The sequence below is a fragment of the Melitaea cinxia genome, chromosome 7 (assembly GCF_905220565.1).
Source record: "Melitaea cinxia chromosome 7, ilMelCinx1.1, whole genome shotgun sequence".
NCBI classification, from domain to species: domain Eukaryota; kingdom Metazoa; phylum Arthropoda; class Insecta; order Lepidoptera; family Nymphalidae; genus Melitaea; species Melitaea cinxia.
In genome coordinates, this window is record NC_059400.1 from 2,756,022 (window position 1) to 2,828,110 (window position 72,089).

General features: G+C 32.7%; 1 protein-coding gene across 1 annotated transcript; it reads left to right on the forward strand.

The window, feature by feature from the left end:
- The first annotated feature begins 26,528 nt into the window (after nucleotides 1-26,528).
- On the forward strand, nucleotides 26,529-41,881 carry LOC123655090. Its single transcript, XM_045590928.1, has 9 exons — nucleotides 26,529-26,600; nucleotides 27,104-27,248; nucleotides 29,901-30,053; nucleotides 35,837-35,977; nucleotides 38,170-38,284; nucleotides 39,357-39,453; nucleotides 39,827-39,911; nucleotides 40,305-40,346; nucleotides 40,912-41,881. Exons 1-9 carry the CDS (start codon nucleotides 26,529-26,531, stop codon nucleotides 41,037-41,039), a joined length of 978 nt encoding a protein of 325 aa, XP_045446884.1. The 3' UTR covers nucleotides 41,040-41,881.
- The last annotated feature ends 30,208 nt before the right edge of the window (nucleotides 41,882-72,089 follow it).

The following is a 72,089-nucleotide window of genomic DNA, read 5'->3' on the forward strand; positions in this document are numbered from 1 at the left end:
GTACCTCGACCTTACATAAGACCGTAGCTAAATAATACTGTTTTCAAGCAGTATTGTGTTCCTGTTGGTAAGTAAGGTGACTAGAGCTCCTGGGGGATCGGGGGTAAGGTCGATAACGTACTAGCGATGCTCCTGGTGTTACAGGCGTCTATAAGCTACGGTAATCGCTTACCATCAGGTGTGCCATACGCTTGTTTGCTGACCTAATTGTATGAAAAAAATATAGTAAACAGAAGACATAAATGAAAACATATGGTAAATATTTTTTAAAAAGAAACGCTTAGCTATATAATAAAATCTACTAAACCGTTATGTAAAGTTTTATTAGTTAGTACGGGACCCTTTTTCCAACAAAAGCCTTAGATTCAAGACGTGGAAAGACTGCCGAGATAGGTTACGAAAGCTCCTTAAATAACTTCAAAAATGAAGCCTTTCTTAATTAAGTAACAGAGATTATTTCTTTGTGATAAAACTCGTTAGACGGCTCTTTTTAGTTGAGATTTTTTTTAAGAGCATCCTGTAATAAATAATTATAAAATTTGAAAATGATAGTCGTTGGACAAAGTTTAATTAATAATAATTTTCATTTGGATTAATGATTAATAAGCTTTCAAGGTTGAGAATATGCTTAAAATTCTTAAAATTTCGTGGTCGACATTCGAATTTCGTGGTTGATTTATATGTAAAATAAAAAATTGAATGCCTACTTGATATTTAACATTCGAACATCTTGCATCTAAATGTTACACCCACACTACGGGATTTACCAATTAAATACTCCATTATAGATGAATGACTGACAACAAACTTTTTACTGGGTCAACCGATTTTAAAAATTTAATTGAAAGGTAGTTTGCGTCATGTGGTCCCATTGAAATTTAATTGAGATCTATACTCTATTTCACGTAGGAAGGGTACGGTGACACATGTCAAATTAACTCTAAAGTGAGGTGACCATGCATAATTAATTGATGTAATTCGATTATCGAGTACAAATGCGGTTAACCTTTAATCGCTTATATAAAAAAAAAAAATTTAACTGCTTATTAAAAATTAATCATCGCTATGGTGAATAAATAATATTTTAAGGGTGGTGTTAAACGCGAGAAATGAGTTATCGACAAACCTATTAACACAGCTCACGTGGCAAATTATTAGTCGTTCGCCTTTACCCTCCGGTACTTTAGTCGAAGAATGAGCAGTGTCGTCTGTCCATACTTTGCCAACAGTATGATTGGCGTTCAACCATGTCTATCTGTCTGTCAAGGAATACTACGTTGTTCCAATCCGTAATGTTTTTCGCCTTTTCTAAGAATGTCACAAAGTTTTCACGCACTTTTCCGTTCGTTAACTTTTTTTTATTTTAAGGAAATCCAATTTTATTTAAAAGTCGCCATAACGATGTCACACTTCCATTAAATAATTTAGCACCTTTCAAAGACATTAATTATTGTAAAACTGTGGGCAACTCATTTCTCCGCTAATAATCATATTCAACCTCAACGACCAAACATTTATTTCCTTTGCCTCTTTTTGGGAGTCGATAACTTATTATCTTCCACATTGGTGTCACCATACTTTTCTTTACTTATTTTTGACACTAAGCTGTGTGGCTACGGCAATAAAGAATATAGCCACCAGCATCTCTTCCCGTGGGTGTCGTAGGAGGCGACTAAGGGATAACACTGTTCCACTACAACCTTGAAACTTATAAAGCCGACCGACAGCGGGATAACCATTCAACTGCTGGCTTTGAAATACACAGGCCGAAGACGGGCAACAGCGTCTTCAGTGCGACAAAGCCGGCCCTGCGGTCACTAACCCGCCCAGCGTGGTGACTATAGGCAACACACATGAGTTCACGCCATTTTTTGGCACGAAGCTTGTGGAGGCCTATGTCCAACAGTGGACTGCGATAGGTTGAAGTAATTTTTGACACTGTATTACGCCTAATTTCAAGTGCCTGTGCAACTCGATCCACTATGTGGTTGACAGATAATAATGGACCGCTATTTTCTCACTCCCGTTCAAAGTATTCCCGAAAGCGGACAACCAATGGACTGTTTGAAACGGTCTTCTTTTGTTCTTTTCGGCATTTTACAGAACAGAACACACATAAAAAATGAATAACTAAAAAAATAATAACAGAACTTAACAACAATAAAACAGCAACAAATACAACTATAGCAACTGGCAAAACCAAAACACGGGAAGCATATAAGAGACAGAAAGTACTGATTGAGATATCTCGAGTCAGTGAGATGACGCGATTCACAAGATGGCCGTTACGATTATTTATTTTAGCCGATTACTACGTGTCAATCCCTATCATTAAACGTTTCGTTTCATGCCTGTAATTTTAAGTAATCATTTTTTCTGTACCTTTTTTATTTTGGTCAAAATGTAAAAACGCATATATAAATACAATTTCAATCTAATCAAGCATTATTATTTGCTTTGGAAACTAATTGGTGATTTTAAAAAATGTATATTTATCCGATTTGTTGAAAATAGTGAGCGTGTATTGGAACATATCAAATGTCACCGTACCCATCCTATGTGAAATAGAATATAATAAGTACTTTTCGAGTTATATCTAATAATGCATATGTACTTGATTATTTTTACGTCGACCTACGTTGTACTATACCGTGATCCGATTTTGATCATTCTTATTTCAATTGAAAGATAATACTTGTCTTGCAGACCCATTTAAATTTTATTGAGATTTGACGAGTATTTTTTTAAGTAATATTTGGTAACTCATATTTAATTGACTATTTTTTTGACTACTTATTGTCGATGTAATTGAAGTCATTTGTTTACGTTAGCAAGCAAACACAATTATTAAATAAATAAATGTATAGCTTATATTTCATGCAATGGGAATATTCACGATAACAGGTTATATATTCAAATATTAACAAAGATTCCCAATTAGCAAATTAATTAACTACTGATATCTACGTAAATAATAATAATTAGGTTATGTTGTGGTTTAATCAGAGTTTCATGGATTAGAGATTAAATTTATAAATGTAATACAATTAAAATTATAAACAATATTACATTAAGATATTATTAAATTGAATTTGATTTAAAGTCTCAACGTAAGTGAAAATATATTTCAAAACATTAGCACGGTAAGATGATGATTATGTTGATCTTTATTATTTTGAAAGACATTTTATTTTGTCTCTTTAATATTATTAAAAATTAAAAAACATTAGCAACAAAGACCATTGATCAGAAATTAACTTCTAAAGAGTTATAAATATTATAAGCCTATCGAAATCTTCTTAAATAATCAAACCACAACCAAGTATAAATCTAAGATATAAATATAGATGTTAAGTTATTTAAAATGTCGGCAGCAATTGTGATAGTACGATTCATACAGAACGCAAAAAATATACATTGAGTTGGACGTATAAGAAGACGATTGACTGGCTTCGGTTTCACCTTCGTCACTCTAGATAAATCACTAACTAAATACAATAAGCTGTTAATACATTATATAAGGAATACACACATTACAAGGAATACAGCATACAGTGGTCACAGTAGTCACAGTATTGTCTGTCTAAGTCTGCCTATTATTTTATGATTTTTATTTAAAATTTAGTAAATACGAGTATTGAATGATAGTTAATAACTTGAATGTATAATGGTTAGTGCTAAATAATTATTTTCGTTATTATCGCTTTAATTAATGGTTAAATATAATTATGTATAATTAATTACTTGAATTATGTTTTATCATCATCATCATCATCATTTCAGCCTATCGCAGTCCTCTGCTGGACATAGGCCTCCACAAGTTCGAGCCAAAAATGGCGTGAACTCATGTGTTTTATTATGTTTACTAGGAATATATAATGTTGATATTATGTCAAGGGATTGTCGAAATACTACGATTACAGTAACATTTGTGCAGTGCGTTTTGGCCAATATTTAAATTAATATATTTAGAAGTTTCTAACTACACTCATGGGTTGTTCACGTGATTTTTCATTTTTTTTTAATAATTGATCGATTTCAGAATACGTTACAGTTGTATATGCGATAAAATATACATTGGTCCCCTTCACTTTAATAAAACGCATACTAATACATAGGTGATAACTCGTCGTTTATCGCTCATTGCTTAGTGCAAAAGTAATCACATTTCAACTTATCGAACGGTAAATGATGTGTAAAAGGACACAATACATATATTCTTTTATTTAAATTATGATTTTTTTTTTAAATAGCTCGATACTTTTTACTTATATGTATATACTTTCACTTATTTATTTACGCTGTAAAAAACTACAATGGACCAAATGAAAAAATGTAAATTTTCCATCAATGCTATAGCAGTGCAGGTGCATAATTGTTCAAAACGAAACTGGAACAAATATTGGTAAGAAATTGGATCAAATGTTTGTAATTGTCACAAGTTTTTTAGTTTAATGGGGGAACCTCACGCTCACACTCGTCTCGAAGGCGCCGCGCACTGCGGTAATGGAACCACGCATGCGTAGTTTTTACAAGCGAATATCAACTTAAACTCTATGATGTTAAGATTTAAAATAAAATATATTTAGTTGAATAACCTGTCACCGAGGGAAATTCCGGGAAGAAGAAAAGGTGGTTTCAATTGAATGCAGTCCCACATGAGGCGTATATTTCAAATGTGTGATCTCTCCAATTACCTTGCGGTGTTTATGTAGTATATCTTTCGGATAAACTAGTTTTTATTTTATTTTTTTATAGCTATTTTCCCGTAACTTAATTCACGTTGAAATCTATTCCTTGGGAATTGTACACTTATCCGGGTTAAACTACCCTTCCTGTGCTATGAAGGAGCATATTATATTTCTGTGTGAAATTTCATCAAGACTCAGTGATTGGATTAAAAGTTTTGGATCTATGATTAAGATTCAACTAACATACACAACTATAAAATCTAAAATAAAAAATGTCAACTACTGCGCTTACAGTGCTGACTTTAAATTATAGCTTTAAAGAAGAACAGCGCCTCACGTGTTTTAAGGGTCACATGCTACAATTTTCAGGTCAATGAAACCTAAAAGACATTTTGTAAAAAAAAACTTCAGAAACGAAATATATTTGTGAGACATTTTAAATATTAAATATTAATATTAATTTTATTTAATTATATTTTTTTATAGTTTTAGAACTTTGTCAAATGCGTAAATTTTGATACTGACTTTTAATATTTGCACAAATCAATTTCTAGCTAAAATATTTTTTATAGTGTGTGTTAGTAGGTTCAGTAAACGATTTAATGCAAATTTATGCACTTTCAAATATGAAGGCTTTGATAAGAACCAATTTTTGTTGCTTTTATCTTGTAAGCTATTTTTTTATACAACTAGGTCGGCAAACAAACCTACGTACGGTTCACTCAATGGTGCAATTACCGTAGCTTATAGACGCCTGCAACACAAGAAGCATTGCAAACGTGTTGCCGAGCCCACTCCCAAACCCCTCAGGAACTCTAGTCACCTTACCACAGAAGCACAACACTGTTAGAAAACAGTATTATTTAGCTGTGATCTTCTATTAGGTCGAGGTTCTTTCCTAGTTAGGCTGCTCAAGATTATGAGCAAGGTATTGTCTGCCGTGCCGTACCCCAGTTAAATATTGGTTGTAATAAAGAAATGATAGAATAAGAAATAAAGAAATGAAGATATGTTATTGCAATTTTCTTAATTGATGATACGGGATAGATATTTGCATTTGTACAAATATTTCTTTACATCTCCCCACTGTGCTTTGGAGAACACGTTAAGCAGTCGGTTCCAGTTGTTATCATAGACACCTGGTAGCGATCATCTGGTGGCAGGGAATGTACCCGCCAGCCCACAGTGAAGTAGCGTGGTGGAGTAATACTCCTACATGGCATTCTCACATGGAGAAAAAGCAGTGTACCCAGCAATAGGATGTTACAGGCTGAACGATTGTTTTGGAAATTTCGTATCTGAAAAAAAACAATCAAACATAGTTTATTTTAGCATTTTGTAGGCAACTAATTTAAGGCTATGTTAAATTATATAAGTATAATATTAACACATAAAAGTACTTAAAATTTACTAATGCTCTTTCACAGTCTGATAAGATTCAAATAAAATAACACACATAATGTTTACATTATTGACATCGATTTAGGAAAGTCTAACTAACAAGTGACTTTTAACTATTTTATACTTTAAGTAAAAAATCTTTACTTATTCAATTTTCAAACGTTGTCTTAAAAAAAAATATGTCCCGATATTAAAAGATTTTTCTTGGGTTGTAAAAATACTGCAAAAATAGCCCTGATTAAAAAAATAGCAAATGATTTCCGGTAAAAATACTGCAAAAATATATATTTAAAAAATAGCAAACGCTTGCCTTTTTTAATGGTATTTACCGATAGAAATTAATGTCCTATATTAATCACGCTCAATCAAATTAATTATATTTGACACAGCGCCTTGTAATTACTAAATATCACGCTATATTTATAAGGTAACTTAAATGTATGTACACATTATACTCAAGCAATCAATAAGGATAATTAGCTTGCTTATATTTGGAAAAAAAATATTAATTACTAAATTTGAAAATAAAATTTTAATACACATTTAATAAAATTGCAGGTAATCGCTTATTCTTTAAAAAAATCTAATTTATAAATTATATCGAGTTTTGATAGCAATTAATAAGTAGCATATCATGAAATTATAGACATTTTTTTTAGAACTGTAAAATAAAATACTTTTATTGTATTGTATTCAATAAGTTTCAGCTATAGATCATATCACTTAAGCCTATCGTCTACTGCTGAACATAGCCAAGTCCAATTGTACATCTAGCGCTGAGGTCTGTTTTACATCTATCATCATCTATCACCGCAGTAAAACATAACTTGATGATAAAGCGTACACGACGTTAGTATGCGCTCGGTCTAACCAAAGCAATAAGACCAAGCTACGATGCTCTAACGCGACTCTATGTCAAAAATCGAAAGTTTTAACTAAAAAGAAAGCTGAGTTTTATTTATATTTAGTCAAATTGTATTCATAAATCCAAATATAACTTTAATTATTCATATAAATGACTAATAGTTTTATCTAAATTAGATTAGCTTTGCGGCATACAAATCAGATACGCATAGTTGTAGTAGAAAAAAGAATAAAAAAGTCACTTACTGTATGCGAAAGCGTTCTCATTGCTTTAAGAAGTTTTTTCGATCGGTTTGTTGATAGTTGATAGAAGTTAGTTTAATTAATTAAACTAAATAAGTTTTTTTTTTATCAATCATCTGCCTAAGAAACTTTTCAAACTAGATAGACTAGACTAGCCCGTTGGCGCAGTCCTTTCTACTCCGGGGATTGTAGGTTCGATTCCCATCCCGAGTCTGGGTGTAATATAGATATTTATTTATATATAAGTATGTTTATCGATATATATATATATATATATATATATATATATATATATATATATATATATATATATATTTATTATGTAGCTATACCAGTCGGCTGTTAACTATAACACAAGCATTAAGTTACTTACCTTAGGAACAGACGACCGTGTGTGTATTGCGTAGATATTTATTTATTTATATTTATTTATTTATATGCAATTATTATTATTATTAAAAAATGCAGCAATGAAATGTATCACACCAAATTTATATCTGACGGTTAAAACCTTAGCGTTTCCTTCAAAGTTTTCACTGAAATTTTCCCATACACAGTGGACTGGATACAAGTATCCAAGAAGTTGACGAACTTCCTTACTATTCCTAGTGATTGTTTATTTAGGTAGACTGCTGTGAACTTCATTTCAAGCTATCGGATGTTATATTTGGAACAAACTTTTGGTTGAACTTGAGTGCATAAACTTCCGGTTATCTTACACATATAAACAGCAGCTTCTTAGATTCATTGAACAACGAGCTCTATATTACAATTTCATTAACATAACTCATGTTAAACCAATCCCGGCGCTGGTAATCTTTTTACTGTTTCGATTAATATAAGAAAAGTAACAATAATAGCGCTACTAGACGGTTAAATTTTAAATTAACTGTAGTATTGTGATTTCAAGTGCTAAACTATTTTTTTGTTAATAAATGTCACAAGAAAAGCCGCAAGTAACTAGTCACTATTATTACACTAACGAAGACGCACATATGTGAATTGTTCAATTGTAACTTAAACTCAAATGAGTCACAATGGTTACAGGTCCGGTCATATATAACTAAAAAGAAACTCTATTGTGGCTTCTATCGCAGCATAATCATACTTCAATCGATGTTCCTATATATGATTTACTACTAAACCTAAACCCGAATTTAAGACTTATTTTATTGGTAAGAACAAAATTTTTATTTAAAAAAATTAACAGAGCTTAATACAACCTCGCGTACTTCATAAGTCTTCTATTTCAACAGGAAGATACTCACTGCAACGAATAAATATATTTACAAAGATATATGCAGCGTGCCAACAAACGCCGCTTTAGCCTAATATTGGCACAATGCCATGTTTTAAAACAACCGTAGCTCACGACCTTTGAATAAAGAAAACATATAATTAAAGTTTCACTGAATTGAACGTGAGCCGTGACTATGTATGTTCTTAATACTATAAGTCATGAGAAAATTTATATTTGATGAATTCAAACAGTCTGTAAGTTTCCTATCGATTGACAAACTCTGCTCATCATGCTGCTCTACTGTGTGTAGTCGAATAAATTCTCTATCATAACTATCGATCGTCCTTACATTTTCATGATTACAACTGAGATGCGGTGCGAGAATGCGTCATGTGCTCTCCAAGACAAGATCGGAGGTTCAAAAGAATGAACTGATAATAAAAAATGACTCAGAAACTTTCTAATCTATAAGATGACACGAAATAAGAAGTAAATTAATACTATATCAAAGTTTTCTATATTGATAGCTGTATGAAACTGTTACTGTCTTATGTTATTATTGTAACTGTTACTGATTTATGTTATTATATATATTATTGTTATATGTCTTATTTATAGAAATTCTATGTACTTTGTACTTTTCTTATTACTATATACTATCTATAAAAAACTAAATAAGATTTTTTTATCAATCATCTACCTAAGAAACTTTTCAAAGTTGCGTGTCATCAAATGCTATATAAAACGTATAGGAATATCAAACAGATGAAAGTACCGTTTGTATAGTTACCGGGCGACCGTTAACCATCTGACTTTTATACAGCTAAGTTCTATTGTCTATACTTTTTTGAATATACTCATGTTTATATTTTCTCAAACAATGTTGCTTAAACAGGCATAAAATCAACAAAAATTATAATGTTATCAACTCCAGCCACATAACAATGCACATTTTTGCTATTTTAGAAAATTAAATACTTAAAATCACGTCGTATGCAGCGTTATATGTAAATTTGTGTTTAAGCTACAAATTGTAAAATTGTTACGGAGAACATATTAAATGTACTGACTGAAAATTTCTTTCTGACACTTTGATTATATAGTCTTGTTAACAACAAGACTATAAATAAACATGTTAATCTTAACAGAAATATCGCAACTTTGACAACAAATGCTTAATTATTGAACCCTAAAAAAATTATAATGTATATTGTAAAAAAAAGTGCGTGTGTTAGCTCCGACGCATGACTGGAGATTACTTTTTCAAAACGACTATCTAAATAGGCACAAAAAGGCTTACTAGTCAAAGAAAAAGATTAATACCATATCAAATGGTAAATAAACGATGCAAATAACGCCATCTCATAGATGATGCACAAGCCGTAACGAGGTCATTCAGTAGATTTTACGCATCATATTTTTTCATACCGGGGGCCGTATATGAAAATCGACTCTGAAGGAGTACCAAAAAAAATAAATCTGTATGTGTCTCGAGAGCTCAAAGTGCTTTGTTTTTGTAAATCTACGAATGAGAGATGTTCATTTATCGCAGGTATATAGATTAGGTTTATTCCTGGAAATGGCATGCTTACAGACTATACAATATAGGCATGTATAAATGTGATCGCGATTCAAAATTGAATTTGCTGGAAATAGTTAATCCTAATAGCAGTCTTCTGAAAGTCTTTAACTGAGGTAGGGCACAGCAGGAATTTCCTGCTCAAAATATGGAGCAGCCCGACCCTCGACCTTACAGAAGATCACAGCAAAATAATACTGTTTTCAAGCAGTATTGTGTTCCTGTTGGTGAGTAAGGTGACCAGAGCTCCTGGGGGGATTGGGGATTGGGTTGGCAACGCGCTTGCGATGCTTCTGGTGTTGCAGGTGTCAATAAGTTACGGTAATCGCTTACCATCAGGTGAGCCGTACGCTTGTTTGCCGACCTAGTTAGTGACATACAAAAAAGGTAATTAATTGAAACGTCAAAATATTATAGCACGATGCTTTTTATTATTAGATTTAATTAAAGCTAATTTGATTTTTGTCGTATGATTAAAAAAAAATATATCATAAATTACAATATGTGTCGTGTAAAACGCTACGTTGTTAGGTAAAATCATTAAGTAGTATAATGTTTATTTAATGACTTACTTATGTTATTGCAGTGGTGTAATCATGATGTGTTCTTTTGAAGTCACCCTTAAATGCACCTGATTTTTGGAAATATTCTAAAGAATCTTCATCATTGGTTATAGTTATTGCCAGGATTTCTTAATTTCTTTGTGAGATTATTGTCAAATATTTCCCCCGTTGTTGTAATAATGTTGAGGTTTTATTTGCAGTAAATATCGAATTATGGTTTATAATTATCTTTTTAAATAATCTCCATATGATAATTTTAATAGAAATAGTTGGATTCCGCTAGTCCAATATAATTCGCCATACCCTTATATTTGTGGTCACTTTGTTTATTTTTTATTTTACTATGATCGTCTATAATAGTCACTGCTTTACAACAACTTTGATTAATGTTTACAAAAGTCGTAGCCCTATAAAAATCCTTTGAAATTGAAAACTTCTAAATGTAAGTAAAATGCTTTTTATGATCCCCTTTTATAAAACGGAATGTTAAAACAATTGCTTGGAGGTATTGTCCTTATAAAAGCGGTCTTTTGTACTGGCTCTGAATCCTATAAAAATAAAATTTGCTATACATTTTAAGAATATATTTTATTTTTGTTATAAAAGTTCTCACGTGTTCATGGTTGCTGTGAAGTATTCGAAACGTCTAAATCAAAAAATCAAAATCTAAAAAATCAAAATTTAAACTTAATAAACCGAAAAAGTTGTTTCATTATAAGTAGTATTACAAAGATCACTACAGTCGTACAAGACAGAATACGTGCGTCGTTACAAATATATAACCACTGCAATGTCTTCGTATAGCTTAATCAGTGGCGTGCATAAAGTTTTTAGACAGGGTAGGCAGTCAAAAAAAATATGAACAGCCACACTGCACTTACTTTCTCACAATTTTTTCCTAATTTATTTTAATTTTGTTGGGAATAGAGGCTTTTAGAACAGACAAGTTAATTATTGGACACGTAAAGTGCATTTATACTAATAATGAAGGCATACAAATACACGTACAGCAACCAACTGAACCCTATTAGAATTGGGTAACTCATGAGTGAGTGATACAAATGACAGATCAAACAAATCAGTTACTGAATAGACACAGTGACCTCTAAGGCCGGCACTCTGATAATTTCGTTTGTGTCAAACATAGGAAATCATTGATAACACTATTAATTAGTTACAAAATTATATTCTTAATGAGTACTTGTTAATTATAACGTCTATTAATTAGTTACAAAATTATATGCTTAATGAGTACTTGTTAATTATAACGTCATTGTTATTTATGTTTTAAATCGATACGCTTGAAGAATTTTTAATTTATCTGTAAAAAATCGAACGTGTTGAATTTCGGTGCACTATTTACTTTCATCAAAGACACGTCTCCGTTACATATTTCACAAGCAAAGTGTCTGTGAACAATATCAGCAACGTATAAAACTTAAAGTCCCACAGCGTTAAAGCATTATTTCCCATTAATCTACAACACTGCTCCTATGCATACGTATACGAGACTTCCATCTATTCTTATCTTGTCCTTTACGATCAAAGTAAAAGATGATTTTTTTAAGCGTTGTTGGGTATCCACACATATACAAATTTTTTACATTAAAATAATAATCAAACCTCATTTTATGTTTTTATATTTTTTATAAAAATATTTTTGATAGATGTCAAGATATGTATTTTGAATTATTCTTCATAATTTATGTTTTAGAATTTATTAATGCAATTATATTACATATGTTGCTAGTAGAACAGTAGCTAGGAGTACATTCTTTTTGATTCTATTATTCTTTAGTAATAAATCGGTGGAGATATCGAAAATGTTGTCATTGCTTTATCTGTTAAAAAGCTTATTTGCTAAAGCATATTTACTTGAAGGACTAGAACTGTCGAAGGACTAGTCTTTAGATTAAGACCTGTCGAAGTTTGTGAAGTTAGTATTTTGAAGTTAGATAGGTTAGGGTTATTTTTTTTGTAACGAAATTATGGCGATAAACGGTCAAATTTTGAAGTTAGATAGGTTAGGGTTATTTGTTTTTTGTTTTTTGTAACGAAATTATGTCGATAAACGGTTAAATTTTGAAGTTAGATAGGTTAGGGCTTTTTTATTCGACGGGTCTTAATCTAAATACTTACCCTGTCGAAGCTTCGATAAAGTTTTATATAAAAACAAACTAGGTCGGCAAATAAGCGTAGGTACGGCACATCTGATGATAAGCGATTACCGTAGCTTATAGACGCCTGCAACACCAGAAGTATTGTAAGCGCGTTATCGACCCTACCCCCAATTCCCCCGTGAGCCTTTGGTCACCTTACTTATCACAACAACACAACACTGCTTGAAAGCAGTATTATTTAATAATCTACTTTAAGTTCAAGGTCCCCAGTCGGGTTGCTCCAAATTTTGAGTAGGATATATCCTGCTGTCACCTACCTTAGATTCACAATTCGTCTCCACTGATACAATTCAGCTTTACATTATATGTGTTATCTATACATATAATAAAATGGTAGGAAAGTCAAACCTGTACATTGAATATATTTTTAAAATAATACTTGGGATGTGATCTACCATCGATACCGAAGCCAAAAATATAGTTTTTAGAATTTTTGTCTGTTTGTCTGTACGTATGTCCGGGATAAAATCAAAAAGTACTGCATGGATTTACTTCAAATTTGGCACGAATATTATTAAGAAGTCGGGTCAACATATAGGCTACATATTATCACGCTATCACCTACGGGGAACGAGCAGTGAACCTTTATTTCTTCAACGCATTCTGTAACAACGTCTAATCTAACGATGCATATTTTAATGTTGTTTTTATTATGTTAATAACCATGCTATAAGCTAGCTTCACACTATAAATAAAAACATTTTGTATTATATTTAGTATCAGCATTGCACCCGTGCGAAGCCGGAGCGGGTCGCTAGTAATACAATATAATATATTTTATATATAATTATCATTGTATATTGTTGTTTGTTTTGTGATATAAATTGAGTCCTCTATAAGATAAAGTTACTAAGATGTAACTACACCTGTAACTGTGTGTAATTTTAAGTACACCTAACACCGAACTAGGCGTTAACTAAAACCTTTTTTGAGACATGATAACCTAAAGCGCATGCTTTCTGAATGTAGCTGTAAGAACTTTGTTAGACGTCTTTGTTTCCAGTTCTCGACTTCTAAAGAAAATCTTTCTACAAGATGTATTTTTTTTTCTCTGAATAGTACCTAATTATTTTTGACCTATTAAATAATAGTCACGACATTTAAATAGTTTTTAATCACTTAGTAGCTTGACTAGCGCATGAATTATTTCTCAACCATCAGTACTCGTAATGATAATCTTGATAAATAGTACAAGCAGTTCTAAACCGAATAGTGATCTGCTCAAATCTGAGACTTTTAAAAAATTGAATTTTAAAAATGAAGTAGGTTTTGCATAGAAGAATTGGCAAGAAACTCGCAGCGACACTTTTTCTAACTAATAAGAGGAAAGCTTAGTCTTTGTCCATTAAATGGATATTCTTCAAACAAGCGTACGGCTCACCTGATGGTAAGCGATTACCGTAGCTTATACTGCACTAGCAGAAGCATTGCAAGCGTGTTGCCGACCCTAGATCCAATTCCAGGAGCTCTGGTCACTTTACTCACCAATAAGAACTCGACACTGCTTGAAAACAGTTTTTTTTAGCTGTGATCTTCTGTTAGTCGAGGACTACTGGGGTAGTAACCCCAGTCGGGCTGCTCCATATTTTGACCAGGAATTTTCCTGCTGTGCCCTACATTCACGATTATATCTCACAATTGTAGAAAAAAAGATTATACATATTCGTTTTATATAAATCGCGTTAGTGTACGGTATTCTTAAGCAAACGAAACTAGTAACAACTCAAACACTGAATCATGGTAGGCTTTGAAATTTTAATGCCGCACGAAATGTTCAACAGAAACTTGAATGAGAATGAATCAATGCTGATGTAGGATTATAATAAGGAATTTGAAATTAATATTGTGCACTTACGTCATTTTCATCTTTGGTGCGTCTTCACTACGGCAAAGTTAGCCATGCGGTGACCAACCCGCCCAGCGTGATGACTATGGGCAAAACACATGAGTTCACGCCATTTTTGCGCGCGAACTTGTCGAGGACTATGTCTAGCAGTGGACTGCGATAGGCTGAAGTGACGTCATTTTTATTGTTATACTGTATATATTATACGATAAAGAATTTTCAGAGATTTCATATTTTTGTTATTTTGTCAACGTTTTTACTAAATTTCTTACTTGTAAGGTTAGTCGATGAAATGAATTATAAAATGAAATGAAACGAAGCTGAGTTGGCACCTAGTATTTTGCGATTTACCTAATTCCTGCCAACACTACAACGATGTGAAGTGAGACCGCTCAACTCGACGCTCCTGTCGGAATGTCACCTCGTGAGACTATTTTTGGTGACTCATAAGAAATTCAATTGATTTTGTCTCTGTTATTGGTTAGTACTCTATGTACATATACATACAAACATAAATTAACAAATTCTTAAAAAGCTGTAACCCTTTGCTTTTTTAACCGACTTCAAAAAAAGGAGGAGGTTACTCAGGGATAACTCCGTCGTTTATGAATCGATTTTGATAATTGAAATCGAGGGAAACTCTCGAAAATTCGCATAACTTTTTACTGGGTGTATCGATTTTGATGATTTTTAATTTAATCGAAAGCCGATGTTTATCATGTGTTTATCATTTAAATTTTATCGCGATCTGATTACAACTTTTGGAGTAATCTTTGATAATGCGTATTTACTTGACTATTTTTTCTATTTTTTCGTCTACCTACTTTGTATTACTTGTCGATATAATTGAAGTCGGTTTTTCTTCGTTTGCCTGCCAACACAATTATTATGTAATACTGTGGTCGCTTAATATCTCTCAATTGAACAGCTTGTCTTACGAAGAAAGAAATGTGTCACAAAAGATACAAATAATTTATTTCATGAAATAAATCTATCCTGTCACTACAATATTGTTTCTGTTTCAATTACAATGTCTGCTACAATACAGGCTGACATCTTTTGTTTTATAAATGTGTTTAATAATAAAACAATACAGATGGTGTAATTGTGGACATTTGTAACAAAAATGGAGCAATTTATTCAGATATACGGTTGACATTTCTGTTGTTTTGAAAGGTGAAAAGGTCAAACGCAACTGGTTGATAATCTTAAACGGCGTTAAAAGTGTAAAATAACGAAATGTAAATGACCACCCGACGGTAAAGGTGTAGATTTCTTTGATTGATATCAGTCGTCGAAGGGTTTCCTCGGGAACACGCAGATTTCTTTAAAAAAAATATATTTAACAAATTCTAGGCAATATTTATTAACACTCGTGACTTAAAATAATTAACATTTTATATCTTTTTTTTTGTATAAGTACTCCCTTAACAGTTTACATTAAGTGGTAATGGCATAATTCATATTTTATTTACTGTGTTGTTATGCTGACTATTTGTAACGAATAGAATAAGCATAAAATAAGCTAAAAATAATTCCCTGCCTACCATACCAATTCCCTATAATATATCTTTCCGCAAACCTTTTTGAAATCGCAAAATAAAAGTAAGGCTAATTAAAAATTCAGTTCACGAAACCCATAAATGAATAAAAAAATGATTCAGAATGGAAACAATAATTTATTTTCGACATAAAATTTTATGCAGTGATTGAACGAACTTCGTTATATAAAGCTAACAAGGCCTGTTCTCCATTGATTTCCCTCGTTTTGGGGTTTTCCGAGCGTGATACACGCACGTTTTAATTATTTCAAGCTAAATGATTCTTAAGAACAAACTAAGAAGCAGTAATAATAATAAATCTTTAAAATACAATTTATATAAAAAATTTAAAAGATAACTGTTTTAGCTTTTTGATATTTATTAAAGTATATTTGACACAGCGATATCACTACCCTTTAATATGTATGTCTATTATTTCGGCATTAATCATAGTGTGGAATGATATATCCCACATTTAAATAGAATGGCTCATTGTTGGCAAAATACGCTTACGCTTCAGCCTGTAATATCCCGCTGCTGGGCATATAGGTCTCTTTCCCCGTGTAGGTGTGTGCGGGTTGGCGGATATATTCCCAACCATGAGTAACGATCGCTATCAGGTGTACATGATAACAACCGGGACGGATAACGTGATCTCTGAGGCACAGTGGGGCGACCCACAAGGACTGCGCAAGCACCCAGAACATATCAAATATCTGTATGGTCAATACAAATATGTTTGTCATGTGCGAGGATCGAACCCGCAACCACCAGCGCAACAGCCACAAACCAGTGCTGTAACCGTTGCGCCAACACGTCGTGTTGGCAAAATAATGGGTTAAAATTTGGCATGATGATTACAATTTTAGTTCTTCATTGATTAGTTTTATTTAATATACTTAAAACTTGTATATATAAACTATATTAGTTATTAGTAACTAATATATCCCAACTTCTATTATTTTTTTATAATTCTTTATCCTGAAAGTCTCAATAATCTATCTGTTTGATCAATGAGTCCGGTAAGGCCTAATAACTATTAAAAATAAATATGTATGCATTTTTGTAAGTAAGAATCAAAGTAAATAAATTTATTAATATAAAAATGTGAGCGTACAATTAGCAGCAAAGGTTTGTTTATAAATCATATAGAAATATCATCATTTAGATGCTAAATGCGGGTGAAGCCAAGACGAATGTAGTTACGAGTTATGACAAAATAGTGGATGTTCCGTTCGCTTTTGTGGTAAGGGCTGCGAAATTTCTAACAAGTAACGATATTAAAAAACTTTGTTCGGTAAATATTTCCAAGAATTTTTTTACGAACGTATAATAATAGTCGATTCGGGTCACCCTGACCGTGAATATTGAGAATCGTGAGACTCTCATCTTTGGGGTAGGAAATTTTTGAACAAAATCAATATAATTTTTATTCTTATTTTACTAATCAACTAGCGACCCACCCCGGCTTCGCACGGTTGCAAAAGCTGTTAGTGTTCCTCGACTATATTATTCATGTATTATACACCTTCCTCTGGCATCACTCTATTTACTAAAGAAAACCGTATCAAAATCTGTTGCCTACTTTTAAAGATCTAAGTATACAGACAGCGGGAAGCATGTTTGTTTTATACTATGTAATGATAATACATAAATTATTATATCATATAAATATATAAGGCATTTAACGTTAGTATAGTCCACTCTATAAATGCATTCTTAGGTGGAATATGTGTTACAATTCAAAATATTTCTAAGGCTCTTTTATTCTTGAATCTTCATCGATAGACTATTCCACTATATTTAAGGAAATATGTATACATATATTACATTTCTTAGAGATGTAGGTTTTAATACAAAGTTTTTTTATCATTTAAAACGATATGAATTTATATTGTAGCACGATGTTCTACCGAAAAGGTTATTTCAGCAATATTTCAAACTATAAAGCTTTACCAACCAAGTAACGAGTTGTAATAAGTAGCTAATGAATGGAAAAACTTAACGCCTCCCACCAAACGTAAGTCGTAAACTGTGTGAATATATCGTAACGATGCTTAGCTTAATTCTTAGCACCATTTTTCATTCCAGAGTGAGGTATTATATTCGAGTTTCTCCGAAGTATAATTGTATTATTTTCACTGTGATTGATGATTCAATATCGTGAAATATTTCTTTAACATTTTTTTTTGACTCATATTATAAATCACTTAGTTATTAATGTTTTGGTATATTTTTATTTTATTTTATTTTACTAGGTAATCAAACAGACACAACATAATTATAAACAATTTTTGATATCATATCAAAAATCTAAAATAAAAATCTAAATATAAAGAACTTACTATAGATGGTGCAGCGGTCGCTTAGAACCGAATATAAAATAATCATATCAAAAATTTCGGTATAGCAGGTACATAGCTTAATTGGCTAAAGCACTGACACGGTCAGTCGCAGATGCAGGTTCGGTGCCCACTGGAACGGTAGATTTTTGATATGATATAAAAAATTGCTTCGAATTCCCTAATGTGTGGGTTACACAAAAATAAATAGTACAATATAATTATGTTTATATCATTTTCTAAGGAACTGCTTTGTTTTCCGGTAACTAAAGTTAGTTAAATTTTGATTGTAACATTTATTTGAAACATGCGATTTGATATACGAAATACATTTTCCCTATTTCCTCCCCCAATTGCTCGCCAAATTGAATTTCGGAATGAAAGTACTTATAATGTAAGACTAACTGAAACCTATCGAAGGTTTCAGGTAGTCTTTAAATATTAAAATCGCTACTGAGAGTTAATCGTATTATATACATAAGTATATATAAGCAAGAATTAAACAGGAAAAGAATACACTTTTACGGTATTTAAACGTGAAGTGGTTACTACAACACACTTGCCATTTCTTCCATATTTTCGAAGTTTTCCACATCTCGTTTATTGCATAAGTGATGTCAGATGAAAATTGAGTATTTCAGTTAAAAATCATCATCATTATTACAGCAGCCACGCAGTCCACTACTGGACATAGGCCTCCACAAGTTCACGCCAAAAATGGCGTGAACTCATGTGTTTTGCCCATAGTCACCACGCTGGGCGGCGCGCGGCGGGCTGGTGACCGCAGGACTGGCTTTGTCGCACCGAAGACGCTGCTGCCCGTCTTCGGCCTGTGTATTTCAAAGCCAGCAGTTGGATGGTTATCCCACCATCGGTCGGCTTTTTAAGTTCCAAGGTAGTACTGGAACTGTGTTATCCCTTAGTCGCCTCTTACGATACTCACGGGAAGAGAGGGGGTGGCTATATTCTTTGATGCCGTAACCACACAGCATGTTAACAGCAGTTAAAAATAGATAAGCTAAATTTAACGCTAGTATTTGTAAATAAAAATTGAATATTCTACAAGGTTTTGCAAATAAAATTATACAATTTCATCCAGCTTATCTCCAAAAGGAGATACCTCCTAAGGGCTATAAAATTTTACGGTTAATGTTCGCGAGATTGAGTGAAATCCTTAACTTGAAAATGAATTATTTATTACGATAAAAAAGAAAACTGTACTATTTAAAAACGTTTGTTGATAGGAAACGAAATTCTTTTATATTTTTTTATTTACTTAAAATTGTAATTTTTAATTAAATTCATTTTGAACTCTTTGTATTACGAGTATAACCCCTTGTTAAATATCCATATGTTGGACTTCTACGATTATCAATGAACTGAATTTACGCTTATTCCCCTATTCTGCTTCATTGCGTTTCAACGTATATAAATTTATTCCAATTCTTTCCAATTCATGTAATTTTCCGTATGAGCTTCCTTAAGCGTTCGTAAACGAGATGAATTGTTATAATAGGGGAGAAAAATGAGTTTGTGTTTTTTTATTAGCTATGAGATATTTAATTTATTGTGTTTGTGTGTGTGTGTGTGCATTTACATGGTAGGGTCATTACCCAACCATATAAGTGCACACACCATACTATTTTACGGATTAATTTCAGTATGAGTTAGGTATATTTCTCCGCTGATGTGTTGAAAATATGTTTAACTCTACTACAATTTTGTAATTAATAAATATTACGAGCGAAGATTGTCAATTAAGAAATTAAATTAACTAACGTTGTCTGTGATCGAAGTGAGGAAATTGAAGATTGAAGATAAGAGTATCTCTGCTTAGCGCTGAGACTGTTTGATTACGCTATACGTACTAATATTATACATCTGAATAGTTTATTTATTTATCCTTTTTTTTTTGTTTTTTGTTAGAACAGCAGGCTTAAATTAAAAAAAATCGCTTTGTGTTGTATAGTCCACTTACGGAGGTAGGCTATAAGGCTATATAATATTCAGATTAACGTGAGTGCAACCGCGGGAGACAGCTAAGTAGTGTATAAATATTATGTAGATGTACTGTATCCAAGCTAATACTGCTATATTTAGAATGTAGGATTTGTACAAAACTTAATCTCGTGTTTAATAAAATAATCTTAAAGAAGCTATACCTATCCCATTTATCTTAAAGTGAAAGTGGTCTTTGTCAAGCAGTGACAGTTTTATAAGAATTTAAAAATAAACTGTTTGTAAGAAATTTTATGCTTCAAAATATGACATGTTTAAATCAATGCTTGAAAAATCTGAGACAAGTAATCCCTACATACTATAAAACAAAGCCGCTTCCAGCTGTCTGTATGCTTAGATCAATAAAACTACGCAACGGATTCTGATGTGGTTTTCTTTAGTAAATAGAGCGATTTTAGAGGAGAGTTTATATGTGTAATACGTGCATAATATATTAGAGAAACATTGATCGTTTTTGCACCCGTCCGAAGCCAGGGCGGGTCGCTAGTATATGATTAAAAACTAATCTCCATCAAAGTTTTCTTAATATAAATCCTTTTATTAGTTGAAAATATCGTATACATTATTGAATAAGTAACTGTGTTATAACGTTACGAACCTGATGCTATTTTATTTAATTTTAAATGAGTTCTAAATTTTAAATGAGTTCTAACTCGTAGATATTGTACACGTATTTACCGCAAAAAAACAACATACCTTAGGCTTTTTACAGCGAAGGGTAATATTTACATTTATTTGAATTGCAGAATTTACATTTTTAACTTCTATATTTTGAAGTATATAATTATTATCACAGGAGAAGGCTCTTTGGGGGAAAAAAAACTTCCATTTTACTATGAAATTAGGCTGTTAACTACTTCGCAAAATTCGGAAAATTAAATAGTAATTATAAAGTCAATCAATTTAAATTTGACAAACTCAAATCTCGAACAGATCAAAATTTACTTTGAAAAAAAAAACAAAAATGTCAATAACAAACGTTTTTACCTAATTTATACCTATGAGCGGTTTATGTACGAGCCTATATACACAGATTCATGAAAGCAAAAATCAAGCTTTATCTATTTGTCGGCGTGACCTAGATTATATCTAGGTTTCACTGTCGAATCAAACCGAATGTACACTGCTATGGAACTATCCTGTTTTTATAACAGTCAATTTATTTATTTTTATTGAAACAATTTTTATAGAGAATAAAGGTAGAAAATATCCCTATAACTATAGAATTTATTTTTTATTGTTGAGTAATCATATTTGAAAGCTTTAATTACTTAATTGTCTACGATTTGATTGTATGAGTAAATTTTTCAGGCAGGACGCGATTCGTAATAAGTGACGCGATAAATACTATATCCTCGGGTAGCTTACGATATAAAGCTTACGAAAATAGGCTATTAAAGAATTAAAAACTTTTAATTTTTTTACACAAATTAAATAAACGACCGTCATATATAGCGATTGGTGATTTATTTATTTCGTTAATATACATATTTCTATATTACATATATGTATTAACACTATTAATACATATTACAAAACGACTACGTGAATAAAACCGTGCGTATCTCCTATTTTTTTTTTTTTTTTTTTTATATTACTGCAAAAGAAAAAATTATTTTCTTCCTTGCCGATAGCAGCCTTTTACTTAGAAAAATCCGTTCCTTTATCGAAACCGATTTTTAAATGAAAACATGCTTCACATTGCCAAAGAATATTTAGGATGAATACGTGTGTTAACATTCTTCAAATCCTTTCTAACCAAATGGCCTTTATACACACTGTACTTGGCTTTTACGAACTTATTAAATATTTTAAAATGTTTAGTTATGAACCATTCAACCACTGTACGGTGTAATGGTTATATAATCATGCTCGTTCTTCTCTTTGCTACTAAAAGCGGGTTAAATCGCTACAGTTAAGAGGCTTACTGTATCATGTACATAATGAAAAGTAATTGGCTCTGTGTGGGAGTTTAGTTTTCTATGCAAATAAAGTTAAAATGTATATCCTATGACTTCATAACTTAATTTTACTGTTATGAATATTTAAATATATTAACATATTTCACTATGTCTCTTATGGTTAGATAGCATTAATTACTTTTGATGTCAGTTTGATGAAGTCAGTTTTGTAATGTTTTAAATTATTTTTTAATTCTGACTGCAAAAAATAAGTAAACATGAGTAGTAGGAAAAAGGTCGACAAACTAAAAAAAGTTTATATATAAAAAATCTACTAGTAAAGATATGTAAGGGAAAAATGTATAATAAATAATAATAAATAATAAATAAATATCTACACAATTAGCTTATTCTTAGGAGTTTTTTTTTTATTTATTTATATCAAGTTAACTTTGCAATTCATTTTAAATTTCCTGTCAAGTTGATATTGATTACATTTTGTAATCGGTCTGAACTAAGCTTTAATAAGTATTTACATATTCCCAAGGATTTCCAGCTTAACCCAGGTAATCATCAGTTAGAATATTCAAATATATGCAGATCTAGTATTTAGTTACTTAACTATAGTAGTAGTTAGAATGTTTAAGACTAGAAATTTAAATCTAACATTACAAATATTACGTTACGTTTGATTAAGACCGTATAAAGATAGGCAGTGTGGAGAAGATTAGGTTACTGACTGCTGCTTCAACGGTTGTTCGATTTCCATATCGAACTCGAAGACTGTAATTGCTTTCCTGTTCCATTACAGTGACTAGTCCACAAGTTTAAAGTCGCTCAACGTGCAATTTAACGGACTATGCTTGAAGTTTCTCTCAAAGATAGGATTAGAAATGAGACTATTCGCGAGAGAACGAAAGTAACCGACATAGCCCACAGAATTAGCAAGTTGCTAATGGGCTGGTCACCTGTGTCGCAGGACCGATGGCCGTTGGAGCAGACGTGTCTTTGAGCGGAGACCGCGTCTTGACAAACGCAGTGTGGGATGTCCTCCGCCCCGCTAGATCAACGATCTACGTAAGATTGCTGTTGTAGGCTGAATGAGGATTGTGGAAGACCGGGATGTCTGGCGCGAACTTGGGGAGAACTGACTGACTTCCGCTACATATGATTTTTATATTTTTATTATTCTAATTAATATAATATCTATCACGGAAATCGTTCCTTCAGAGTAAGCTCTTGAGCTGGAGCGACTGGTTGCGTGTCGGAGCTGTCATACACACACGTTACTTGTTTCATAAGCTTTATTTTTATTTTAAAGTAGAAAAAAATTGTGGTAGTTAGGCAATTATATTGTCGATGGAAATTATTGAAAATTTATTTACAAATATTCACTTCATCATAAGCTAAGCAAATTCAATACAAAAACAAAGTGAAAGCAGAAGAGATAATCCCTTTAGTAATATTTATGTTCAGATTTTTTTCTTAAAAAAACATTAAGTTAATAATTTCATAATATGTATTATCTTTTAAATTTACTTACATCATTATAACTTTAGTTAAATGAAAAAATTTCGTTTTGTTTTGTTATAGTTGTCATATTTTTATGCACATAAATGTTATCATCTAACATGAAACTTCAAAATACATATAAGGAAACTTTGGATATAGATTGAAATATTTTTTTTATTTAAATAATTATATTTTTACAAACGATAGTAAATAACAAATATTAATGTTTTGAATCATTATGATTAACATTGATTTAACATTAAAATTTTTTACCTTTCTGTCCACGTTCCATGAAAAAAACTTTAGCGTTGCATGGAAAATGCAAATGCATGTCGTTGTATTAAACTAAATTACCGTTTCTAATTACCCCAGTAAACATTAGTAGGTCAGTAGTCGCTTTGCAATAAGCTTTATTTGATGTTTGCCATTATCCGTAGGACTAGCTAAAATAAATCTATACCAATATATAAAAAATCCTACCGTCCTTAAGTAAAACATTTGAAAAAATTATACTAAATCAACTTCTTTTCTATTTTAAAGTTAATGGAATTTTTCACAGTGAACAATATGATTTCACTAGAGGTCGCTCTACGACAGATGCTGGTGTGGCACTGCTCAAAACAGATATATGACGCTTGGGAGAAATCACAAAATGCTATTGGTATATTTTGTGACCTATCAAATGCATTCGATTGCGTGGACCACGGGATCTTATTAAGTAAACTTGAGTATTACGGCGTAAATGGTAAAGCTCTTAATCTAATTGCTTCATATCTATCTAATAGAATTCAACACGTAGCAATAAACGGAACGAAGTCTTCTGAATCTGTACTAAAAATGGGCGTTCCACAGGGGTCGATTATGGGTCCATTTCTTTTTTTAATATATATAAATGATCTGCCATTTTATGTTAAATACATTTGTGATATAGTGCTATTTGCAGATGACACTTCTCTAATATTTAAAGTTGATAGGAAAAAAGTAAATTATGATGACGTGAACGTTTCTTTGTTGCGAATTCAAGATTGGTTTAAAATAAACAACTTGGTTTTGAACGCCAAAAAAACCAAGTGCGTTGCGTTTTTGTTACCTAATGTTAAGCATCCAAATTATAATTTTATAATAAATAACGAGAGGCTTATTGTCGATGATACTACAGTTTTCTTAGGGATATATTTGGACTCAAAATTTCAGTGGAATTCCCATTTGTTATCCTTGAATGGTAGAATCAGTTCCGCGGCATTCGCAGTTAGAAAAGTACGAAAACTGACCGACGTTGCAACTGCACGCTTTATATATTTTAGCTATTTCCATAGTGTTATGTCTTACGGCCTGTTACTGTGGGGTAATACTGCAGATATTGAGACTATATTTATCTTGCAAAAAAGGGCTATTCGCGGCATTTACGATCTTGGAGCTCGGGTCTCCCTACGGGATGTTTTCCAAAAGGTGGACATATTAACGATCGCGTCGCAGTCTATTTATAACAATATTATGTATATCCACCAAAATATTCATTGTTTTGAAATAAATAGTAATAATCGCATTGTAAACGTTTACGTTATTGTAACGTTTCCTTTCTGGGTCATGGTATTCGCATGTATAATAAAATACCACAAACGATTTTGGAATTGTCTCAACATAAATTTAAAGTTTTTATTAAAAAAAAAATAGATAAAGCTTAATACTCGGTGCAGGATTATATAGTTGATAAAGATGTGTGGACTTAGTGACGCTGTATTTCATGCAACATGTTTCTAATTTTGTACTAAAACACAGTTTATATATTATTTTTAAAAGAGTAACTATGGAGTTTCTTGCCGATTCTTCTCTGCAGAATCTACATTCCGAATCGATGGTAGCTTTAATTCTACAAACATAATAATTGATTTTTAAAGTTTTAATTTGTAAAATGACGATTCGAAATTGCTCTTTTAGCCTATTTGAATAAAGCTGTTTTTGATTTTGATTTTGCTGAAGAGTTTGTTTGCTTGTTTGCTTGAAAGCGCTAACCTCAGGAACTACTGGTTCGATTTGAAAAATTATTTCAGTGTTTGATATCACATTTATCGAGGAAGGCTATACACCATAAGACCAATAGGAGCGGAGCGCCATATAAGAATGTTTCAAAATCGGTTTTTTTTCCTTTTGAGAGCTTCCGCTGCGTGCGATGCGTAAACAGTTAAAGTTTCGCAAAAATCATGAATGACAGAATTGTTCCTATTCCACGGAGACGAAGTCGCGGGCAGAAGCTAGTTTGAATGTAAAGAGACAGTTCAAATCTGTTAAACTAGTTTATTGAATGTTTTTATCTTTGGTATTTCAAATTAGGCCAAATGTGAGCTTAATCGCAATGAGTTTGAGTGTGTTGTCACTTTGCAATCTATGTTGTTTTACAAGTGACTGTATTTTGACTATATTATTTATATTTTGGATTACTCTAGTATCTAATATTTTGAGGTGTATAGTTTTGCATTATTTTGTAATATTTTATAATTATATAAAATACTATAAAGTCCTACCTATTTGAACTTCGATTTTCTCTGGACTTATAAAATACATACTGTTGGCTGCTCCTACGGTAGGCTTTACGGTAGATTTTCATCATGCCGGGGCAGGTGGCAAATGCTAGTGCGATCCCATCTCGCCTCACCCAGGCAGACGACTGCTTAGACGTGGTGGTTTTTTAGTCAGTAGGAGTCTGACATAACCTTCTGGCGCCCCTGCGCCGGAGGGTATCCATGATGGATTTTCCCCACTTTAAAAAAAAGGGCTTTACGGTAGAATTTCGTCTGGCTGCATCTATTTAAACATTTGAAAATCTCTGCATTTGTGTTTCGTCGTTTATCGTTTCGTTACCTTTTTTCCTGCATAGTGACCGGTCTTACCATCGATGTAGTGCGTTTCTACCCTCACTTTTTTGTTTTTTGTGACGATATCATATGAACTATTGTATATTACCGACACGCTCAGCTAAAATTATTGTAAGCTTATAGCTCTTTAAAATATATATTCTTTCTAATGTATTTCTCATATAATTGAATTGTTAATTCTTATGAGAATAAATATCTTTGACCTGAATAGTTATTGGTTTGGCCTGTAACATGCCAATGCTAGGCGTAAGTTTCTCAGAGAAAATTTTGATGGTAGTATGCTAAAATTGATGTTTTTTGTTTTGCAGACAGTTGATTGGTATGTGACGGGGGGCATAGTGAGCGGCATGCGGGCCGAGCGCTCGAGGCGAGCCGCGCTCGCCGCGCTCGCGGCGCTGCTCGCGCTCGGGCCCTGCTCAGCCGAGCTTGAAATAACCACCCCCATTCCGTTTGGTAAGTACCTACTTTAAATAAACGAACAATTCATTACATAATATATACATACGTTTTCAATTTAAAAATTGCTTTCGCAGTAATATTAAATCAATTTCGAATATTCTGAGCAGTTTTTATTTCCTTGAAATTAATTAACTGATAAGTCGAAAACTTTGGTGAAGATTGTGTTAAGAACTAAAAAAAAACAATAATCAATAATTACTTTATTCTTAGGCATTTACTTATTTATGACTAATTGTCTTTATATAATATTGTTACACGAAATTGTTATTAGTTTTTTTTTTCAATAATAAATATGCTTATACTATAAAAGTTATTAAGTGGCTTCAGCCCATAGATAGGCGTGATATACGACTAAATAACCATAAAATATCTATAAAGTCTTTATGCGATTGCCATTTCCTACTCACTCTTAATTGTCGCGCAATAAATGCCGAAGTATAAAACACACATTAGTCGATAAGTGCGGCACTAATCATAAAAGTAGTCTTTTATGATTAGTGCCGCACTTATCGACTATTTTAATTTGATTTAATCAACCGAATCGAAAATTCGAAATTCAATTATCAATTACGTTTTAGAATGCTTACATTTTTAAATTTAGAATCCCACAAAAAAAAAGCACCGAATATCAGATACAGATCTACGTTGTAGAAAGACAATTATTTAATTATGAAATTTGAATTTAAAAGATTAGATTTTCTGAATGTAAAGAAATTAAATAAAAGTAAGCATTTTAGGTAGAATATATTTCTATGTTTCTTTAACATAATTTATAATAAACTAGCTTTTACCCGCGACTTCGCTCGAATTGAATTTTTTTTTTAATAAAAAGTATCCGATGTTTCTTTTAGTACTTCCAAAAATATACGTACAAAGTTTCATGATGATCGGTTAAGTACAAATTTACATTCAAATTTATAATATTAGAAGGGATATTTTAGGCTAATTTTTTACTACTTAGGACATATTACATGTTACAGATAAATTCGCAGTCAAACAAAGTTATACTATAAAGCGTGTTTAAATAATCAGTACATACTTCAGTAACTGCTATTTAATCTAACTTGCAATCAACTGGGATTAAAAAACTTTGTTTTAAAAAAGTTGAAAATTGTGACGGGTGTTTTTTAGAGTCCACTTTAGTACTAAACGTTTGTTAAATTTAATTTATTCATTTAAAAAGTCCATTTTGCGTCCATTGACGTCTCTGTTCTCTCTGACATCTTGTAATATAATTAATCTTAAATGAGAAATAATGTATCGTATATGTGTATGCGTGTATGTATAAGTATAAGTATCGTATTATTTGTATGTACGTATGTATACATTATTGTGTATGTGTGCATTTATATATAGTATAATTATGTATTTATATTGTTTTCTAATGTTAACGCGAATTTTACTCATTTAATGAAAGTCCTCCCGTGACCATGGTTGCTGTAAAATATCCGAAACGTCGGGAATCAAAAGTTAATAATAAACCGCGATAAAATCCGAAAAAAGTTGTTTCATTAAATGTATTTATATTTTAACTGAGGTAGGGCACAGCAGGAATTTCCTGCTCAAAATATGGAGCAGCCCGACTGGGGTAGTACCTCGACCTTACAGAAAGAAGATCACAGCAAAATAATACTGTTTTCAAGCAGTATTGTGTTCCTGTTGGTGAGTAAGGTGACCAGAGCTCCTGGGGGGAGTGGGGATTGGGTCGGCAACGCGCTTGCAATGCTTCTGGTGTTGCAGGTGTCTATAAGCTACGGTAATCGCTTACCATCAGGTGAGCCCGTACGCTTGTTTGCCGACCTAGTGACATAAAAAATATATATATATATATTTTTATTATCAATATGTTTAGATTGTACACGCTAATTTTGCGACTGTTTTATAAGTTTCCTGTATCAGGACTACTGGAAGAGATTCCATCATGGGATAAGTAGTGCCTCTGTACCAGCATTGTTTATAAGAGCTATTTCCTTTTGCTATCCTAGTGTACATAAATTGTTAAATAAAAATAAATAAATAAATAAAATGTTTTCTAAAGTTTCTTTTTGAATACTCTAATATTATACAAAAAATAGAGAAATATGACGTTGAAATATGAATCCAGCTTGTCGTAGCTAAGATGCGTTAAATGTAGTAAGTTAACAGTAAGAAGGAAATCCTTTGGTAGCTAGCGAATTTTGATCCTGCAGATTGCTATACGAAGAAAAACGGTGACTACGTAGTAAGTTAAGTAGAGAGTAGTTGTTATATAATGATAGGTATACTTCTCTGAAACAGACGAGAGACAATCTAATTGTTCCATTATTGTAGTATTGCCCCGGAAATATCGTATACATACAAATTGATAGTAATAAATTTGATCCACGGGTAGTGATAGATAGTCTATAGTAACTATTAGACCATTAATATAGTAGAAGCGATTTGATAAACTTAATTTCTTTATTAGTTGGATATAACTGATTGCATTTAACTTTAGAATGGAAAATCTTGATTTTTATTTGAATACCCAAGAGCCCGTGTGCTTAAGATTACATACTCAAATTACTACTGACAGTTGTCACATAATGCTACGGTCTATATAGCTTTACTGAATGTTGTGCATCTAGTTACATTTTTTATGGTTGAAAGTTTACGATCTAATTTCAGATCCATCTAAACGCGGACTGGGAAAGTACGGTGATGGTTGTTCCACGTGGGTGGATTGTGGGTTCGCAGATTCCATATGTGACAATCTACAGAAGACTTGCCGCTGCAACCCGGAATTTCCTGTCACAAATTTTTTGGATAAATGCGGAAAACGTAAGCTAATATTTTTAACTATTACATACAATATAATATGACTTACAAGTACATCTTCTGCGACTAGCCTGAATTTTGGTTTATAATATCAAAGTATTGTTTATTGTAAGACTAGCTGTGCCCAGTCCTCGTCCGCTTCTAATTTAACAAAAAAGTTATAGTTCAGTTTGCAGTGAAAGTGCCGTCAAAATGGGTTCAGGCATTTCAGAGATTAGCCGAAACAAACTGACAGACAGACAAACAGAAAGACAGATAAAAATTATAAAAAATGTTATTTTGGTATATGTACCGTGTTTACATCCATATGAATTTAGTAAAAAGTGGTTATTTTAATATTTCAAAATTCAAACAGACACTCCAATTTTATTTCTTTGTATAGAGTATAGATAACATTTTAAAATATTTTTTTTACTATCTTCTCCTTAAGCATAAAAGTGCACAAACCTGCAAATTTAGAAGAGAAAGGTGGTTTTGTATCGAACATCGTTTTTAATATTTAGCACATCACACATATTTTGGACACAGTTTAAGAGAAAAGCGTTGGCTGTCTTTGAATAATAAAATTTTACTCTGAAAGTTAAAATTATAAAATCAAATTTTATGGAAATGAAAGAACAAAGGAAAACTACGCTTAGTTATTAAAAAAAAAATGTTAAATTAGTAAAAAAAGTAGTTGCAACCGCCTGTTAGCAATTTCTATTTTCTTTTATCATATTGTTAAAACCCTTTATTGGTGTGGGAAGGTGAAAATAAATTCATAAAAATAGGCTTAGTTTTTAAATTGAAGTAAAATAAATAATATAACATATTAATAATGTTTATTTTGTAACAACTTCTATAATATTAAAAAAAAATTGAACTAAATTTAGACAATTCACTACATAAAAAAGATTTTCATCATACTTTCAATTAACATTATTATTTGTTATATTAATTACTTGCGTGTTCTATCAGCTGAACTTTTTCAACTTAATCTCTTTAATACTCCGAAATTTCTCGCCACAGGTAAATTTCATAAATGACAATGTTAACGCAATTACGCTGTTACGCAAATTAAATCTTTCGCCGTCATACCTTCGTCCTCTGGGGATATTTAGCCCTCGTGTATTTCGTATTAAATGCCTTAATTTTATATTCATATTTTGACATATTTCATCCTTTATTTTATGTTGTATTCAGAGTGAATTTTAAATGGACTTAATACATGAAACCTATTCTAGGTGACGAATTCTCTATATCTATTCTTTGACTAAAATACTACTATTTCTTATACATTTTTTTTTAATAATAAAACGAAGCTTGTAACCTCAATCTCACCAAACAATCTTCTTCATGTATTCTCCATTCTACGTGACATTGACGAAATCGTCTCTGCCGTCTTGGCACTATCGGAAGCCATTAACCAAAGGAATTATAGTACATTGAGCCTATTTCATTTGCTTTTGATAAGTTGGTCAAATTAGAAATCTAATAAATAAATAAACACACTTAACGGCTTTACTAGGTTTAATTTCTGTATCAAACAGTAATCAAACTGTACTAATACTCAAACTGTAACAATATATACCTATATATTAATACGCCTAAACTTATACCCCTTTTTACGAAAATTGTGCGGACGGAGGAGTATGAAATTTTGCACACTTATAGTTTATATAAAGAAGGAGTGCAGAATGCTAATAATTTTAGTAAAAGTATTTATAATACATACAGTTTTTTGGTCCTTCGAGATTACTTTCTACAAGACAACAGTCTTACTTCGAGGATCATACAAAAACATATGAAATAAAAACACACACACACACACACACACACACACACACACTCTTTTGTTTAGTATTATAGAAGTACATTCCTTGACAACAGAACATTAATAATGTTCAAACTTATTATTTAAATTAATAATGGTCAAATTTCGACCACTGGGCGACAACTAGTTTGAGTTGTACACTGGATGGACAGGGAGAAGTTTGATATTATATTAATCTGATTGCTTGTATAAATCTGACGAGAAATTCCATTACAAGTTTATCGTAATAAGTTTGTTATGTATCGGGAAAACTTCGCCGAATATAATTGTTTAGTTGGTAACCATGATTGTTAAACCGTTGTAATTAAATGTTTCGTATGCTTTAAATATCAATTTTAGTCTATAAATCCTCTCCTATATAACTTACTATTGGTAGGTAAAATTTATTTCAAGCCTAAATGAAAGCTCAGGAACATTCCGTTGATAATAGGGAGAACTACGCTAGATATTCCTTAACTTAAACGAGTTAGAAAAGATTGCCATAGGGAAAGAAGCGCCATGAAAATTGTCAATTTTTCCTCACTCTACTCGTCGAATTCCCATTTATATTAAATAACTAATATGAATCGCTCAGATGTGAAAAATAAATTTTATTTTAATACTAGCTGTGCTCGCGACTTCGTACGCGTGGAATTTAACAAAAAAATTATTGTTCAATCTGTAGAATTATAAAATAAATAAATTTCTAAAATAAAAGTAGCCTAAGTTACTCCTTACTACCTTACTATATCAGCTATCTGCCGGTAAAAGTCCCGTCAAAATCGGTCCAATCATACCGCATGTAGTAAAAAGCGGTTATTTTAATATTGCAAACAGACACTCTAATTTTATTTATTTGTATAGATAAAACCATTCACGTAAAGAAATGTTGTTTTTATTATCAGTTTTTGAGTTAATTTATAACTTTCATAGATTGATTACAAAAAAACTGTTACACCTAAAAATACAACTTGAATTAGTAATTTTAGCTGTCTAATATAGTCAGCAAAAATAAAACTCTCTTTTGGCCATATTTAAAATATTCAAAGGATATAAAAATGCACCGCATCGATTCGACGTTAAAACTGGAACGTCGCGTGTCACTGCGTCATTGTACATAGGAACATACAATATAGCCATCATTTCGTGTCGGGTCGTTGTATCTACATAACAATTTCAAAATCATATTCAATTTTTCGTTTCGATTATAGACCCTGTATAGAAAGCAATAAGGATATTAAATAAAGTTTTAATTTACGCGTACTTTTATAATTGTATAAATTAAATGCGAATGGGCATGCTACTACTGTATTTCAATGTAGCAATGTTGCTACGAAAGTTTGTTACGAGTTATATCTTTAGTTAGAAACATTAAAAAAATAATCTTATTCATTTATTTGTTTGATAAATCTTCGAAGCTAATATTTAACTTAAATAAGCAAAATAAAATACGAATAATAATATTCATTTAAATTACTTAATAGATTTTATGATTTCACAAATTAATCTTTACATAAATACTAATTAGGCCTCCACAAGTTCATGCCAAAAATGGTGTGAGCTCATGTGTGTTACCCATAGTCACCACGCTGGGCAGGCGTGTTGGTGACCGCAGGGCTGGCTTTGTCGCACCGAAGACGCTGCTGCCCGTCTACGGCCTGTATATTTCATTGCCAGTAGTTGTGAACTTGTGGAGGCTTATGTCCAGCAGTGGATGATGAAATATTAATTAAAGTATTCTCTCACAATTTTACAAATTAATGAATATATAATTATTTTTAAGCATCACTAATTACGTCATCAAAAATACATATAAATGACGTATCTCACATTAAAGTACAGTATTTTTTTTTATATAAACGGTCGTAACAAGTTTCACAAAAAATCTTTTATAACTGGATATCTTTAAAATTTTAAAAGAATCTGAATTTAGTGCAAAGTATGACAAAATTCGCAGTCACGAATCCTCTCATCTACCCGTTTCAATTTGGTCTCTATTGTTTTTGAGCAGATTTAGTCACACATTTTATTCTAAAGAAATTCTGCAGCGCTGTTCAACTTAATTGTAGCGCTCACAGCGACTTACCGCGATGGTTGGTCGCTTTTATTTTTATTTAACATTTTTAGCTTGCATATTCTTAATGAAACTTCTTAAATAACTATATATGGATTTGTATCTCTCATATCCAGTTTTAGCTGAAATAAAACTATATGGGATATTGTGTATAACAGGCAATCGAATATAATTTTAATGTATATATTATACATGTAAAGTTGTGTTATATAACAGTATAAAGTTGTATTTATTTTTAATTGTGTTATATATATATATATATATATATACATAATATATATATATATACATATATATATATATATATATTACATATTTACTATGTAGTTTCCCAGTACAGTGTTATATAACAAAAAAATCAAATAATTTATTGTACCTTAATGTACCAGTACTTTTGAAATTTGTAATAAGTACACGTGTATGATTCCTTTGTAATGTTAATTCTGTTATTCTAAGTATTTATAATCGTAAATTAACTATAATTTATTGTTTCTGTTTTGTTTTTTAGGTTTTTTTTAAATAATTATAATATATGAAAACAAATGTAGGCCATTATCTTAATTATACTTTCGAAGAAATAAACTTTTTTATTTTGATCCACGTGTATATAAATTACGAGTATTAATAGGAATTATACGTAGACTATAGTATATACATAATATGTTTATATATTATTTATGTATATATATATATATTATATACACAACACTATTTAAATTCCATTACATCTAAAGGAATTCTTTGTTACGTTCCTTGTTTCCTTGAAACACTTTCTTATACGGCATTGATCGACTCCAACTAATAATAAATGGTAAGCTGAGGTAGGTCACAGCAGGAAATATCCTGGTCAAAATCTGGAGCAGCCTGACTGGGGAAGTACCTCGACCTTATAGAAGATCACAGTTAAATAATACTGCTTTCAAGCAGTGTTGTGTTCCTGTGGTAAGTAAGGTGACGAGAGCTCTAGGGGCGATGGGAGGTGGGGTCGGCATCACGCTTGCGATGCTTCTGGTGTTACAGGCGTCTATAATCTACAATAATCGCTTACTGTCAAGCGAGCCATATGCTTGTTTGCTGACCTAGTTTTATAAAAAATGTAATAAATAAATAAAAATCCGGCCAAGTGCGAGTCAGACTTGTGCACCGAGGGTTTCGTACAAACAAAATTATTGAAAATATTTTTATTACATAATCTAACGATTTATGCTTTTCGCAATTTTCCCTTTATCTGTGCTATAAGATGTTGCTTCGCACTAAATTTCAAGATTCTGAGTTCATGGAAAATACCCTGTAGGCTTAAAAGATTGATTTTTTCACATCACTAAGGGACACTAGATTTGAGGATTTGATGTGAATTTCAAACTTGATACCTCTACGCATTCTTGAGAAAAAGGGTCTTGATAGACAGACGGACAACAAAGCAATCCTATAAGGGTTCCGGTTATCCCTTTTAAGGTACGGAACCCTAAAAATAATGATTAAAGTATAGCGAACCTCTGATTAAAAATAATAATATATTTTTTTACTTATCATTACAGCCTATCACAGTCCACTGCTGGACATAGGCCTCCATAATTTTACGCCAAAAATAGCGTGAACTCATGTGTTTTGCCCATAGTCACCACGCTGGGCAGGCGGGTTGGTGACCGCAGTGCTGGCTTTGTCGCACCGAAGACGCTGCTGCCCGTCTACGGCCTGTGTATTTCAAAGCTAGCAGTTGGATGGTTATCCCGCCACCGGTCGGCTTTTTAAGTTCCAATGTGGTAGTGGAACTGTGTTATCCCTTAGTCGCCTATTACGACACCCACGGGAAGAGAGGGGGTGGCTAAATTCTTTAGTACCGTAGCCACACAGTACAGTACATTACAGTAGTTTTTTACTTATGTTATATTTAAAATCATTATTGACCAACTGTTACAGCGGCAGGTATCAACGAAAGCTGTACTTTTGACCAGCAATGCGAGGAGGCCGTGCAGATGACAGAGTGCAGGAACGATCGTTGCGTTTGTTTGTATGAGATGGTTGCTGAAATGACTATAGACGGAGGTTTTTCGTGTAACCGTAAGTATTGTATTTTTTTTTCGTAGGTAGTAACTTAGGCTGATCCATCACGTTCTGAGGTCAAAGGCTCGATCGGTTAAACTCGGGATTTATTGCGTTATTGTTTGATTGTGAGATTGCTAATGAAGTTTTCACTTCTGCCATGCTGTCTTAAGCACACGCTCTAAGTTTTTTCTTTTCAGTTACGTTCTTGTTTAAAATATTATCGTTCAGACCATTTTTTAATTTTGAGATTCAATGAAGCATTAAATGTAAAGATTTAAAAATATAACAGCTATTTTATATTTATTCAAATGTTGTTATGAAAACAGATATCAAGAAGATGTATTGTTACTCCGTATAGTTTATTTCGTTTAGTTAGCATAGCGGGGTAGCGGTAAATAAACGATATTTAGGTAGATAAATAACCTAACTAAGGAAAGCTCCTTAATTGGTGTTAATCTTATTTAACCAATAGAAGGTCGGTGGTTGTGGTTGCGGGTTTCTCTTCTAAACCTTTTGTTGCCTGCTCTGGAGTTCCTCAGGGCTCGCATTTGGGACCCCTGTTTTTCAACATATTCATCAATGACATTAGAACGTACTTCCGGAACTCCAAGGTATACATGTTCACTGATGACTTGAAATTCTTCAGGCCTATAACTACGACTGCTGATAGCCAGCTTCTTCAGAGTGATCTCGATAGTCTTGTGGTGTGGTGCACTCGTAACGGCATGAGCCTCAACATTAATAAATGTCGTGTAATTTGTTTTACAACACAGAAAAAAGTGGCCCCACGGTCGTACTTCATCCACGGTGAACCACTATCGGAGGTTGACCATATCAGGGACCTTGGCGTCATAATTGACAATAGATTACGATTTAATATCCACATCGACTACATCGTTAAAAAAAGCTTCAAAATGCTGGGATTTGTTTTACGAAGCTATAGAGAGTTCAGGCATCCATCAAAAAAAATCACTATCTATAATGCTCTTGTGCGCAGTACATTAGAGTACTGCAGCATTGTTTGGAATCCGCATTACGAGGTGTATAGCAAGCGTTTGGAAAGCGTTCAGAAAAGATTCCTATGGCACTTGTCATATAGTTGTAATATTTTGAAGAATTCAACAAGCTATTCGGGTAGGCTGCAACACTTCCACCTGAATTCCCTTTCTAGTCGTAGAAGGTTTCTCGATGCAATATTTCTATACAAGCTGATTAATGCTAACATGGATGCTCCTCAGCTTCTATCTTTGTTAGATATAAATACACCTAAGCGCCTACCGTGAGTCAACAAATACAGGCCTTTTGCTCAAAAACGTGCTAGATCCAATCTGGGGCTGTTTTCTCCATTAAACAGAGTCACGAAAGCATACAATGCTATTCATAATACCACTGTGTCCGTCAACCACTCAAGCCATGAAATTGATATATTCTCTAATAGTCTGAATTCATTTAGAAAACGTATAGGCTTAAAATATTATGAATTGTAAGCGATAGTTTGTATTTGGAATTCTTGATGTATGTATATAATGTCCTGATAGTTTTGCATTTATCTACGTCTATTGTCAAAAATTCACATGCAATTAATTTTTAATTTTTAATTCAATCTAGCTTATACCGTCTATTTATATTTATATTCTAATTTAGTTAAAATAATTTAGTATTAATCAATGTTATTCTAATTAAGTGTTTTATTATATATGTTCTAATAATTGCAATTTAACTCAGTGTTAGTTACTTAGTATTTACTTGTTATGTTCAATTGAAGTAAAAATTGTGTAATTTGCATTGTGGTTTGCACCTGTAATTGAGGTGACACTCAACAATCAACATTCTATATTCATGCTACTTTTTTTGTGATGTATTGGTGCGACTAAATAAATAAATAAATAAATAAGTATCGTTTCATATATCAGTGGCATGCAGAATATTTTTGCTATATGGGAAGAATATACAAAAAGGTTCTCCTCCATATAAATCAATTAAAAAAAAATGAAAATTGAAAGAAGTTTTATTTTCATACACTCTCCAAAAACCATGCGAATGTCGAGATAAAATGTATTTTATGTTCTAGCCCGTAATATGAACTCAAATAATTGCCTGTTTCATTTAAATTTCACAACACAATACTGACAGATATATACACAAAAATAACAATTTTAGAACTGCCGTCGGTATCGATTAATTGTGTTCTTATTTTTCCTTTTCAGCGGTGAAGCAAATCGAAGAATCAACTCGTACATTGGATCCAGCTATGATTGGTGTGTTGGTGGGCATGGCTTTGATGTTTGTTATTATTTGTGTCGTGCTCCGTCTATTCAGCAGGTAAGTTTTTACCGTTTGAACCAATGAATTTGCTAAAGGTTTCATACGTAACGTGTACGGGAGGATTTTAGAACGTGGATGGACGGAAAATGAAGGTGGTTAGTAAATACTGACTGGGATTTTTAATATATACCCACGTTGATAGTAACTCAGTAAAAGTAGGCAAATGCACGTGCTTTCTTACTTTAGCTCTCCGGAATAAACGGAGTGACTGCATATGCAGCAGCATTATGGCTAGAAAGGGACCCGTGCGGGGCGGGACTTGCTATACATAGTCACCGACGATATTTTTACCTCCCCATGCGTTTCACATTTCCTTTCCGTGCATCCGTGACGTATGCTCTTTAATTTTCTATAAAAAGATATTTCCAAAACTTCACATTTCATTCCATCCAGACCATAAACAGATTACGTGTGCAATGGTCTTAAGTGTTGAGCACTGTAAATTCTGCATTTATAAGATTAATGTGTTCTTATGTCTGGGCCAAAGTCTTTCGATAACACATAAATCTTGTAGTGGTGAAATTAGAGAATGGATAGTCATTTTAAATTTTAAGATACTGAAAAATATTTTTGTGAAAAATATATCATCATTACAGCCTATACAGTCCACTGCTGGACAAAGGCCTCCACAAGTTTACGCCAAAAATAACGTGAACTCATGTGTTTTGCCCATAGTCACCACGCTGGGCAGGCGGGTTGGTGACCGCAATACTGGCTTTGTCGCACCGAAGACGCTGCTGCCCGTCTTCGGCCTGTGTATTTCAAAGCCAGCAGTTGGATGGTTATCCCGCCATCGGTCGGCTTCTTAAGTTCCAAGGTGGTTGTGGAACCTTGTTATCCCTTAGTCGCCTCTTACGACACCCACGGGAAGAGAGAGGGTGGCTAAATTCTTTAGTGCCGTAGCCACACAGTGAAAAATATAAATTTAATTTATTTATTATAGCAATCGTCATGAAATATGTCAGCAGCTTTGGATAACTTATTTGGTATCTTGATGACAAATATAAGAAGATGAATAAAATAAATGTTTACATAAATATTTACTGACTATGCTTTTTTTTTATTTAAGGGCGAGATGGAGGGATAACCGCACCATATTCAACACACCAAATCCACGACTAATGAACGTGTCCCTGCTACGAGATTCTAAACTTTTACACTCACAGGTAATATAAGCATTTAAATAAATCGTCTCACTTGTTATTTGTAGTAGGTCATAGCAGTATATGTATTTTCCGGTTAATGGTTGGACCATCCCGTCTGGGGAATTACCCACATGTATTTACCTCAACTTTACAGAAAATTACAGCTAAATACTACTCTTGAGCAGTGTTGTCACTTATATCCCTGTGGTGAGTAAGATGGTTAGAACTAATGGGAAGGGATAGGGATAAGATCGGTAGCGTGCAATGTTTCTGTCCAAACCAACAAGAAAAAATTGACAAGTCGTCAAAGAAGTCGATACAGCCCCCATAAATAAGTATTTAAAAAACTTTTATTGCGTCGTGCACTTTTTATTTTGGTGGCTTATGTTTTCAGGATCGGCGTGGCTCTCGTGTAAGCATGCGTCCTCCGTCACGGCAAGCCAGTCAACAAGAATTGAGACCACATTCACCGATTCCTGGTAGGTATTTATTAAATTCTATATTAATATATTTTTCTATTTTTACATTTTATTCTTTTTGGTGTATATTGCTAATGAAGTTGATGCTATGTGTTTTGTCATTATAACGTTGACGTCGATGTTTAGTTTTCGTTTTGCTTTTGTTCCGTATTTAGTGTTATTGTAATATTCCTGCACAAATGTGTTATAAATTAATAAAAGAAACACTTCAAAATATTTATTAATAAATTTTTTGAATGCATAATAATTGTCCTTATTTTTTTCTCTACTTATATATTTTTTTATTTACTTTTTATTTTCAATGTGGCTTCGCCTTCACTTTGTTGTTTTTCTTTTAATTTATGTTCCCCGAAGTCTGTCACATGACTCATACATTATTTCATTTATCAACAGCACGACCTCACCAAAGCCATCAGCTACACCGAAAAACCTCAGGTTACTTGGAATACTATTTTATTTATGCTTTGTTTGCAATGCGATTAATTAACGTAACAATTACTGATATTGAGCATGACATTTACGACAAACATAAATTTATTCGAAGTGCTTTAAGAATAAATAAAAAGTAGTGGAATTGGTTATTTAAATATAGTAATAAATAAACAGCTGAAGCATGAATGTTTTGAATTGAAGAATTTCAATTATCCTAACTCGCTGTTAATTATAGATAAATAGTTACAAATTCATTGCTTAAAGTACAGTAACATAAAATAAATATATCCTCATTTTAAGATATTATAAGATTCAGCTTCTGAACTTTAGATTAAGGGTAATGAATCATTTAGATAGCGCCAGTCAGTCAATTCGAAGTTCAATTTCACATCGAGATAGTTTTTCAAGTCAATATTTTAGAATACACATTAGTTTCGAAAAACATTTAAATAGCAATGTACATTGAATTACAAGCATGATAAAAATAGGTTTGAAATCAATTGGCTGATGAGCATGCATCGTATTATTGTTATTTATAGTTTCTAATAAAATATTTGACATATTTTAGGTTCTAGACGGGGATCAAGAGCAAGTAGCGGTCATTCTGCATCTTCACTACGGTCGGCTACTCTCAGATCTCCAACAGCTCCGGGACCTACATCTGTCACTGTTGAAATACGAGCACCAGATGTCTAAATACGTAACGATACTTGTGTACATACAAGCAATACCAAAAATGTCAATGTATAAGAAAAACATGTGAAAAATAAACATCTATCAGATGGTGTCAAATAGTAGAGGTATAGTTTAAATCAAAGATGCGACAGTCAATGTATCGAATGAAATCGATACCATCGTATTGACGTTCAGTCCAATTGCTTACGATATTTGTGATAAACTTCGACATTATATTTAGCTTAAATTAATCGATAATTAAGAATTCTTGCTATCTTGTAGCAGTAACGTGCACTAATGTATTCGTAAAATCAGCCACTTGATAAGTGCCTCTAAATGAAATGCGTGAAGTTTGTCAGTTAAATTTATACATAAGAGAAAACAAATTTTAAATTATATTAACACTTAGATTTGTAACAGTTTATTGTCAACTAGTATTATCACTCTCGTTTCGAATAGACACTTTTCTAATATTAGGTATAGAGCACTCAATATATTCAAAGGTATTCATAGGTTTATAAATAGATAGCGAGTGAAGATTTTTAGCTTTTTTGGCAATGATGATTCGCTTCTTGGCATTTTCGTAGTTGAATAGTTTAAAATCTATGATTAAATTTAAGTCTTAGCTCATCGTTTCTAATTAATCTTCGTTTTTGACTACCCTCATAAGAATGCTAGATTTGTGATTTCTTGCCTTAGATGTTTAAGTAGGTGACAGTTTGAATGTAAGCAGATAAATTAGATCAGTGTATTTACGGGGACCACCTCCTTTGATGAGAGTGTCTGAATTGTAATTTAGATGGGATTTAGATTAGACAATGAAAGCTTCGATACCGCTTTCGTTTTAAGACTTTCAACTCTTAGTTTTACATAACAACATAACATAACAATACACTTTATTGTACACCAAAACAGAAATAATACATATTATGAACTTAAACAGAGTATCATCAGGCACAAAGGGCGGCCTTATCGCTAAAAAGCGATCTCTTCCAGGCAACCTAGGGGCAGAGGAGATGGTATTGTGTCAGTGTAGGTGTACAAATTGAGACATAAACGTTTGAATATATTTACTTATTTACATACATACATACATAAACATATACATAAATACATACATACGTACATACATACATACATACATACACATATACATACATATATACATAAACATATACATACACAAACACATACATACAAACATACATACATATTTATATATATATATATATAATTTTATTCACGTTGAATATCAAGATAATGCTTCTTGACAGCCTTTTTAAAAATAGAAAGCGATTGTACACGTCTAATATGCAAGGGTAAAGAATTCCAAAGTCGAGAAGCTTGAACAGTGAAAGATTTAGAATAAAAGGAAGAGGAGTGAGGGGGAATTTCAAGAAGTAAGGTATTCTCAGAACGAAGACTGCGTTCATGGATATCACTAAGAAATTTAAATCGTTGCTTTAGATAAGCAGGTGCAACAGGGTTAAATAGAATAGAGTAAAGTAAGTTAAGAATATGCGTATTCCTGCGAAAGCGAATAGGGAGCCACTTAAGTTTTTGACGGAATTCAGAGATATGATCATATTTACGAAGTCCAAATACGAATCGTATACATAAATTCTGGATTCGCTCAAGTTTATTAATCTGCTCTTCAGTAATGTCAAGATAACATGCGTCTGTGTAGTCCAGAATTGGTAATAGAAGACTATTTGCAAGAGCAATTTTGGTGGGAATTGGAAGTAGATTACGCAGCCTGCGAAGAGATCCAGCCGAAGCAAAAACTTTACGACTGACTTCACAAATCTGTGGGCCCCATGATAGATGTTGATCAAAAATAACGCCAAGATTCTTCACACTTTCACTATATGGAATTACAATACCATTAAAAATTACAGGAGGTAGTTGAGATCGATTTATACGGCTAATTAATTTAGAACTTCCTATAATTATAGTCTTAGTTTTGGTTGGATTTACTACTAATCCGTAAGCTTTACTCCATGTGGTAATGGCAAGTAGATCACCATTTATACGAGAAACGAGAGAAGAGTTTTAATTGAAATGTCGAAATGATGTAGCTTTTCGTAAACCATTTCTATGAGAGAGAGTTGTGAATCGATTCTAAGTAAAGAAAATTCTCTTTTGTTTCTAGTAATTCTATAATAGATTAAAATGTGTAAAGACGGGGAAATTTACACGTACTAGGTAAGGCTGCATTGCACTACTGAAGCTTAGACCAAATGTATCGCAATACGCACAAGCGAACTAACGAAAAAGTAGAAAATCTATTACTAAAAATTTATTAAAATAAAGGCATCTTAGATTATCTCATCACATTTTCATCACTACGAGTGGTACAGTCGTTAAAGGGGAAGAATTACTGTACCACTCGTATAGTAAATTCACTCTCATTTTTTGACGATGCAAATAATAATATATGACAGAAAGCATTTGTATCTTTAACTAAATATGCTCACAATATATTATATATTTCGAACACTATGCTAGTTTATATATCTATAAAAAATGCTGTAATTTACTTATATGAAATTTTATTATAACTTATACTTCTGATATTATTGTTTTATTTTGAATTAACCGAGTTAGGGTACAGTAGGAAACTTGCTGCTCAAATTAGCTGGAGCAGCTCGACTGGGGTATTATCTCGATCTTAAAGAAGATCACAGCTAAATATTACTGCTTTTAGGCAGTGTTGTGTTCCTGTTGATCAATATGGTGATCAGAGCTCCTGAGGGGAATCGGGGATAGTACAATATTATAAATTTTCATTACCAAACATTTTCATTGCTGTATCCCAATAAACTTTTGACTGAGGTACGGCACAGCAGGAAATATTTTGCTCAAAATCTTGAGCAGTACAACTGGGGAAGAACCTCGAAATAATACTGCTTTCTAGCAGTGTTGTTCTCCTGGTGTGAGTAAGTTGACCAGAGCTACTGGGGAGGATTGGGAGTAGGGTCGACAATGCGCTTGCAATGCTTCTGGTGTTGCAGATGTCTATAAGCTACGGTAATCGCTTACCATCAGGTGAGTAGTACGCCTGTTTGCCGACCTCGTTATATATAAAAAAAAAACTTATTATATTATTTATTAAATACTACCATTTTTTTATTATTATTTTTTTGTTGGCCCAAAGGAAATCCCTAACGGATGCCTCCAGCCCGGGTGAGCTAGAGGGTATGTCCGATTCGCACGGACTAAAACCTCTGGAGTGTTCCTTCGCTCGCCTGGGGTGGGATCACGGGGATGCTAAGCACTTCCGCGATTATTAAATACTACCTCCTTTGTTTTATACCGTTTAATTTTTATTTGAATTGATATTAATTAGTGGCTTAACAATCTTGTCGTTAACCTATGATCGGCTGTGATTAAATGTTACTTGGTACGCTCATGTAAATATAGCATCAACTATGATAAGACAGCTTGTCTAAGTTTTCAAAAATAACCAAGATAATAATAATAATCTACGACAACTCGATTTTTACGCCATTTCCTTCCTCGTACGACCACTATATGGAACCAGCTGCCACCTACGGTATTTCCCAATCGATGCGATTTAGGGACCTTTGATTTTTTACCTCAACCTTTATTTGAAAGACCGGCAACGCGCCACCTAATCCTCTTATGTAGCAGGTGTCTATGGATGTTGCTTTCACTTACCACCAGGTGAGCTAACAGTCCATTTCCCTTCTCTTCCATAATAAAAAATTAGCTTCAAAGTTTCTTGTGTTTCCATTCAATATTAACTTATTGCATTCCGTTTGGAAATTTTACTTCTAGTATTAAAAAAAAAACACTTTTTAGAGTTATTACAATAAAAAAATGGGTAAGTTTTTTACCTATGTATTTAAAAATTAAAAACCAATGTCATGAAAATTTTGATACATCATATATATTAGTTGATTATAATTATTAGATACTTATCTTTTGAAATATGGTCAAATGCCAGTGTGAAAGTAATCAATACAATGTCACTTTGCCAAGAATTTAATTTATTGTCTAGTTGTCACTGTAAAATCGCTATTCGGATAGTTGTAAATAATTTGAAACATTTTTTGTGGAACTATTTAGTGTTTTTTTTTGTCCAAAACAAGTAGAATTTTATACAAGATTTGACAAAAAACTATCAACTTGAATATAACCCTAACATAGCATTTCTGAGTATCGTTCTTTCTTGCTTGATATTTGACAAGTAGAATTATGGCAAGCATGCTGGCCGAGTGTTCGAGGCTAGCCGCGAACGTTGCTTTCATGACGCTTATCGCGCTAAGACTCTGCTCAGCTCAACTCGAGAATATTACGTTTGGTAAGTACCTATTTTTTAAATTTAATTAAAATGAAATTACACAGTTTCGTTATGGTTCTGTAGAAAATGGCTTCAAAAAGTATACAGAAATAGAAGTAATATTTCTTAGAACTATTTGACCGTTTGATTTTTTTTTTTGTAGATCAGTGCTTTTAGCTTTTGAAACCAAAAAAAAATTATAGTAGGTTGAAACCTATTGTAAAAGAAAGAGAATACAACGAAAATGAAAGATAAAATTAATTACGGGCGATCTGAGGTCGGGAAGTGGTGGGTGGTTTAAAGGTAAAAAACCGTTTATCTCGATTTCCGGCTAAACTACAAGTCCTGTTGAAAAAGTTCAGACGCAAAGTTATAGGTACTAATAAGATCTAAAACTTTTATGTTTACACATTTTCACATAACCTCAAAATTCATGTTAAAAATTCAAAAAACCAAGTTATAGGTTTTTTATTTTTATCTTTTACAACATTCTTTTTTTGTGAAAACTTACCTTTTTATGTTCCAAACACAATGTAATTTTTTTGATTTAAAATATTTATTTTTTCACTTTATTTTGACCTCAGTATCGAAAAATTACCTTCATTTTCAATCGAAAATTCTCTCGTCAAGATATCAGTTTTTTAAAAAAATCGGTGGGCTTTTTGTTCGTTGAAATAACAGGTAATTAAGGCCTAGAGCCTCAGAAGTATTGAGATGTTATCATGTAGCATTATTACCATCAGTCTGTCAGTTCAGCCTATTGCAGTCTACTGCTGGACATAGGCCTTTCCAAGTTCGCGCCAGATATCCCGGTTTTCCGAAATCCTCATCCAGCCTACACCGCCATCTTACGCAAATCGTCGGTCCAACGGGCCGGAGGACGTCCCACACTGCGTTTGCCAAGACGCGGTCTCCACTCCATATTAAAGTAGTCCATCCAACTTTATTAACATATGATAACACATATGAGTACATAGTCGTCGTAGCGGCAAAGCTACAAGTCAAATTCCATTGTTGAAATTAGATTTAGACCTGTTTTGATAAAAAAATATCAGTAAACTCGAGGTTAAATCGCTATTGTGAACCCTTTTAGTAGATATTATTTTCATTTTCTTCCCTGTACGCATGTGTCTAACTCTACTTTTTGATACAAAAACTTTAATGGATAAGTTTGTGTTCCTTTTTTTGTCAATACTTTTTTACTTTTTGTTTCCATAACTGAATTGTTCCAAGGCGACATCTACTATTATATTTACAAAACGCGAAAGACACAAAATACAAAAAGTACTGTGTCATCACTTTCACAGTCGTTTTGATAGATGGCAGTGTTCTAAAAGAATAAGAATAAAAATTAACAAACCCTGTAAAATTAGATATAAAGTATTCAATTCCTGTTTATATAAAGTATTTCAATTCGTATTTATTGTTTTAAAAACCAATATTTCGAATGTGAAAATATTAAAATTTGAAATTGCGTTTTTTGTATCGTAGTTTCCCACCTTCACTTGTTGGTTACTCGCTTAAAACAAACTTAACATTCGGGTGAAAATTGCTGTTTGTAATAGTGTACATGGTGTGTGTATATAGTGTATAAAAGAAACAATTAAAAATAAATAAATACAGAGAACTATAATTTTCTAATAACTTCGTACTGTGTGGCTACGGTACTAAAGAATATAGCCACCCCCTCTCTTCTCGTGAGTGTCGTAAGAGGCGATTAAGGGATAACACAGTTCCGCTACCACCTTGGAACTTAAAAAGCTGACCGGTGGCGGGATAACCATCCAACTGCTGGCTTTGAAATACACAGGCCGAAGACGGGCAGCAGCGTCTTCGGTGCGACAAAGCCAACTCTGCGGTCACAACCCCCCTGCCCAGCGTGGTGACTATGGGCAAAACACATGAGTTCGCGCTATTTTTGGCGTGAACTTGTGTAGGCCTGTGTCCAGCAGTGGACTGTATAGGCTGTAATGATGATAATTTTCTCTTGGGTTTGACAAAAATATATTAGTAAAATACTTTTTCCTATAGTTTTTATCCAGCCTTAGCAGTTTTAGAGATAAAAGAGTAAAATTTCGTATTTAAACTTTTTTTTTTCATGTGGTAATGAATTACAATTACCTGTGTCAGATTTTATACCTAACCGATTTTAAAACTGACGATTCTGTAAGACTATGGAACGTGAACTAAACAACAAACTCTTGGCCCACTTGGAAGGTAACGATCTCCTCAGCGACCGGCAGTACGGTTTCCGCCAGCACCGTTCGACTGGGGACCTTCTAGTGTATGCCACACATATTTGGAGTGAGGCCATTGACAAACACGGCGAAGCACTTGCCGTGTCTCTCGATATCTCGAAGGCCTTTGACAGGGTTTGGCACGCGAGCCTTATAAGCAAGCTTCCTTCATATGGTATTCCACCTGGCCTTTGCACTTGGATTTCTGACTTCCTGAGCGAACGTTCAATACAAGTTGTCCTTGACGGGTACTCGTCGGACCAAAAGGCTATCGACGCTGGTGTTCCTCAGGGATCAGTCTTGTCCGCTACCCTCTTCCTGCTGCATATTAACGATCTGCTCGTCCCCGGTACCTTTGGGTACGCTGACGACTGCACAGTGACGGACAGATACTTTTCGAGTGCAAGGGCTAGTAAGGATGTTATCCAGTCTTGTCGAGAGGATATGGTCAGCCGCTTGAACGTCGCCCTCCAGGCAGTCTCCGAATGGGGCGATGCCAATCTGGTCACGTTCAACGCTACAAAAACACAGGCGTGTGTGTTCTCCTCTAAACGGAGCCCTTTACACCTGGCTCCGACTTTCCGGGATGTTTCTGTGGAAATTACCGACTCCCTACAGCTCCTCGGTGTAGAGCTATCGTCCAATCTGAACTTTGGGCAACACATCGAGTCCAAAGCAAAAACTGCAGCAAAAAAACTAGGTATTCTCTCTAAGGTCAGGCGATACTTCACTCCAGAACAGCTGCTTCAACTATACCAAGCACAAGTTCGGTCTTGTATGGAGTATTGCTGCCATCTTTGGGATGGATCCGCCAAATACCAACTGGCAACTTTGGACTCGGTGGAAAAACGAGCTAAGAGACTCATAGGTGACCCTACTCTGACAGACACCAAGTTGCAGAGTCTCGATCATCGGCGTAGGGTAGCTCGTCTGTCGGTGTTCTACAAAATATATTTCGGTGAGTGTGCGAAGGAATTACACGATCTAATTCCCCCAACAACCTTCCGCCATCGGGACACTAGGCGCGGTCGATCGTTCCATCCTTATGTCGTCGATATGCCACCTACGCGCACAAAACGCTTTGGCTCTACTTTTCTGATGCGCACAGCTAAGGAATGGAACTCGTTGCCCGCGTCTGTGTTTCCCGAACGATACAATCTGGGTGCCTTCAAGGCCAGAGTGAATAGGCTGTTATTAGGCAGGCATGCTCCACCTTCGACCACATCGTCACTTAACATCAGGTGAGATTGTGGTCAAATGCCTGCCTATTTGCCATAAAAAAAAAAAAAAAAAAAAAAAAAAACACTACTTATAATTACATATATATACGGGTTATAACGGGGAAGAATATAATTATTTACTATTTATTTTTAACGTTGAGCCAGTAACTATTGCGCCAACGCGTCGTCAATTTCAATATGTGTCATGTTCTGTGGATTAACATTCAGATTTAATTATATATGAAAACTTGCAATACACAAACTTGAAACTATTAATACTCTTAAGTCTACTCCATGTCACAGTTTGCTAGTGTGTCGATGTTTATTATTATTTTTTATGTCAGTTTTCCTAAAGCCAGTTTCATACTACATATTCTCCAGCTTAACTTCTTCTGACATTTATTAGAACGCATGTACAACAAAAATAAAAATAAAAATAAAAGTTGTATTCGACTTTTCAACGATACTCAACATGACTTGAAGCCGCAACTGTCCTAGTCTATTCACGTATTGATAAGTCAAAACGATCTTCCAAAGAACGAAACCATAGTTTTTGAGTCTTGTTATCCAAATTCAAAATCTCAAAGTAAACGTAACTTGACCAAAAAAAATATGCACTTTGAAAAGACACAGTTTACAATTCAAAAACATGCCTGTACTTAAAATATCCCTAATAGGCCCGGGAAGTATATTCACACGAAAAACCAGCAAAAAGCTTCCGCTGGGTACATGTATCTTGACAAAAGTAAGAGCAAACATCGAATAATAGCGGAGCAAACAAGCCCGCGAGCCTTGAATGCGAGAGGAGCTAGTAAAGAAGCTTAGACACTAACCAGAAATATAGTAAGGGCGGAAGCGGAAGCAGACAGCGGTGAAATAAATAATTGGTTCTCTTTAAATTCAAATACGAGTACAGTCAAATATGGAGGCTATTTAGTTTAGTATTCTCTGGTACATCAGATTTCATACGCATTTTATAATTAATTTACCTATAGGATCCATTGGAAGTTTGTAAATAAATACCCTTTAGAACTAGTATTGAGTTTGCTATTATAACCATATACTTCGGGATCAGAATTTTTTTCACCTCTATCACCAATTATCAAAAATTTAAATTAATACTGTATGTAATATGTTCATATTGTAGAGCGAAAAAAATTTTTTTTTTGCTATATCTTAACTAATCGGCAATAAGAAGATATCCACCTCCTCTTCCTGTAGGTGTCGTAAGAGACGATTAAGGAATAACACAGTTCCAGTACCATCTTGGAACTTAAAAAGCCAACTGATGGCGGGATAACCATCCAACAGCTGGCTTTGAAATACACAGTCCGAAGACGGGCAGCAGCGTCTTCGGTGCGACAAAGTCGGCCCTGCGGTCACCAACCCGCCTGCCCAACGTGGTGAATATGGGCAAAACACATGAGTTCGTCCCATTTTTGGCCCGAACTTATGGAGGCCTATGTCCAGCAGTGGACTGCGGTAGCCTGAAATGATAATGATGATGATGATGGTGAGTGATGATGTTAACTTTTTAAATTTAGTTTTTTAATCATGATCTATTTTACATGTAGTAAATTAATTACAGTTCCTTGTGGTTGGTTGGTTCATCTTGCATCGTGGTAGTATGCGAAAACGATCCCATGGCGTCCCTACTGAGGTGCCTGTGGAAAAAAGATTGTGGTTTTGGTGGATAGGTCTGGCATTGCACATTAGGCTGGGAGCTTCACACACCCGTCGCCCTCGGATGGCGGGGCAAGTGCGTAATTTCCCTATCTATAAAAAAATGGGTTTGTTCATTCTATGTAGATTTATTATTTATTTATTACTTTTTTCCTAGTAGGTATAGTAGCGCTACATGTAGTGGTTATGAGGATTCGAAGACAGCGAAACACTACTTCCTTCATTTTGAATCTTCATCTTACGTTATTATAACCAGCAGAAGAAAATTTAGGAACTAATAGTACCACCTGCACCTTTGCTAGCTATTTCTGTTAAGTAGATTCTTGATTTTCTCTTACGTAATATAACACGCACCTTACGGAACGGGACGGCAAGTTGGAGAATATTTGAGTTTTGTGGTAAGTCGGTATTATGAATTTTCTTTGAACCTACCTTATTTATTAGTTCGAATGAAAGCTCCTTGTTATATTTCCTATTTAGTGATATCATTGAATATCGTTATTATTTACTATACTAAAATAAATATTTGTTGAAACTAATACCAATATACAGATTGTATCAACTTCATTACGGCTCAAAAAGTTTTTGCTCAAATTGTAATTCAATATGTATTGTATGTTGTTCGTATTATTTTCATGAAATATTTCCAAATCCATTCAAGTTATAGGCATATTTATATTTATTATATTTCTAACGTAAGTGCGTTGTTTTTTTTGCTGCTACTTATTTAAGTAAAACATACATATAGATTGTAGTAAGAATAATATTTATTTTTCTCTAAAAATGAATGATGCGTTTCAACTTGGGGACTCCTAGAAATGGAGTTATTTCATTTAATTAGTCTGTAAGCAGTTGTAGTGAAATCGTTACGAAATCATTTCCAACACAAAAGATCATGTGTCCAATACCTTACTTAAAACTTATAGCAACAACTGCTCATGAGGGATTATATAGCTATTTTGAAAATCTGAGAAGATAAGAACGATATTATTTCTTTGACTGCGCATTCTGATGATCTCTAATAACACTCAAACCACATGCTTTCACTAGCTGATGTGTAATTATCTGTATAGAACATGTATGTATTTACTTATATATTATAGTGAGTATGTGTATGTTTATATATATATATATATATATATATATATAAGTAAATTTGTATTTTGTTATGTATCTTTATATGTATTTGTCAGTATGTAGTATGTTACATTTTTAAATAGACACAAATTTAATTATCTTTTAGTATTTTTTTTTTGATGTTCTTTTTATTTTCCTTCTTAATAAATACTTCTTGCACTGTTTGGATTGCTATATGAAACACATACTCATTACCATGGGTTGACTGGAACAAATCTTTTTCAGAGATAAGTCCTCCTTTGCCATAAACCTTACTATTATTTTTTATTTCTATATGTATTTTTGAGTGCAATAAAGTATATAATAATTATAAACCATTGTTGAAAAGTAATATGCCCCTTAGTCTGAAAACTAATAAGAATCAGAGGAAAGCTGCGAGAAAAAACAATTTTTGCAAATATGAAAGAAATGAAAATATTTGAACAATTAACAAATTACACCTTACTTTCTGATGTTGTCTGTCCGTAGAAAATGTAGGTTGAGGGTGAAAGGTGGTGTTGGTGAAAGTAACAAACGGAACCACATTAAACAAGCTCCAGCACAAATTCAGAAATTAACAGGTTCGGTTGCTTAGGAAGCTACTAATCAGTAGGTACTTTGCAATGATGGTAATATAATGCAAACTTTGTAATTTTTTTTTGTAAGAATTGTTGAATTTTTTTTTTAATATGGTTAAATAAATATAACATTAGGATTAAAAAGAATTGTCATACCAATCATGTTAATATCATGTTACTTAGTCTGTTTGGACAAAGACAAAAACTAAATTGGTTACACATAACATTATATACCTTTTAGTCCGTCAAAAGCATGTAATCAAACAAATAAAATTGACAATATAGTCCTAGCTATAGTCTTATTATTTTACTTATATAACGAACTAAAAGTCAAATCCAACATTAAGCAAAGTTCAAACGTCAAATTATAAACAAAATTATTATTAAGTGCCTCAAATTTACCATTTGTAATATCAGACAATTTCATTTATGTAATATTCATAGTATAATAGCATTAATTACGCCATAGAGAAAACGCCAATATGAATGCTAATTTCGGTTCGCTCTCGTACAATTGTTAACGTGTTTTAACACTAATTTAAATATTTTAATTATCAAATCAAACGTTTACCTTGTTCGTGTAATGTTTGTTTTAATATCTGATGTTCGTGTTATTTTAACTTTTGTAATGAACGAGAAAATGATTTTGCTGTTTTCTGAACATTAGTAACTAAGTATTCAATTAACTGCACTCATACAAAGATAAACTTGGGGAGTCCTATGTTAATCAGTGGACTGCGATAAGCTGAAGTGATATAAAAATTAAAAAAAAAACCTAATAACTTGATTTGCCTTTAAAAAGTAAAAAATAATTAAAGAAACTCAATTTTAAAGTACCTAAGTATGTACGAGTATTAATAATTCTAAAAAAAATACATCGCGTTGGGGGACCGCTCCTATTTATTTATTACCTACTATTTATTTATTTATTAGTATCACATGCCTACCTCAGTCTTTTACCCGAGCCTTATTATTTGGGCAGAAGTCGTTGACGGTCGTATCCGAAACGCAATATTTTGAAGTAATTTTATAAGAGTTTTCTTTTCTTAATTTTATTTTTAAATTCATCTGCCTATGTTGCTTAGTTAAGGTAGGTTAGTTTTGACTATTTGTCATTGAATTTTTATGTTTGGTGTACTTTTTATACATATTATAATGTAGATTTTGTATCTTTAGCAGAATTACAAAGACTGAGATGTAGTAATTGATACTTTCACTTGACAATTGTATTTCCATGTCCCAATTTTCTGACACCATAACCATAACCTTAAAACAGATTTACACCAATTTTCTCATCAAACAAAACTAAGAACACTGTCGATTAAGTTATTAATATTCTTTTTCAGTGCTCTTGCATTTGATACAACATTAGGATACATTTACAGGTATTCTGTTTTCCATCTCCACTTTTAGCCCCATTAACTTTAAACGGCTGAACCGATTTTTTTTTAATTTTTCATTTTTTTTTATTATTAATTTTGTAAAGTGCATATGATGCTATTTTATTTCCCAAGTACCGATACTTGAGTAAATTTATCGATATTCAGATTCCCATCCTTATTTTCTCCTCAACACATATATTTGCAGATATTTGGTATTTTTATTTATTGGGTATTATTTGGTGACTCAGTCAGGCCTTTGTGACGATGTCTATCCAGCGGATTGGAAATCACCCGCGTCCGCTCTTGCCTTCCATAGACTTTCTTAGAAACAAATATGTAACTGTATCAACACAATCAGACGCAAAACAATTTAATTATTTAAACATTGAATTACAATGAATCTAAACACAATGAAAACTAATTGTTAATTGAATTGAAAAATAATTAAAAAGTATTGAACAATATACGGAGCACTGAAACTAAATGTAGGTAAAACTACTATTGAAATTAAGATATTGTTATTTTAAGAAAGTATATAAAAATTGGTTTCTGAGATATTTTGACTGCGCTAAAAAATTGAGCTATTTCATACAAACAAACTAGAGGTTTGTTATAAATGTACGAACACAGATTTAGTAAGTTACAACATTTGTCTCCTTATATTTATATTTATAACAATTTATCATTAGGTAGCAATGTCACTAAGGATTTTATTTTTATTTATAAACTATTATTAAAAGTTAAACTACTATTAACTACTATAAAACTACTATTTATTTTTAATTCAAAAACCCAAGTAATGCGATATCTTAAAGTAAAGTAAATTATATATATAAATTTACGATTTTTCTTATCTACTTTTACCTGAAAAATATATAAAGACCAAAAATTGGCTATAAAGATATGAAAAGACGATATACAGCTTATCCATATGTTAATACCCATGCAAATGTATTACGGACCTAATACTCTACAGAAATATATCTAATGTGAATAAAAATTTATTCGTGGACGTAAAAAATTACATTCGATTCGGTTACCCGACTATTATACGGGTAAAACTAATACCATTTGGCTTATAGAAAACTTCGATAGTTCCCTATTTCGGGTATACCCCTCAATATTGCAAACTTTTATAATAAATGCACAATAAAAATGCTTGGCAATGGTCCCTTTTCTTTTACGCATATTTGAAGAAAAATAAAGTAGTATTATAGTTAAAACAAATATATTTGACATATACATATATTGTTGACGGTATCTTGTAAACATAGACTAGACTCGAGGTGAGAATCTAACCCGCTACTCAGAAGTGGAAACCACTATTAACCTAATAACATAATAACATAACCAGCTTCTGACGTTAATGGAACGCAGGGAGGTGGTAGACACGAGGCTATCGTATGATATAATTCGTGGCCGCCTAGATTGTCCGGAGCTAGCTGAACGCATTTTCGTAAACAACTTTGTTATATTACCTTCCAAAGATACCGTTAATTGTTTGTAATTTAAACTTCCCAAGGTTATTCATTAGTTTAATACGAAAATAAGTTTTTTTTTTGTTGTTGTTCGGTTTAATCGTCTTGTTTATTTTTTGTTTTTCCTTTTCTTATTTGAACGTTTGTTAATTTAATTTTAAATGGATGGTCGTTATTGGCCTTAATAATCATTACATTATATTTCATTCTTGTTTCTTTTGTAACTTTTTTGTGTTGCGCACCATCCCTATCCTACCGTTGGACTGACGATCTACGTAAGATTGCCGGTGTATGCTGGATGCGGATTGCGGAAAACCGGGATGTGTGGCGCGAACTTAGGAAGACCTATGTCCAGCAGTGGACTGCGATAGGCTGAGCTGACTGACTGACTGATCATCTCTAATAAACGAAATCTCTTCTGATTTAACATAAAGATATAAAATACTATAACTAGGTTTTTAAAAACAAAGGCAATATTATGAAGAAAATTAAATTATATTTGTATACTGTCGTACACTCGCATTATTACAATGACAGTAAATAAATATAAATTTTCTACGTACATTATAAATGGGTACACATTGGAAGATAAATAGGGACTATTTACATTTAGGACTATAATAAATATCATTTAAGTTCTGCATTTATTATTTATACGTCAATTGATTTTTAGTTTTATTTCACATTCTTTACATTGTTTATTTTTGGTGATTTGCTTAGCTTTAACATTAACCTAACGTGACATTTTGAACCTAATTTATCTTAGTAGATAGAATGTTATAAAAATACATTAAGATTAGATCTGCTTATCCTGTAGTTAAAACAAAACACTTTTACTGTACCGAATTAAATTAGCTTGTTACCGTCACATTGCTGGATAGAAGCCTTCTCTTCTGAAAGAAGAAAGTAGTATAATGCAAAAAATATATTTAGAGAAATACTAAGAGATCTTACTTTGTTATTTAAAGAACTAAAAGTTAAAGAATAGTGACGTAGTTAATCATTAGTAACATATCAATCATATCATGAATATTTAATTTAGGAAATTGTTTTCAATTTTATGATTTGATTTTTAGGGTTCCGTACCCAAAGGGTAAAAACAGGACCCTATTACTAAGATTTCGCTGTCCGTCCGTCCGTCCGTCCGTCCGTCTGTCTGTCACCAGGCTGTATCTCAAGAACCGCGAAAGCTAGACAGTTGAAATTTTAATCACAAATTATGTATTTCTGGTACCGCTATAACAATAAATACTAAAAACAAAATAAAATAACCCTCATGTCCACTTCCCTGATAACTCTTAACGTTAACGATAAATAATAAAATTAAAATAAAATAAATATCTAAGTGGGGCTCCCATACAAAAACGCCATTTTTGCCTATTTTTGTTCAATATCAATAAACGGTAACAAATAGACGCTTGAAATGTCACAAAATACTTAATTGTATATTTACTTGAATAATCAACGATAAAATTAAAATAAAAAATATTTAGACAAAAAAAATTGTCTAAATATTTTACCTAGTCAATGGTACGGAACCTTTCGTGCGCGAGTCCGACTCGCACTTCGCCGATTTTGTTTAGTTATCAATTTGATCAAAATCAGTGTTGGCTTTTTTTTTAGTTACGTCCGTGTATTTATTTTAAAATGTACAAAATAATCAAAAAAATTCGAAATCGAATAAATTTATCTTTTAAGTAAATGATCTGTAAAAATAAAACAATACGTGGTCTTAAATAAATCAATGTTTTTTTTATCCAAACACTAAAAATAAACTCAGTTATCAAAGTCTAATTATTTTACTGCCTTCTTAGCACGTGCCACAGTAGACTGTAAGGTACCAGTCTCGTTACTAAATGAAGATTGAAATAGCACTCCTGTATAAGATTCGTGTATCACAGAAAGTGCCGCTAATGCGATCCTTTTATTAAATTAAATGGAACTAATTTGATAAAAGAACGAATTTGCTCGCAAAAGGCTGATGACACATTTGCTAAATGAAATTTTCTGCTACCGTAGCAAAGTATTAGATTTATGTAAGAACGCTAAAATTAGAATTGTTAATTTAATCCATTCTTTATAAATATGGGGGAAAATATTTTCAAATACTTTTTAATTTCACTAAAGTCATTGAAAATAATTGTATTTTCTCGCAAACGAAAAAAAAACTGACTTCAATTTCATCGACAAGTAATACAACGTAGGTAGACGAAAAAAATAGTCAAGTAAATACGCGTTATCAAAGATGACTCTAATCATCTGTGCTCATTTGGCACTATTGAAAGCCATTAATCAAGAAGAAGAAGAAGAAGAAGATGACTCTAAAAGTTATTATTAGATCTCGATGAAATTTAAATGTGACTACATGATAAATATCAGCTTTCGATTAAATTAAATATTATCAAAATCGGTATACCCAGTAAAAAGTTATGCGGTATAATACAGCATAGTTCGACGAAAAAATTGTCAAGTAAAAACGCATTATTAGATAAAACTCGAAAAGTATTTGTTAGAATAAATTGAAATGGGACCAAAGGACACACTAACTATTCTCTTTTAATACGTATATTATAACATACCAAAAATGCTACATTTATTTACGATTGCTGGCGATCAATATTAAGAATGTAAATAATAACGTTAAATGGGCCATATTTTTAATTATATTTAAGTAAATTGATATTACATAGAACATAACTTCTCATAACTAATAACAAAGATTATTTACCGAGAATTTATGTTGGCAAGTAGGTTATCTACGGCTTGCTAAGGGCAATTTATACATCCATACCCTACTCTGGTGGTTTGAATTCGATATCCGTAAGAATAAATATATTTACGTACATAAATCTGAGGCATTGGCTGTTAGATTTTTTTTTTTAGAAAGATATGTAATTGCACATTTTTTTGTGTGCTTGTATTTCGTTTACACTAGGGGCATAGGATGTAAAGCAAGATGGGAGGATGACCTGAAAATGACGTTAGGATCCTATTGGATAAGAGTAGTGGCAGACAGAAAGCAGTGGAAAGAGTTGGAGGAGGTCTTTGCCGCAAGGCATACCGAAATACGAGACATTTTAGAAGTTTAGTTATTTAAATTCTTTTTATTTTTTTTCTTTACATTGTTTAAGGGCCCGGCCCCATCTCCCGACACCGTAACACGGCCCGACGCCGTCGCCGTAACACGGCACGGCGCCGTGTAAATATTGCTTAAATTCTGTAACATCGGCTTGATAGAATTTGAATTTAGGTATGTAAAGTGCTGAAAATTATTTTGTTAAATATCCACAGCACACGGTTCTTGTTATTTTGTTTTGTACACAAACACGAAATATCAACTGTCAAGTTGCGCGTGGCGCACCGTCTACAGTGCGGTGCTACGGCACGACGCCGTGACATGTTATGACATGACGCAGTCACCGTAAAAAGCCACGGTGTCGTGCCGTGTTACGGCAACGACGTCGTGCTGTGTTACGGGGCCGGTGCCTTGAGTCATCATTATTTCGTATAAGCAGCGTATCTGTTAAGTATAAATTCAAAACTACACGCATATCATTGTCAAAGTCGGTTATTAAAATTATATCATATACGATTGCTCGTGGATATATCTTCATATTTCAATAGTGGAAAGCATAACGGATTAAGCTTCGGACCATTTTCGTAATAGGATAAGAGGCTTTGTATAGATAGCAGTGGTATATTTACAGGAATGTGTGTAATGTCCACAGTACCTACATATGAATGGACTATTGGCAAAGCTTTCAATTATTCTTAAGACCGTTTCAGTATGTCGTTTTGGGGAAGCTCCCTTGAGCACCTATCTCCAATTTATAAACATTATGGTTATTACAAATTATTATGATATTTGTAATAAAAAGAAGAAATGGGTTAATTACAAACTATTGCAGTTTCAATAATTGGAAAACATTTTTAAATAGTTAATATAGACTGATGAGTTTGGCGCTATGCCTTGTAAATTACCACGAAAAATCCAAAAATTGTTCGTGAGTGCTAATCTAAGAGCGTAGGTATATTACTTTGGCGTCTATCTTGATTCAGATGCTGAAGATGAGCTATCATAATTTAATAAAAAATAATAATTCAATATTAATACTGTAATGGAAAAGGCCTCTAAACGTCTTACAGCTGGCAAGAGAACTGCAAATAGGAGATAAGCTTATCAATCATGAGCTTAATTTACCAACTAACCTCTTCCGCTTCTGATAATTTCTCACTAAGTTATAGATATCGTTACAAGTTGCGTTAAACAGTTGTAATGTTTTAATTGTTTTAATTGTTACAGAGCAAAAAAAAAGTGTTTTCAAAAAATTGCCCTGAACTTAATACAATATGTCAATTAAATGATCACACCTTGAAATGTCTCTAGTTTCCTGAAACTTCTGCAGATAATCTCTTAAAACGTCTTGAAAAATCTCGTAGTTTGGACAAAGTGAACGTAATTACCGGTCTCAGAGATCAAAAGAAAGTTGGTCCTATAACTTCCGACGAAGGGTGTCAGTACTGAAGCTGAGTTTCCACACAAAGTTATGTATACAAGTGTTTTGTAAGTGTAGTCGTAACTTAGTAAGTAGTAAGTAAATGGCGTTGTAAGTAGCTGACAGATGGGACTGTCTAAGAAATAGGGGCGACGTGTTGCACGGACAATCAAGTTTTTAAGTGCTGAACTTTGAGACCTGGTTATATAAAAACAATTTTTATAACTAACTACAGAGTAACGTCCGTAATTGCATTTCTTAGGAGAAATCTGAATACACCATTTACTATGTGACCCGTTTTCATTCGTTTCGGGGTGAGACGGAGGATATAATGTCGCCGGAACTGTTTCGTGTGTCGTGGAATACTGCACTGGAGGATATTTTTAAGAACTTGAAATGGGGAGGGGGGATGAGGTATTAACGTCAACAGCGAATACACCGATCGTTACTCACAGTAGGGAATATATCCACCAACCCGCATTGGAGCAGCGTGTTTGTTTAAGCTCTGATCCTTCTCCTACACGAGGAAAGAGGCCTATGCCCAACAGTGGGATATTACAGGCTGAAGCGTTGCGATTTATTTAATTTATTAAATGTTTTAAATTTGTAAGTAAACAGAAATGTATAATATTAATTCAGTTGTAATGAAATATATACTAATAAAGTAATTAATAATACAAAGCTTAATAAATTAAATTATTTGAACAATGAATTTTCTTTTGTCGTTACACAGTACCTCCTGCTCAGAAATGTTTCAATTAATAAACGTGGATATTGCTTCACATTCGTTTCAAATTATAAGATCATATTTCCTTTTTTATTATCTATAAGTTTAGTTTATTAAAATAATTTAAAAGTTGTAGATAGTAAAATATATAAATACATAAATAACTTTTTATTTTTATTTCTCAGTATAAAATAATTAAAATGTATAGTATGACATTTAAGTAAATTAATAGAAAATATACAAAATATATTAAATTCACATCTTCCACGTCTGTAAAGGTTCTATAAATACTTCATAATTATTTAGATCCAACCACCTTCTATTTTACCAATAAGCACATACGATTTCGCCAATTTCTTTCAAATTAATTCATAGAATGGTGTTATATTCAAAAGAGGTTAATCGGTGCGGTCGAAGTTATAGCGTTCGTTAAATTAAAAAATTAACAAGAAATAGTAATAAATAATGTCATATATTAAATCTCAAATAAGCAAATGTATTTAAAAAATAATAAAAGTGAGGTTTTAATTAAATCTATCTATCACATTATATGTACATCTTGTTTTAGTAATTTATATATTACAAAAAATTAAGGGCGAAAAATCGTACTATGTAATTTTATTATGAAAAGTGTTTTAAAATTTTACGTAAAATATAATTTATGTAAAGTATTATGTGTTTTCGAGCTTAACGTACTTCCAAAAAATTTTTGAGAAATATATACACATATATATTTTTTATCTTATAACACACATATGTACACGGTCGTCTGTTCCTACGGTAAGCAATTTAATGCTTGTGTTATAGGTAACAGCCGACTTTTATAGCTAAATATATCCATCACATACATTTCTTCATATTTCTCTTATTCATCTACATAAATTCATTTATTTAATTTTCACTAAAATTAATTTTATCTATACTTTCAAATAACTTGTCGGAAAAAAAACACATCATTAGCGCAAACTGTTAACGTGTGCGTGCATAATTATAATAAAAATGAAGTATAAAACTTTTCAATTGTCTCTTTCTTACTTAGTGGAGTGCGTTTGAGTTAGAGAGAGAAAAACGAGATTTAGTTCGTTATTCACATAATAAAGTACGAAGGTGATAAATGAATGTTGATGTCTTGAAGTTAAATTACATTCCATAATTTTTTCGAACAGCTGCTCTAAGAGCCTTTTTACTGGGCATTATAATATATAAAGGTTTTTGTAAAGTTATTTAATATTTCATTGATGGTGCTGTTGTTATATTATATTATGTCTATTTTTAATTCAGCTTCAACGAATATAATTTGTAGACATTTAAATTTAATGACGTCACCTTTTTTGTTACAAATACTTTTTAAGAAAAGGCCCTTGGAATTTCATTGTAAGTATTTTTTTTAAATAGACTTGTTTCCAATAGATTCAATATACTAAGCTAAGCTTAGGTAATAATTTATAGGTGGTTAAGGTATCTTGTATAATAATGACATGAATATAACCCTAAAATGTATGCTCTAAGTAAAATTATTGGTAAGTTATAAAACTTTAGTGACACAAAAGACAAAAATTTATATTTACTCTATTTCTATGAATATTATAATAGTTTCTTAGAGTGTAAATGTGAGTGTGAGTGTAATCATTAGCTAAGAGACCTAAAGCAAGATAAAAATTAGAAAAATCTGAGATTGATTTGATCGTTGTGTCGAATACAATATTTTTTTATTGAAACGTTCATTTTTAAAAATACCCATATAATGAATTTAAAGCCTGTATTCCGAGAAATGTTATATCTTTTATTGGTTGGTTTTATGGTCATGAGTAGGTGTTTCTTCTTCTTAGCTGTACGAATAATTTTCTCACAAAATGACTTCTTAAGAATCAATCGAAGTTACCTAAAACACTTTTTTATTCTAAGAAATACAAAACAATCACATTTAAATTATATAGACTTTGTGTTGCGTCACTTAATTTTAATTAAAATTTCATATCATATTACCAAAATTCCTGGGACAGAGAACGATTATCACACACTTAATGTGGATAAATGATTGTTGTTAAAAGTTGTTCTTTTCTGATTTTTTTGCTCATAAACAATTACTATGATTAAATTATACTTTATGAAAGAAGGCTGAACAATTAGAGAATTTGATTATCATAAATTTTTTAAGTCCTAATATTTACCAACCCGTATGAAAAAAAGACAAAATAATATCATTGTAAAAAGTAGGAAATCTCTTTACTGTGAAATATTGTAGGCTATAAATCATGCTAACAAAGGGTAAAACTGCGCCAGTTTTCTAGTTGTAACATAAAGGATTACTCTATAACAAGAAGTAAATTAGTAACTAGTTCAGTCGGGAACGTGGAATTTTCGGTTTTGTAGCCAGTAACAAGGGAAGTTGTTCGGTATTGTTTTGTTACAAAATATTTGTCCCTTATATTTCGTATTTTTTAGTTTTTTATTTTGATTCAATTCCTAAGAGTTTGTCAGTTATACTTTTATTGTTTAGCTGTGCGAATAATATCTTAGTGTTTTTAAATCTATTACAGAACGAATATTTGATTTTATCAATATAAATTCAAATACTTACTGTTACATTTTTCCTATTAGATAAATATTTAAAAATATAGTAAGTTATATAGTTTTCGTAGACACGGCATTTGTATGCACACATCTTACTCATATCTTTTCTTAATTATACAACTTCTTGAAGTAGTAGTCAGTCGTAGTCGTTAATCAATAACTGTGTTCCACAATGATTTTCATTGTCAAGTATTAGTAAGTTAAGCGGTTGTGGGTTCGATCTCCGCACATGACAAAATTTATATTGACCATGGCTGTTTGTGCGATCCTGGTGAGTCTCCTCACGGTGCCTCGGAGAGCACGTTAAGTTGTCGGTCCCGGTTGTTATCGTGTACACCTGATAGCGATCGTTACTCATATTTGGGAATATACCCGCCAACCCGCATTGGAGCATCATGGTGAATTAAGCTCTGATCCTTCTTCTGAGGGGGAAGAGGCATATGCCCAGCAGTGGGATATTACAGGCTGAAGTGTGACAAATATTGTAACCTATGCACATCTTGTCTCTCTCTCATCAACTTTGTCATATTACCAATTACAAGAAGTTTTCTTTAATTAACAAATCCCCTACTTCCTAAACTGTTGTAACAATAGAAACTTTTTTTTTCCGTCATCACTTGTACACTTTTATGCCTGTCAAGTTCCTTTTGCTGCGTCAGGGACCCTCTACAAATGGACTCTCTGGTCCCTCGCCGTTAGCGTTTTCAAACTTAGGCAGTATACGTCTATTAACGTCACAGCATTAGACACTTACTAGATTTCTTGCCATTGCTCCTGATACGTTTCAGACATTTTTCGTTAAATATATTCTTGTATAGAAAAGAATCTCTCTTTTACATTGCTCACTGCTGAAAATATTTTAAAACACGACTTGAAAATTATTTTAATTGAAGAATCCTAACTTTCTTTGAAATTATTTTATGATTAATTTTACAGCAATGATGAGTTTCCATTTTTAAATTTTTTTTTAAATATCAATTTTTACAATAAATTTAAACTCATTTCGACTGCAGCGGTCTTTAAAAATTCTACTTCTGGTCAGAAGCTTCCTCTTCTATGGCCAGTGAAGTGATTGAGCAAAGTTAATCAAGATCACAATGCTGCTACATGGGGACAGCACGGGTTAGCAGAAAATACTGTCAGGTCGTTATGAGAACTTCATCACGAACAAACTTTTGATAAGGACCGAGACTGACAGCTTTATGTATTCTTCCAGTGACTTGTGGAAGCCCTACAAGAGTAAATAATTGTATTCCTAAATTATGTCTCTAAAACATCACAATGTTTTCTATGGTATTCTAAGACATATATATTTACTAGAAGTGACAGTTTAACATTATTAAAAACCTTCTTCGGTCTCTCATTCTACGAAATTCTATCTTGGTTTTAATCTTTTATACAAATTCGTCAGTCTAACAATGTCTAAGCCCGCTGGGCTCATGTTACAACTGTCATTACCAGGAACACAGCTCGTTGCACGACTAGAGAATGCGGTTTGAGCAACAGCGAGCATAGCTAAAACAGTTCGAGGACATGTAAGCTATGTTTTGACTTGAAGCTGCCAGTAATTAGCATTGAATTGTCTCAGATGCCAATCCAAATGTTAATGAACTTTTTGAAGTTGACCATTTGTTCCACTCTATCCTAATATTATAAATGTGAAGAGTTTATTTGTTTGTTTGTTTAAATATGATGGTCTCAGGGACTAATGGTTCGAACTGAAAAAGTAATTTTGTGTCGGGCGTTAAGTAAGTTTTCATTAGGTCAATGCAAATAAAACCACGTGGTCCGTCAATTATATATGTCTCGGAACTTCTAACAATCCATTTTCAACAAAAAATACCTCTAAAAGTTCTACTATAGATCTCGTCTCTATTCATTACATAAGCTTTATTATTAACTCAATAACACGATGTCAGTGCAATAAGCTGAATGAGATAATCAATGATGCATCTTGATGCGCATTCAATTATTCAGTTGTTCATATGTTACTAATTAATTTCCAAGTAAATGCCATTGCCCTGTGTTCCGCATAACGCCATTTGATGTAAGCATAGGATTAGATATATGCTTATGATATTATACATATATATGATTCACATAATTTACATAATTCAATATTTACGCTTCAGCCTGTAATATCCCACTTCTGGGCATAGGCCTCTTTCCCCATGTAGGAGAAGGATCAGAGTTTAATCCACCACGCTGCTCCAATGCAGGTTGTCGAATATATTCCCTACTATGAGTAACGATCGCTATCAGGTGTACATGATAACAACCGGGACCGACGGCTTAACGTGCTCTCCAAGGCACGGTGGGGAGACCCACAAGGACTGCACAAACACCTAGACCACGGTAAACACCTGTATGGCTAATGCAAATGTTTGACATGTGCGGGGATCGAACCCGCCACCGCCAGCGCAACAGGTACAATCCATGGCTGTGACCGTTGCGCCAACGCGGCGTCTTTAAATTAAATATTTGTGTTTAAATAATTATCTTTTTACAACACAACATAAAATATCTTAGATTTATTTTAAAAATAAAATTCGAAGTTAAACTTTTAATATAAAAATTGTTTCGAAAAAAGCTTATATGCAAGCTTTCATTCCCGATTTTATTCATTCGAGTGTAAAATTTTAAAATCACTGAAACATTTTCTTTACAATAAAAAAGCTGTAATAAAATATTTTATACTTCGAAAATAAAACTCGTTTAAGGAACAATAGTTTTTCATATAAACTTTAAATCACGTGGAAGTCAACAGAATTAAGAGTAATCTGGGCAATGATGACTCTTTCAGTAACCCAGTCAGGACATTTTACATTACAAGTGTAACTCTATAAATTCTTCTTGATTGTACGTGGAATTGGCAAAATCATCAGTTCTACTTCGGCACTATTCGAAGCCATAAATATGAACGAATATAACTCTTAAAATATAAAATACATAAATACTAGTTCAATATTTATTCTGAATTTCTTATCAACTTAGAATAACCGCTCTGGTGTAATGGTACGTGTGCCGTGTAGGCGGTGCCGAAACACCGATGGACGCGGGTTCGATTTCCGCTCGGAGTGTATATTTGCATTTATACAAATTATTTTTTGGTCTGGTTGTTAGTTCTTGTGGGTCTCCCCAGCCTGCCTCCGAGAGCATGGTAAGCTGTCGGTCCCGGTTGTTATCATGTACACCTGACAGCGATCGTTACTCATATTTGGGAATATATCCGCCAACCCGCATTGGAGCAGCGTGGTGGATTAATCTCTGATCCTTCTCCTACATGGAGAAAGAGGCCTATAGTCAACAGTGGGATATTATAGGCTGAAGCGATTACAATACAATTGTAAACATTATTATTACGAAAATGTACCAAATTAGTACGACGTAATATTCAACTTAGTGGTGACATCTACATTTCATGTACAAATTATTTATTGTCATCGATAAATTTACAATTAATATTTGTCCATAAAGTGCATAAATTGTACATATGTATATGTATTACGTTAATCATAAATTATATATATGTATATATTATCTAAAAATAAGAAGCAAATTCTTGTTTAAAAGATTCTAAACTATTAACAGTTTTCTCAACCATTGGCCTAGTTTTGATATTTAGGTAAAATGTAATTAAGACTAAAGCAAAAATAATACAAGTATACATACACAAAGAACTTAATTTAAGTGTAGAAAAAAAAAAAGACAAATATGTTAAGAGTATACATACACAGAGAACTTAATTTAATTTTAGAAAAAAAAAACAAATATGTTGTTTTGAGATTTAAAAATATTTACCATCTTTCGGTTTCATAAAAACTAACTTACGTACATATCATTACGTACATAATAATTAACATTTAATAAAATATTAGTAGTTCGCTGAAAATGGCATCAACCAAAATTATCAAAAATAACCGTTGTGTAGTCAATTACCCTTTGTGCCAATCGCCCTCAAGGCATGACGAATAACGTGTTAGCCAGGGCGACAGCCAACTATACTAATTCAAAGCCAATTGTGGCTCTTTAATACAGTTTTCTTGTGAAACGTCACTGAGTATTTAATACCCCGATAACAAGCGGAATTGGCGTCTTAACTTTGTGTTGCAACTACAAGGCCGGTCGAGGAAAAGTTATTCCATTAATAAACATTTTTAAACCACATTATGTAATTATTTATTTGAGGTGATATCTTTGACGAACCGAAATTACTTTGTGAATCGTTACCAAAAATGTGGCAAAACGATATCACTTTTTAAAATTAGAATCTAATTTACAGTATACCTTCATCTACGTTAGAATCACACACAGAAGAACTATGGTCGTATATGCGAGGCTGTGTAAGTGTTCGTATTTATGTATAAAGATTTGGAGCAGCGTGACTGAGAAAACAGTATAACTACTGGTTGGAAGTGGTTTTGTGTCCCTATGATCAGTAAGGTAGCTGAAGCTCCTGGGGAAGTAAGGTTGGCAACGCGCTTGTAGTTCTCGTTGTGTTGCAGGCATTCATAGGCCACGGTATCCACTTACCATCAGACCAAACGCATGTCTGTCTTCCATTCTAGTGGCAGAAAATAAGTGTGTATTGTTGTTCGTTTTAAATAAGAAAAGTTTGAATTTTATTTATTTATTAAATATTTAAAATTGAAGCTTAAAAAAATACAAAGTATATTTGTTATAAGACTTTAATCAACTTGAATACTAAAACACAGCAGTTTGGTTGGCTGGAGTCTACAAATAAAAAGTTCCGTCTCAGGCAGGGCGGGATAATTAGACTCGGAAGCCTGATTGTTGAGGCCACGAGAAGATAGAAATTTCTTTAGTTCGAGCCCTTTTTCTTGCTATGGTTCCGTTTATAACATTTAAATTTGTTGCGTTTAAATTTATAATATAATAAGTTTAAAGTGTACACACTTTTATTTCACTGATCTCCATTTTCATTTTGTAAAAAATAAATAAAGAGCTATTTTTAAAACAATTTTTAGAGTGTTTTTCTTAAACAAAAAAGTTCGATTTCATGGTCAAACAAGCGTACGGTCCATATGATGGTAAGCGATAACCGTAGTCCATAGACGCATACAACACCAGAAGCATCGCAAGCGCATCGCATTGCTGACCTTACCCTCGATCCTCCCCTAAAGTTAGCATGCTTACTTACAACAGGAACTCAACGCTACTTGAGGGTTTTATATTATTTAGCTGTGATCTTCTTTTTTTTTATGTCACTAGGTCGGCAAACAAGCGTACGGCTCACCTGATGGTAAGCGACTACCGTAACTTATAGACGCCTGCAACACCAGAAGCATCGCAAGCGCGTTGCCGACCCAATCCCCAATTCCCCCAGGAGCTTTGGTCTGTAAAGTCGAAGTACTCGAACTGGTCCAAGTTTTAAAGTTTGAATAACCGTTCTGATGTAGGCGCTTAAACGCTGGTGATTTGTGGGTTCGATTCCTGCTCGAGAAGAATATTTGTATTTGTACAAATAAATGTTTGAGTCCGGTTTGAAAATCTGTTCTTGTGGGTCTCTCCGCCGTTCCTCTGTAAGCACGTTAAGCTGTCAGTCCCGGTTGTTTTCATCTACACCTGATAGCGATAGTTAGGTTAGGTTTTTGTACACAGTAGGGTGGATTAAGCTCTGATCCCTCTCCAACGGAGAAAGTGGCCTAAACCTAGCAATGGGATGGCTATGGCTAGCAGGCTGAATCGTGTATACCCTGCTACGACCTACTTTTACTTCGAAGCTTGTAATACGAAACGATTTCGAATGATCTAGAACCAACCAGTGACAATTTTCTCTAAGACCATGTCAGGAGAAATTTTGTTTGTAATCATAATCAGGCTCGGCAAAATGCTACACTGTTATTAACACAATGTACTTTGAATTGCTTATAATCTTATTATTATAAGAATAGACCAAATAAAATATGACGATCAAAAAACGTAAAAAAAAAGTACTATTTCTTAAATATATTCTTATTAATATCATCTTTTCAAAATGGCGTAAATGACATTTTTGATAAATAAATTTATGTGAATATAATTACAAAAAAAAATAAAATAGATATTCAAGTTATATATCGGAAAAATCATAAGATATGTGTATTAAATTACCGTAAATGTGAACTAATCTGTATCATAACCCAATTCGATTAAATCAAATCCCAATAGCTGGCTAATATTCATTAAGGGATTTCATTGTCCAACCTTCTGAGACCCACATCAAACCTCGAGCAAATATTCACTCTAAATCTACGCCCTAACATTCTTCACCAATTTGAGACGGTATCCTATTATCCTAGTAAATACTTATCTTCAGATATTTTTAAACTACCAGTTCTATTCAATTAAATAAATAAATGAGTGATTTACTCTGCATAGATATACCTTACACACGCATGATACATCATCATTGACCTTAATCCGTCTATTGCAGACGATTTAGACATTTTCAGAAGGACACTGTGTCGCTTAGGACACTCTTCAGGAAACCGCAGAGTTGCCTAAGCTCTGCGCCACCCTCTCGACCTCAAGTCGATACGTGTGGAGCCAGTGCGGCTGCAAAAGTTTTTCGCATTTTAGAGCTATGCCACGAATGCTTGACGGAGACCCCATTCCGGGTTTCAAATGAAGTTTTCCTTCTCCAGGACCCTGATGATTTTGAGCCAAGTTTATCCCTCGGTCGCCTTTTACGACCCCACGGAAAGAAAGGGGGTGGTGCTATTCTATTCGGCCGACACCACACGGCTTAAATGATGATACACATATTATGATACCTTTAATGTATTCATGTTTTTTTTTGATAATTTACAAAAATATTATTCCACCGATTTTGACCCAGATGTCATAATGATTATTCGGCTTGCTTCAATTAGGCCAGTTGTCATCTCGTGTTCAGAAAAATACTATGACATGAATTTCTGGTAATTTTAATTCCGCTAAACGTTAAAGGTCTGATTAAGAATACAATTGCAATTAATACAAATTACTGAACAAATTTTCGAATATTCAAATTCTATATGTAGTCTGTAACATTACTATTTAGAGGAAAAAAAAACACAATCATGTAACTGCAGGAAAGAGATTTTGCACATAAATATTCTACATATGTGGTGTTTTTTTATTTTTTATATTTATTGATTCGAGTCGGTCCAATCAATCATGGTGAATGTCGAACGCTAACAAAATACGTCAACAAGAAAAAACATAAAATTGTTTTTTTTTAAGCCACATGGATAATATTTATTCCACAACGGATCTCTAGGATAACTTTTATATAGTTTTATTTTATACTCTCTTGTCTTAGAGGTGCCGGACCATCGTCGTCTCATTTGTTGTCTGTGATTTAAGATTTGATAAGGCCCTGCTTTGAGTTTAATTGTCTTTGTACCTAGTGGATTTCATAATCGCGTTAGTGTTTCGATACAATAGATTTATTTCAAAACCGGCTAAATCATACTAATATTATAAACACAAAAGTTTGTATGTTTTTTGGATGTATAGATGTATGGATGTATGGATGTTTGTTCCTCTTTCACGCAAAAACTACCAAATGGATTTTAATGAAAGGTTACAGTAATATAGCTTATACATTAGATATATAGATAGATTATATGTATAAAAGAAATGCTTATCTTAATTAGTCTTAGTAGTAGTAGTCTTATTAGTAGTTTAGTTGGACGAAGTCGCAGACACAGCTAGTATAATTATATATGTGACCAAAAATGCTAAGATATGGATACTTCAGTACAAATCGTATAAAAATATTGTATACTGACATTTAAAAAATTAAGTGATTTTAAAGTGTATAAAGATGTATGTAAGTTATGATTTTTATATATTGAATTTTTTTTAAGTTATGTTAATATATTAGTTCCAGGCGCAAAGTACGTTCTTTTTCATTTTTTAAATGTTAGAGATAATAAATTAGTTCTTTCGATTTACGTCTTGTGCGTCTGCCTATTATACGTTAATAAAAAAGTTAACACGTGTTTCACGTATTTATTGGTCTCTAAAACACAAAAATATAGTACCAATATGTTTAGGACATTGCTGTACATTACAAACGACGCGATCACATTGCTACTTTGTAAGTATTTCTAATGGAATTTATACTCACCGGTCCCTGATCATCCTCCTGCCTGTTTACTGGGTGTGATTAGATAATTTAATAAAAAATATTTTGAAAATGTTAACGAAATTCTTCTCCGAAGCACGATAGAGCCCACAAGAAATATATACCGATTTTTTTTTGAATAAATTATAGATGCATGGTTATATCATCGATGCATCATATATAAATCTTTTTAATACAGCATTCTATTAAAAATATAAATTAACTACATATCTTATAGTTTGAAGTCAAACCGAAGCCTAGCGAGCACCATGCGTGCGGCGGCTACGGTCGTTTGTCAAAGCAGCTATCCATCTTCTCCGTTCATTCGTCAATACGTCCGTTACGAAAGCCTACACAAAACCCATAATGTACCCGCAACTACGTACGTTCAATGTATATATTGGATGTGACACGTATTGAAAATGATGTCTTTACAAATTATTTTTACGTCGATATTGAAAAACTTAGTCAATTTTCTAATCGTTTTGTAAGCTGATTTGTATGAAAACGATGTATCAATATAAATTAAGGTAAATTATAAAGTTAGAAAGCTATTAGCTTATTATGGTTCTATTTCTGGGTAAATATTGCTCGGAGGCTATTTATATTTTGTGTACTTCGACTGATTCCTTTAGTAAGTAGAAGTTAGTTTATATACGTATAGTATTGAGCTATGTCTTTTAGAACATATATGTGAAAATATTATTTTCATAACAAGTTTTCACAGATATTTTTTTACACACAGCATAAAAAACGCCCAGACTGTAACAAATTATTGTATGATCTTTGCAATAATTTATATTGCTCAGACCCAACACACATTAGCGCAATAATCAGTTGCTGATACCACTAAGTCAAACCTTGCCAAAATTATTATAAAATTATACTATAAATTATACTATTTTTGGCGCGTTAGGAAAAAATTACGAGGATAAATATTTACGATGCGCATGCACGCTGTCACAAAAAAAAAACGAACACCCTGAAATTAGTTATTCAAAGAAGAAGTGAGCAAGGTGAAGTTAGTCAATGAAGTATAATTTCTTACGTACGAACTTAAGTACTCACATACCTTTTTTTGCTGTATAAGTTAGTCCATTTAATAAATATTGTGTGTTTTAGGTCTCAAACACACAATCAGACACACGTCAGGAATTT

What these genes read in the sequence shown, in the direction of transcription:
- LOC123655090 (XM_045590928.1), top strand. Translation starts at nt 26,529, where the DNA reads ATGCCGGGGCAGGTGGCAAATGCTAGTGCGATCCCATCTCGCCTCACC. An exon ending in GTGCTCCGTCTATTCAGCAG is followed by an intron (nt 38,285 to 39,356) that starts GTAAGTTTTTAC and finishes TTTTTATTTAAG; the next exon opens with GGCGAGATGGAGGGATAACC. An exon ending in GCTACACCGAAAAACCTCAG is followed by an intron (nt 40,347 to 40,911) that starts GTTACTTGGAAT and finishes GACATATTTTAG; the next exon opens with GTTCTAGACGGGGATCAAGA.